The following is a 72,089-nucleotide window of genomic DNA, read 5'->3' on the forward strand; positions in this document are numbered from 1 at the left end:
TGCGTCATACTGTAAATATGACGCATCACTGGAGTCGCAGGGAGGGCGCAGTGAAAAGTGGCGCATCACTGTTTTCACGCAGTGATGCGTCATTTTTCATAAATGAGGCCCTAGTATTTCTAAACTGGCCACGTCTGCTAATCTTTTTAACCTAACTCAAAAAACAGTGTGATGAGGGGTGAGCTAGATGGAAGACAAGCCACTTTTCTCACAAAGTTATTTTCAGCAATGACTAAGGACTACACTTCAACATAAAACCAAATTTCAGTACCATAGAGCGCAGGGCCTTGTGCATGCAAATGCCCCCTAAGTGCACCCCCCACCCCCCAACACCACGGGGGCCCGCAACGGGCCCCCAATACAGAAGACCGCATGCCTTTCCAAGGCGGAAACGCCACCATGGAAAGGCATATCTCAGTCTGCATCGCAGACACTGCCACCATATTATGCCCTTTTTCCTCCCGGTCTACGAGTCGACCGGGGGAAAACCGGAGGATGGTCTTTCCATCCACTGGGGTCCCCCCCGCCATCATAATGTGGTGGGGGGAAATGGTAGGCGGGCAGTGGGAATTGGCGAGCGGATCGCCACCGCCAAGCGGGCGGTGGTGATCCGCCTGCCAACATAATCGACCCCTTAGTTCGGTAAATCTCCAGGATTGGTGAGACTACACGTGAAACTGATTACTCATGCATACAGATAATGGCATCTGATCTGTGCTTGATTACAAGACAGCTCTTGTTTAGTTGGCCCAGCCACTAATAGTGAATAATATCATTAACTATTTTTGCAATAAAGAAATTGACAGAAACCAGGAAAGTGGAGCTCCAACCAAAATCCATTAGTCCAAGCTGCCCTAATGTTCCAGGCACTGATTTTGGCACTTCTTAGTTCAGGGTTTGCAAAATCAGAACCAGAGGTAGCAAGGGGAAAGCAAGGAGTCACTGCTGCAACCTCTGGTGACCCACGGATGACGTCTATGGCTGTGAATCTCAGCACATCTCACATCATTCATGCATATCAAGTCTTCTTCCTTCATAGTTTATTTCTTAACTGCATTATACTATAACTGGCAAATTGTAATATAGGTTACATTTTAACACTCTCATTCTGCTCTCATTTAACAGTGAGACTTTTTCACTTTTATTTTATTGCTAACCTTTCTGTTTTCAACACTTCACTGCTTTATACAGCTGTAGGTCAGGGAGACTGCTTCATTGTTAATTCTAAACTCATCATGATTGGCAGCTCTTTTTTTAATCAATCTTCTTTGATCCTACAAAATATTGGAATGCCTGCATTAAAATGGAAGTAGTAGTACCACAAGGTTTGAGAAATTCCTTATTTTCATTGAAGGCAAAAACGTTACAGCAGAAATAAAGAAAGCTCTATTGTTTAGGTTTTGTAGGTGACACAGGTATGGAAATCTTTGATCATTCACCCTGTATGAAATTGGGGTATTGATTGAGAGGGGTGGGAACCCTACCCAAGCAACAACCACAATCCTTCCCAGGGTGAACCACAAAAGTGATTAAATTAACCTGTGCTTAACTCTTAGGTAGCTTGGAACAAAACTAATCAGGTTTAACTTAGAGGGAAGGTATTTATGCAGCACAAACAGTACTAAAGTGAAAACAGAACACATGAAAAATCCCACACTAATTTAGAAAAATAGAGAAAATGTTACTAAACAAAACTATGCAAAAATAAATGAAATCTAATCAGTGAAAAAGGAGATAATAATGCTTAATTTTTTTGGTGTAAAATAGCATGTAAAAGTAGGGGTGGAGGGAGTTTGCAGTTCCGCTACGGGAATGCTGTGGAATGGAAAAACAAGTCTGTGAACTCTGCCCAACCCCGTATGAATGGGCAGAGTTGTGCTTGGCCACCCATTCACACTGATTGGTGCTTGTAGCTCACTGTGCGTTGCAATGCAAGTGCGAATGACACCTGCGCTGAAGGCCATTTTGTTTTTCCTATTCTATGAATGGTGCTAGGCCTACTTTTCAATCCTAACTATATCTTTGCCATCCTTACTTTAGCCAACTTATCCTCCCCTGATTTACATTTATTTACTTAGTGTGTTCATTTTTGTTGGTGTATTACATATTTTTGCCTCTCTTTTTTTATTTTCTGTGACTTTTTTGTCCCTTTCGTAGTTTTCCCACAACTTCACCTAACGTCCTCCCTCTCTATTCCTTCTCTTCCTTCTGTATTTCTCTTTGCTTTATATTCCATCCAGTGCCATACCAGAGTGTGGGAGAGGTGGCACCAGTACAGGGGTGCAGTGAACGCAAACCCTGCGGGCACCGTTGCTGCCAGGTGGTGCAGCCTTGTGCCATTTTTAGCATGGAGGAATGGCTGCACTTTTTTGTGTGCAGCACAACCTCCCTCCATGCTGGCAGCAGGAGGCAAGCCTGGGAGTGGGTACAGCCTGCGGGAGTATCGGCTTCTGTGGAGGAGGGTGGCTGTTGCGTTCGTTAATGTACTGGTGTTCGGCACACCCAGCAGCACCTGATGCACCGCTAGGCCAATATCTTGGACTGAGAGATGTACCTTGTTGACCTGCTGGAAGTCCAGGGTGCGTGACTTGGTGAGTATTACTAATTAATTATTGCTAATTTTGTTGTGTCCTATCCTATAAAGCAATTTTTTTTCAAATAGCATGCTGCTCACACTCAGTGGTGAGTTAAGTTCACGTAACGTAACGTTTCGAATATTATGTGATCAAATTTGAGCATGTTAGGTGCTTAGTGCTACCTAGTACTGCTTGTTGCTGTAGGCACTCACTTGGGCTGATTATGTAAGAAGTTATGCTGACTCCTTTGTCCGCCTTTCACTAAGATAGCGGTACTGTATTATCAGTAGCAATATAATGTCAGAGAGTTAGCATTCTCTGTGTCTTTCTTTTTCCGTAGCTTGTACAGTCCCAAGCAATGTTCCAGTGATGTAATTTGCAAAATATGCATCTATGGATTGAAAAGGGAAAGTGACTGAGTTGGCCCATCAAAGGGGGTGCAATATTTGAAGCAAAGATCATGCGTGGGTGGCAATGCACTTGTATTTACACATGTGGCTTAGGAAATTCGAAATAGGTCTTAGGTAAGGTTTCAGACATTAGGAATAGGTCATCTCAATAATATAGGCAATCTGCTTTAAAAATGTGTAGTGTCAATATATTACTGGATTTGCCTTTGCCTGTCAAAATATTTTCTATATTTAGATTTTATACCATCCTCTTTATTTTTTACATCAGCACCCAAGGACAAGAAGAGGGCCTCAAGGGTGCCACCACCAGTGCAGCGACAGACGGCTCTCCTGGCCCCAGTAAGTTCTCGTTAATATTATTTATTTCTCTAACTTTTACCTCTCCGCATTAGATTAATTTTTCATCCTTTCTTGGAAACTGTGACTTTGTTTTCAAATGCTCTTTTGTTTTACTTAATGTTTACTCTTGTTAACTCTCCCTGGATCACTGACACAATATTAAAACCAAAAATATCGTGTTTCAGAAATATTGTGTCAAAAATATTGATCAAGAAAATATTGTTTTTCTATACTTATAATGGTAAGTTAAAAAATACCAGACAAAAATATATTGTTTTACACTAATAGCGAAGAAATATATACAATAATATTGTTTATTATATAGAGTTAAAACCAGTAAATATTTTGTTTTTTAACGTACAACATTAAAATAATGTAAATTAAATATGTTTAAGTAAAACTTAAACATATACAAATACAAACTTATTTAAGCAAACACACACACATATATATGAATGTGTGTATATTTATATACACATATATAATATAAAACTATTTAATAAAATAAGAATTATAATCTATATTTTAATTTTCTAATGTTTTTTAAATATACCAATACAACAACTATATGTATATATCATTTCTTTTTCCAGTAGGTGCAACATTAAGAAAGTGTTGGACTCAGGAGGGGTAACCTTTACTATTCTAACTCCAATGTGTGCAACAGCAGGGAAAGCGTTGGACTCAAGAGGGGTCAAATTTACCATTCCCAATCCCCTGTGTGCAACAGGATAGAATGCATTGGAATCAGAAGGGGTCAAATTTATTATTCCTACTCCAGTGTGTGCAACAGTAGGGAAAGAGTTGGACTCCGGAGGGGTTGAATATCTATTCCCAGTCCAGTTGGTGCAACAGTAGAGAAAAGCGATGGACTCATGAGAAGTTAAATTTACTATTACCACACCAGTCAATGCAACAGTGGGAAAAGCGTTGGACTCACAAGGGGTAAAATTCACTATTCCCACTCCAGTCTGTACAACAGTAAGGAAAGCGTTAGACTGAGAAGGGGTCAAATTAACTATTCCCATTGCATTCTCTGGTACAGTACAAAGAGAGTAATTCCCTTCCAACAAATAACATATTTAACAACTTTATTAAGTACCCAAAAATATAAAATTCAAAATATAAAAATTAAGGGGCTCATTACAATGTCAGGTGACAGAGGCGGTCGGACTGCCGAAGGTCTCATTGGAAGCGGTCGCACTGACCGCCTGATTATGATGCATTCCAATACATGGCTTTAGACTGCCGTGGTTCCCCTGGCTCCAACAGGAAATTCCAACCGCGCAGGTCTCAGAAAGGACCAATAGAGCCGAATGGAGCGCGGTCTTTCGTAGGAACGGCCCACCCAATTATGATGTGTATTTCCAACGGGTCATGTGGCAGTCCAACCATCTGATCAGAGCTGGTGGAAGGGGAGACATAAAAGGCCTAAACTCACCTCTACACAGTTTCTCAATCCCTGTGCAGGCATGGAGCCCATCACACACATTGTACAGCAATTTTATCTACTCGATTACCTGCACAATTAAAACCGTCGAAGGCGTCATTGCCAGTAAGTGACACACCTACATGTAGTCATTGAAGTGAATACAAAGCAATGGTCCGCCAATTAAAAACTGCTCCGTCGCATGGTCAGAATGAGGAGAGGAGGGAATCTCAGCATTGAGTGACCAGAGTTTGAAAAGAAAATACAGGGACAGGCCCAACATAGAGATAGGACTTATATTGCGCTTATACATATAAATATAAAGATATATGTATTGTAAGATCGCCACTGCTAGACGTGCCACAGAGAATGGCGACATAACATACATGCACACACAAAAGTATGTGCCACTGATACCAATACACTGGCAGACAACATCCTCCCTGACACAAATACCGTACTCATCACTGCAAGGAAGAAAGGACTGAGGGGCCAGCTGAGCTTCTGCTCTGCAACTTGAAGGAGGTTGTTGCTGCACAGTGTGAGGGTGAATAGGTATAGTTTGAAAAGTACCACATGAGGGGCATGAAGGGGCATTAGTGTAGCCAGCAGTGACAGAAGTGTAACAGGCCATGAAATGGTTTGGGGAATGATAGTGCATAGCATTGGCAGCAGGAAAACTATTTTGCACAGTAGGGTTCCACCTAATCTCCACCATCAAGATCAGGCATAAAGATGCCTTTGCAGCAGCATCACCCACCACAGCCACAGAAGTAATAGCTGAGATATCCCTAACACTACATTCACAATCTCCTAATCTTAGAAACTACTACACATACCTGTGTAATGAAGCCATACTTGTCTCACCAAAACTAATTGCAAATAACACTCATTGCCAATAACAATAGCTTTTGCATCTTAGGTACAATGTAATGTGTCAATCACCAATCTAGATCTTGCGCAATGCCAGAAGTAAAGACATACCATATGTCAGCTACTAAATGCAAATCACATATATGTGGCTTACATGTCTGTAAAAGGTGCCTCATGGACATGTTACATGCCCCTATGAGAGCCACCCCTAAATATCTGTTATCTTAAGCCACTCAAACTCCTGTTGTGATGAACAAGCTAAACTAGTTTCAAAGTCAAGCATCACTACATTGATCCCCTCTACCACCACCCAGAAGTCAGAGAGCGTGTGTATGTGCCAGTGTTTGCAGGTGATACATCCTAGCTGAACATATATACATATATATATATATATATATATATATATATATATATATATAAATATATATATATATATATATAAATATATATGCAACAGGACTTTGTCAGCTCCTCCTGGGAATTTCGCCCGTTGTTGGGTGGTGCGTTAAGCCGGTAGAGCTACCGCCGGCAAAATCAATCCAAAGTATATGCTAATAAGCAACGCACTCTCAGTAGCTGTATCAGTAACGAGTTTTAATTCACACTGTTACGCGTTTCGGGAGTCACGCTCCCTTGGTCACACAGTGAAGCACCATGACACAAACTTCCATAAGTACACGACAAAGTAAAGTAAACATAGTCAAAGGACTGCCGGTTAAGATCGCAAACAGAAAAGTGACTTTGGCGGCCATCTTGTAGTGTACGTTTACATACGATGTATTGAACCCAAGTGGTACAATCATAGAAAGCAAAGCATATCTCATACATTCACAAAATGTTTGAGGTGTATTAATATGTAACATCATATCTCTGAGACCTGTATATACACCTCGTCATAGTGACTTGTTGACACTTGCTGTTTGCTGTATATAAATATAAAATATCAATGAGACCTGTATATATACCTTGTCATAGTGACTTGTTGACAGAAAAGGCTACCTCTTCTACAATAGGTTATTGTGAAATTCTCGGCACTGTAAAGTAAACCACATATAGCATGACAGTAAGTTAGTATATGTATCGTGGATTTATATGGAGCCTCTACGCGTCTTAGTGACTCATACCATAGAGGGTCAAAAACTTGAGACTTAGGACACGGCTAAATAGGCCGTCTAGTGGCGGTTAGGACATAAGATGTAAACCAAATATATAGGCAAAGAACATTAACGTGACACGTCAAAGTGACATATTGTCCGAATCTTGTCCTGGTTGTCCAAATTCAAGTGCATGTGATGCGCTTGAATACTGTATTATAAATTAGATACTCGCACCTTAGTGGTCGTGACATGCAGAGAAAGAGAGGAGCCTATTGTCTCTATTTTACTGCGGACCGGCATATGAGTCCATCTGTGCTTCTTTGTGTACTCAAGAGTAGATATAATGCATTTGATAAAGTTCAGTACATCGTGAATAAAAAAATATATGGGAAGAAATTGTGAGAAAAAGGTAAAAAAGAGGGTGTTTTCTTATCTACTCATCTGCAGATTTCAAGTCAGTGGATACGAAGAAAAGGGTAGGAGCCCGTGAAGTGCTCATGGAGAATACAAAGGGCCCCTTCCTTTCCTCCTGAAAAATAAAGAACAAGGAAAAAATTTATTAAAACCTTAACTTTACACTATTTTCAGTAAACATCTATGCAGACTGTATATGATTACATATATACACATGGATGATAACAACAGAGAGACGGGCTAGTCATTAATGAGACGGACTAATCATCAATAAGGTGTGTTGCCAGTTCCTCGTCTAAGTTATGACCTTTCGGAAACTTAGTTTCAAGGTCCATGATCCACTTAGATTCTCGTTTCCTCAGGCTCAGTTCTCTATTACCACCTCTCCGCCCCACTTTCACTTGTTCCACCACAAAATAACGAAGTAAATTACTGTTAGATAGGTGGAATTCTGCAAAATGTCGTGCAATGGGGTAATGTGGATCTTTGTTGTTCACTGCTCTTAAGTGTTCGAGAACTCTTTTTTTAGCCATGTGAATGGTGCTCCCTACATATCTCTTTGCACATGGACATTCCAGAATACTGTGTGACCAAGGGAGCGTGACTCCCGAAACGCGTAACAGTGTGAATTAAAACTTGATACTGATACAGCTACTGAGAGTGCGTTGCTTATTAGCATATACTTTGGATATAAATATATATATATATATATATATATATATATATATATATATATATATATATATATATATATATATATATATATATATATATCGCAAAAATACCTCTTGCTTCTCCCTCGATTCCTTAAAGGTTCGTCGCAGGTAAGGATCACAGCACCACGGGAGACACTCAGATAGTATTTATTTTAAACAAGAACGAGGCATGATACACACAAGAGACGGTCTAAAGTGGTAGTGCAGATTTTTTCAGTAAACAGTGAAGACATACTGGACATATAATTGCATCGACGATCATTTTAAAGTAAAGAGTTGATTTACCTCAATATGTACTTAAATTAATCCATTGTTTCAGGCCATGATTTTTAAAAAAAGGAAACAATTAGTTACATGTTGCAATCGGTTTACAAAATTAATGTAAAGTAAATTCATCTTAAGTTCATCTTAAGTCCGAAATCAAGGTAAAGTACCTATGATAAATTGGGAGGAAAAGAAGGCATAATCAATAGAAAAGTGTCTCCAAATTGGTACTCGTTAGGGCCCCAGTTAATGTCCTAGTGAAGTACATAATGTATTACATTGTGGGGGGTAAGGATGACACGTTTCATTGTTAGATGTAAAAGGTTTCTTGGCCTGGCGAATTACCTCCCAATATGGACCAATTGCAGGTGTTATAATTAGTATGATCTGTCACAGAGAGAGAGTGTAAGAGTAGAAGCAGTGTACAGTTCAAAGTTCAGTACAGAAAGAATACCAAATACAAAAATGAGGTTCAAAATAAGTTGAATCTAGCAAAGATCGTTATCCTTTCGGATGTCCATGTCCTTCTTTTATTGAGGGGTTTAATAGTTTATAAATGGACGTGTAGTTCAGCGTCCAAGTTGTGACCCCATGGATTTTCCGTACCTATTGATAAGATCATTCTTGACTCCGCTCTTCTTAGCTCCAAGACTCTGTTACCTCCCCTCTCTTTCTGTTTGACAATTTTGATGCCAAAATATTTTAATTGATTGCAATCACAGGAGTGGAATTCAGAGAAGTGTTTTGCCATGGCATATGTGAAGTCTCTATTTTTGATGGCACGTAGACGTTGCAAGATGCGAAGTTTAAGTTTATTAATGGTACTCCCTACGTATAGTTTTTTGCATGGACATTCCAAGATATAGATGGCAAATTTGGATTCACAAGTTATGTGGTCTTTAATTCTTTCTTCGTGACCATTCTGTAGTTGATAGGTGGTTGTATTTCTACCGTGTTCACATGCTTTGCACTTTGAGCATTTCCAGAAACCCCGGGTGTTCAGCCAGGATGTAGTTGTTACTGGTTTGAGTTCAAAGTGTCAATAGATCGCCCAAAGATGCAGTTTTTCTGTAAGTGATCCTTGGTCTCGAGGATAGGACTTTTTTAACAGTTTCATCTAGCAACAATATTTCCCAGTGTTTCCGTACAATTCTTTGGAAGTCATTACTCTGATTATTGAAATCTACGATTAGCCTAGATGTTGTTTCAGTTCCTTTGTTATTAGATCTGTGGCTTTCCAAATTAGTTTGTAAGAGGTCAGATCTTTTCTTAGAGCTGACTCTATTAACAGCAGTGGTAATGACGTCCAAGGGATATCCTCGTTGTAGGAAACGTTCACTCATTTCTTTTAGTTGTAGGTTGAAATCAGAGAGTTCGGAACAATTTCTTCTTGCGCGTAGCATTTCCCCATAGGGGATGCTCCATTTCAAATTTTGTGAATGTCCGCTCTTTGCCTGTAGAATGCTGTTACTGGCAGTTGGCTTTCTATGCATCTTGGTACAGATTTTTCCATTTGTTATAAAGACTTCGACATCCAAAAATATGATGTTTGTGGCACTTATAGTGGAGGTGAAGGTTAATTTGTATTTATTGATATTGAGAGAATCAAGGAAATTGGTGAGGCTGTCGTTGTTGCCTTCCCAAATGATAAAAAGGTAATCGATGTATCTAGACCAAGATCTTATGTTCCTTGCTTTCTCTTCTTTCAAGACCTCCTTTTCCCATATGGCCATGAAGAGGTTAGCGTAAGTGGGGGCAAAAGAAGTCCCCATCGCAGTCCCTTGCTTTTGCAAGAAGAGATCCCCTCTGAAGAGGAAAACATTGTGTGTCAGGCAATATGTGAGCATTTGTAATAGCATGTCTTTATGTTCCAAAAACCAGATTGGTCTGGTATCCAAGAACTGTTTCACTGCTGCTACTCCATCAGAGTGATGAATGGAGGTATACAGAGATTATACGTCAATAGAGGCCATAATGTAGTTTTCTTTCCAATCCAGTTTGTCAATTTTTTGTAGAAAATCCATTGTGTCCCTCAGGTAAGATGGTAGAGCTGTGACGTAATTCATCAGGAAAATGTCAATGAATCGGGATGTAGATTCCAACAGAGAGCCGATGGAACTAACAATGGGTCTGCCTGGTGGGTTGATGGTAGACTTGTGTATCTTCGGAAGAAAATAAATGGTTGCCGTTATGGGGTGATCTGTTTTCAAATATAGATACTCTTCTAAGTCAATAAGATCTCTTTCTTTCCAAGCCAAAAGTTTTTGATGATATTCCTCCGTCCAGCTCGTGATGGGATTTGTTTTGAGTTTCTCATAATGTTCCCCAATATTTAGTTGTCTATAGGCTTCTTTGATGTAGTCATCGCAGGTTTGGATAACAATATTCCCGCCTTTGCCGGAGGCCTTAATTATAATATTCTGGTCTTCTCTTAGTTCTTGTAATGCCTTATGTTCTTCTGGTGTGAGATTCCATGTCTTTCTCTTTTTTGTTTTTTTCTTCTTTTTTGGAATCGACATGAGGTGATTAGTTGACATTTTGTTAATTTCCTCCACCATGATTTCTTGGAATGTGTCTATTTTGTTTCCTGGGGGAAATTGTGGGCAAAAGGTTGATCGAGTTTTGAGGCCACTGCTTCCACCTCTGTTGGTTTCATATCCCATTGTTAGGCAAAATTGTAGATCAGATACTTGGGAGGAGTCACTCATCTCTACATGTGTATCTGACGCAGTTTGTAGTGAGGTTGCTGTTCTGAGAGCTGGAATATCTTTTATGCTTAAAGATGGAGTTGTTTGACTTGTAAGTGTTGGCAATTGTTGGGACTTTTTTTCTTCGAAGTATTTCTTAAGTTTGACTTTTCGGCAGAATTTGTAAAGATCAATACGTATATTGGCCAGATCCATATCTTTGTTAGGACAAAATGATAATCCTTTGTTCAGCAGGGAGATTTGTGCTTTACTTAGGATTTTATTAGAGATAGTGACAATCAAATTCGTTTTTTGTGAGTCTCTTTTCAATTTTGCTTTGTTCTTTCTCTTCCTTTCTTGGGTCTTGCCACCTCTTCTCGTTCTTCGTTTGGGGGTTGTGATCGTCCTCTTCCCCGTGTTGATCCTCGACCTCTTCCTCTTTGTCGCGTGATCATTTGCATGAGGTGCATTTCCCCAGAAAAATCCAGACTTGAAGCATTTTGTTCCTCATCTGCTGAGCTCAATTCAGAGCTCTCGGCTGTTCCAGGTGTCTCATACCCACTGTGTTTGTCCATAACGACACGATTCCTGTATGTGTCGTATTTTCTGGCGAACGTATATATACGGCCATTTGTGTAGTCCAATCTGTCCCTGTTGAATTTGCTGGCTTTGTGTTTTTCAACGTCATCTTCATGTTTATTTCTTTTCTTTTCCATTGATTCGATTAGTTTTCCTGTTTCTTCATCTGAGGAGTATTGATTTAGCTCCTCCTCTAATTCTTTAATGATTTCCGCGATTTTTACCAGTTTTCTTTCCGCATGTGAGATTAGGGTAGTCATTAATCTGAAAGAGCATTCGTTGGTATCAATCTGCCATTGTTTAATTAAATCGGCGTCGAGATCATTGAGGGTGGGCATAATTAGGATCCTTAAACCTCTGGGGATTCTTTTAAATTCGATGTATTTCTCCAGTGTTGTTTTTTCCCACCATTTATTAACCTCTTGAAAACGTGCTTGTTGTAGATCTCTTATGATGCAAGAAACAGTCCTTTTCTTTCTTTCTCCACTTGTCTCACCAGTTCTGGTATTGTGTAAAGAATCATCATTTAGAAGATCGCTTGCTCTCTGTGCTCTGTTTTTATTCCTTTCAGCCATTATGGATTGTGGGTATCGTAGTTTGTATCTGGTGAGTCGATGCTGATATTAAGTTACAGTTTGCGTGTGTGCCTCGATGATTCCAATTTTAGTTTTATCAGGTGAGTGTCGTCGTTACTTGACCAGCGTGTAGTTGTGGTCAATTCTGGGAAAATAATCGTCGTTTGAAAAACGTGTGATAAAGTTATGTGTAGTTGTTGCAAGGGACAATGCCAGTACGGGTCCAGGTATAATCCGTTATAAAAAACTTAAACCCGACCCATTACATCAGAGCAGTGACAAAGAACGGGGTTTTGGAGTGTTGGGTACGCGGCGGCAGTGACCCGGAAACCGCTGCCGCGGAGTCTTGAGACGCTACCAGAGCCGTTTCTCCGCCTCTCTACTCACCCGAGGTTCTTGTGCTGTCCCGCCGCGTTCACTCAGTCCTGATGTGGAGTCCTGAGCAATAGGCAAACAACAATCAGAAGTTTCGGCGATATTCCTTCTCCTTCCGGTTCAATATGGCTGTGTAAACTCGCCAAGAATGCTTCGCTTCCCAGGTGCACGTGAGGTGCAGGACAGCCACCGCACAATAATCGCAAAAATTCCTCTTGCTTCTCCCTCGATTCCTCAAAGGTTCATCGCAGGTAAGGATCAAAGCACCACGGGAGACACTCAGATAGTATTTATTTTAAACAAGAACGAGGCATGATACACACAAGAGACGGTCTACGCGTTTCGGCACTTGGCCTTTGACTGGACCATAGAGTCTCTGAGTCCAGAGTGTCCATTTAAAGTGGTAGTGCAGATTTTTTCAGTAAACAGTGAAGACATACTGGACATATAATTGCATCGACGATCATTTTAAAGTAAAGAGTTGATTTACCTCAATATGTACTTACATTAATCCATTGTTTCAGGCCATGATTTTTAAAAAAAGGAAACAATTAGTTACATGTTGCAATCGTTTTACAAAATTAATGTAAAGTAAATTCATCTTAAGTTCATCTTAAGTCCGAAATCAAGGTAAAGTACCTATGATAAATTGGGAGGAAAAGAAGGCATAATCAATAGAAAAGTGTCTCCAAATTGGTACTCGTTATGGCCCCAGTTAATGTCCTAGTATATATATATATACACACTCCACATCAATTTACATACGAACCCTCCTTGACAACCATGTCCCACACGTTACCAACAATCATGGCCCTGTGATAGCACATACATCCCCCTGGAGGCTGGAGACCATGGAAAAGGATAGGGCATATTATCTCTGGGTGAAATATCTATTGTGGGGCCATGTTTGCAACAACACAGAATGTAAATCCCCATCACATCAGCATGATGTCCTCTATGTGCAGGTTACTGACATTGCACGGGTACAGACTGACATAATCTAACTGTGAGTTAAGCTCAGATGTTGCTGTACATATGTGTGCAATGAAGTGTCATTCAAGACAATCTCACCATGATTGAAATAGCTAGAGCTAGCTCCTCTCCCAACTAACACATACATCTGTATGGAATTGGTTCTTTAGTAAACACAGCGTAACTTGCAAAGCACTGTAATGGACCCACACACACTACCCACATGAAAAAGGTAAGTAAAGTAAAAGGGATTCCAATTATCCAAGTTCCAAAACATCAGAAGGACACTGTGTGTAGACTCCTTACATATAATGGTTTCCAAAAATAGGTGGAGTCCTGGAAGCCTACAGGGCCAGGACACAGTCTTCACCTTCCTCCTAGCCTCCATGTAGACAGGACATGTAACATTAGTCTCATTTGGGACTAATGGGTTTTTTCACAAAGTGGCATCCACATGTGGCAAATGTGTTATTGGAAGTTCATAACTTTAGACACAGAAGAAACAACAATTGCCCCATATCTAGTAAGAGAAATGTTGAAATCTACACATAGCATTGGGCACATGTGAATTCAAAGTACCTATTATGTATGATAACGCAAGACCCTACCCCCAATTGTGCAGAAACAAATTCTTACTTTGAACATATTAAATACATATGCAGCATACATCTCAGGCAGTTCTGTCCATTGACACACTTTGCCACTGGCCAAAGAAAGATATAAAGCCCATGAATGCATAGAACATGCAATGCAACGTCTGGCCATTTAGTCCCACCCCTGCATATACATCCTGTGGAAATTGACCCTCGGCCACTGTAAGTACATATTTTCAAACAAGTTCACAAAAGACTTACCGACAGAAGAACCATATGCTATCATGGTTAAACAAAAACAACTGTAGTCACACATCCCAATATACTTAAGAATAACAGTTAGCATCAGAAGCAATGAATGGACTCAGTTATAGAAAAACAAGTGCTTTATTTAATGTAAAAACGAAGGTCAATAGCCAGTCCACATGTAACTCTTAGAGAAAGGTCTGGAGTTGGGTGTGTTTCCTACAATGGTGGGAAGCACGTCGTGTTCTTTTAATACCCCTCACATACCAAAAGGGCCCTTGGTGTCATGCTTCATCATATGGGTCTTCGCGTCCCTCTACGGAACGTGGCGTGCTACTAACCAGCGGGTACGCGGGAGCACTGATGTGATCACTATGTGTGGTGTGCCAGGGTAGTGAGTGGTAGGGTCAGAAGTGAATGATAAGCGAGTGTTAAAAAACTACCTGGCATGTGAGGGCTATAAAGAATTTTTATATACCGTGCTGGTATTGCTAAAATAGTGTGGTGGAGGTTTTGTGTATTTAATGTACACAGCCTCCTGTAATATAATGGTAATATGCTTCAAAGAATAATACAAATAAAAAATTTGGGAAAAAGAGGGAAAAGGTGGGGTAGGTACACCTGGATAAAAATAATAATAAAACTATCAGGCAGCTCTCTCAGTTGCGATTGAATTAAGTGGTTGCAGGGTGTGAGGTAGATAACACACCCTGGGGGGGCTTAAATGTTGGTTTGTTGCCTACATCAATCTGAGTTGTAGAAAGGGTCTCAGTCATACTTAGGTGAACTGTTCCAAGGTATATTGTCATTCAGTCCAGTGATACTTGTGCCCAGGCGGATCACCCAGCGCTGTTCTCCTCGTATTTAATACTCCTCTTGTACCTTTGTTTTCTTTTACAGATTGACATTTAAGGCATTGACCTTGTTCCTGCCGGATTAACCACAATAGGCACATTTGGCTAAATTCTACACATAATATTACTTATTTTTAGACGGTATTAGACTGTTGCATGTGAGTAGGGTAGGGATCTGTGCACCCGTCCTGAAGAAGAAGCTTTTGTCTTCGAAACATGCCGACACCCACAGGAGGCTGTGTACATTAAATACACCAAACCTCCACCACAGTATTTTAACAATACCAGCACAGAGGTATATTAAAGTTCTTTATAGCCCTCACATGCCAGGTATTTTTTAACACTCACTTATCATTCACTTCTGACCCTACCACTCACTACCCTCGCACACCACACATAGTGATCATACCAGTGCTCCCGCATACCCACTGGTTAGTAGCACGCTGCGTTCCGAAGAGTGATTTGAAGACCCTTATGATGAAGCATGACTCCAAGGGCCCCTTTGGTGTGTGAGGGGTATTTAAAGAACACAACGTGCTTCCCACCATTGTAGGAACCACATCCAACTCCAGACCTTTTTCATATTATTGCCTATCTTATTTGGGAGGATTCTATTTGTTTATGAATTATAGTTGGGGAAATTGAGTACGCTCCTCGTGTCCACGTGGACACGTTCCCTCTCCACTCCCTCTTTTGATTTATATCACATGTAACTATTGTCAGCCAGCAAACTGTTGGCCATCCAACTTCCCTTCAGATACACTGCCAGGGATGCCCCGCCAGAGAGGGGCATTTAGAGGGCAGGCCAGGCACCAAAAGGATGAAACTAGGGTGGGCTGGGTTGGTCCTTAGAAGGGCTGAGCTCAGGATTGGGAGGGTCGGCTGGGTCAGTGGGAGGTCAGGATTCAGTTTGGGTGGGCTGAGTTCAATTATTTCAGGGATTTTGTACCAATGAAGGGTGGTGAAGGGAATGAAGGGGTGGGGGGCTGTTTTCTGTCCACTGTTCGTCCCCTTGGAAGAACTGGGATAAGATGGAAAAGATGATTGTTTGGTTTTAGGAGGGGGTGGGGCATTGGCTAGACAGGTACCCTTCCTTTTTCTGGTAACTTGTATTGTAGGTCGGGTTTAGTGGGGGATGGGTTGGCTTCTTTGGGGTTGATGTGGAAGGGTATGGTAGAGGTGGCAAGGTATTTGTTTTAGGTTTGGCAATCAGGCAGAGTTTTTGGGCAGACAGGGGATGCGTCATGACCCTCCATTGAGTCACAATACAAATTATTTCAGAGTATCTATATACACTCGTCTATTAGCATTAGGGAAAGTGTTTCCCAGCTTTTTCACTATGTCACACAGTACTCACTAAAATAGGTTATGGTCACTTCACTGGGGTTCACAATACCACTCCGAATGTGCAACTAATGCAAATAGTCAAATTACTTATGTTTAAGGAAATACGTCTGTGGTACAGGCTGTAACTGCAGAATAAAATTACTTACTTCGGCTGAAGTAAGGTATATCCTTAATTAAAAGGTTTGTTGGGCTTTTTTAAGGAATGCTAATACACAAGTGTGAATAGATACTCTGAAATAATTTGTATTGTGACTCAATGGAGGGTCATGAATGAATGAACATATCTTTGATTGAGATTGAATCAGAGCAACTACCTTAGTTGCATATCATGTACAGTTCAAGATAAATGAGTTCCTTGAGAACATTGTTTTGTGCTTCTGTACTTACCCACCTCACAAGGATGTATGTGTCGCTCTTGTTTCCTTAAAATATTAGCCAGTTTAACATTAGGCCTCCGACACCCACTGACAATAGTCTAGTCAGAAGAGTGCGGTGGTTGACCGTATCAAACGCAGCAGATAAGTTGAGGAAGACCAGTGCTACTGGTTGTCCACTGTCCGGCGTCCTATGTATTTCATCAGTTGCGAGGGTCAACGAGGTCTCTGTTCCATAATGAAGTCAAAACCATATAACTCTTTTTCTAGCCATGAGTGGTCTTACAGATATTGGGACAGGATTTGGCTAGCTTGTCGCTCTAATATTTTTATTGGAAAGGGTAGAAGGGAAATTGGTCTAGAGTTGGCAAGGACTGACGGATCGGCCAAAGCTTTCTTCAACAGCGGCTTAACTGTAGTCCCTTTCCAACAGTGAGGCACTGTCTTAGTTGCAAGGGACTGATTACAAAGTTGCAGGAGGGGTACTAACAGTTCATCTTCCCATCTTATCCAAATATTTACTGGAAGGAGGTCGAGAGGTGATCCTGACTTCATGGATCTATACAATAACTTAAATGCCTCTATAGAGATAGGATCCAGCCCAGTCAAAGTCGCTGAGGGGAGGTCCGATAATTGCGGCATGACAGATCGAGATGGACTGTTTGTGTTAGAAATAGAGATATTTAGTTTACTGGATCTGTCAAAATCTTCTAGAATCACTGTAATCTTATTTTCAAAGAAATCTGACAGGTCGTCACATAATTTTTGTGATGATGTACTTTCATGCAAAAGACGGCAACGGTTTGTGAGTTCATTAAGTATTTCAAAAATCTCTTTTGCTTTGTTGGAGGCTGCAGTAATCAGCTCACAATAATAATTAGCTTTAGCTTTCCGAATCTTGATTTGTAGTCATTTAGCACAATTTGTAGAAAAATGTTGTCTTCATTTAGGTAATGGTGCCGCCATGTCCTTTCTAATTGCCTACAATTTAGTTTGGCCTCATTCTGAGTAGCGTCGTACCACGGAGCCGATATACTTTTGTGAGGATTTTGAGTAGCCAGAGTTATCGATTCATCTAGTATATTTAGGATCACACTTTCAAACCTTTGACAATCCTCTTCTATATAAACTGATGAAGAAAGTGTGCATTATTAAAAAGGATTTGGACTTCATTGTGGAAAGTTTGTGCCATGCTCTAGTTTCTACCAAATGTTTCATTGGTCTTTTAGGTAGTCCCTTCTTGCCCACGTGTAGATGAAAGGTATTCAATGAATGATAAGTCCAACAAAAAGGGATAGCCTCCCTAACTGATAATAGTCCTTCAGGGGAGAAAATGAGGTTAAGAGTATGGCCTCCTATTTGTGTCTGGCCTTGTAACTGTTGTTGGAGACCAATAGTTTCACAGGTGTTCACCAGTACTTTGTAAGCCAGGGATACATCTCCTTCTGCCCAGAGGTTAAAATCTCCTAGCAGAAAAAGATTATCATGCGTAAGCGTCATATTGGTAATGATATCCAGAAGGGGTGAGGTTCCGTGAGAATCTGACTGACATTTTGGGTATGTTCGAATATGGATGAGTTTGGTATCTACGAACCACAAATGACGAGTTTAGTGGGTGTACGCGTTTTCGCTACGCTACTATGTATGGTTCGTCTCATTCTTGGGTATGTCCATCTGAACCCTTGGGTTCCATTTTAGATACGACGTCCATTTTGTCTCTTGCCCTCAAGTAGCCAGCGAACGGACACTGTCCGCTTCGTGACCCTGGGATTCCCAAGCTTTCGTGGAGGACACATGTTCCTTTGAAGGTGTCTTTTATGGTGAGGGGGCTGACACGGCAAAGGCAGATGGCCCCGCTTAAGGCTCATCTTGCCATGCTAGTTTATTGTTTCAGTCGTGCATCATCGATCTAGTTGTCGAAATAAGTGGCCCGAAGACTTTTCCCGCGAAGATTCCCGCCTCCTGACGGCTGCGACGGACTGATGCCCTGACTGTCGACCTGTTTTGGCGCCTGGCGTAGTCCTTTGTACGGCGAGACGATAGACGGGCCTTCCTGGTGACGCCATTGCTCTTTCAGTTAAGTATTTGTGGGTTGCTCCCAAAGTAGACTTGGTTGTTTGCATGGTTCCATTGCATTTGTGGTTCTTAGTCGTTGGTTCTTAGTTGTTGGGTTTTATTTGACAATTGCAATTGCCAAAAACCGAGGGTCTTGCATTTTTTTGCGAGGACATCGTAATTCAATAGCCCTTGAAGTTTGTAAACTCGGTTAGTGTGCACGATGCCTGGCCGTAGTACTTTGTTTGGTTTCTTTAAATGTTGCAGCACGGATTCCCGACTAGAGGATTCATGTCCGATACCTCCAGTTGGAACTCCAATTTATGAGCTCTATAGTCGCCATGGAGTAGGTCCTATCGTATATAATGAATATTGGATTCGATATACTAAAAATTATGGTGTTCTTAGTTGGCCACCACATGGTAGTTTCGAAACTGCAATATTGGATAATCTTGAAACTAAATTGTTTAAAAAGAAGGCTAGGCCAGCCATGTTTGATTCCTTTCGGTTATGGCGTAAAGAGGCCAAGCAGAAAGAAATTAAACAGTCTAAGAAAAATAAGAGAGAAGGTGTTATTGCGGTGATGCGAAATGCAGAACAGTATCAGCGAGACAAGGATGAGAAGGAGCAGGAAGTTTCTGCTAGATTGCATCATATGGCGGTGGATAAATGTTATCCGGTTTTACCGTCTAGTCCTGATAAGACGGGAGAAGAAACGGTCGAGGATTCCTTATTGTCTTATCTATTGAAATCACCACCTCCCTATGCACCAGATACTGTGGGTCCTGTGATTCCTCCTGCTCCCCAACCTGCTGTCTTGGCGGCTGCTGGACAGCCTGTTGTTCCTCCTGTTCTTCCAAATCCTCTTGTGCCGCAAATTGTTCATCCTCCGCTACCCGCTCTTTTCCCTATTGCTCCTTTGCCTGTACCTCTTCAGCCTATTGTTACTACTACTCCTGCTATCTCGACTACTTCTACTAGTTCTACGGTTACCCCTAATGTAGTTACTCCTGTGCTTCCTTCTTCTTCCCCTTCTGTTCGTAGTCGCATATTTAATGCTGTCGCTAATCTCTATTCTCCGCTTTTTGGGCCGATACTTGGGTCCGATCTTTCTGATGTCTCTCAGAGGCGTAGTCAAATTCCTGATGGTAGAGAACGTGAGTCGTTGGTAAAACTGGCGCGTAAATGGATTAGTCATCCTGCGAAGTACACTTCGCGTATAGTCTTCGAGACATTTTCTCAGTTTAATGAGCCCACACAAAGATTTGTGTACGAGGAAATGTGTAAATCTTTGCGAGAAGAGTGGGATACTGATGCGGTAGACAATGTACCGCCCGAGATTACTGAACTTCAGAATCACTTTTCGAGTGGTATGATTGTGGGTAGTAATGTCCGACATGCTTTAGAGCGTCTGTTATCTTTTCGATCTACGGTATCACCTCGAGCATTGTTTAAGGACGGAGCTGAGGAGCGGATGGCACAATCTGGTCAGTACCCTATGCGGGAAGTTCCCCCGGTGTGGATGCCAGGTGATGCTGCTGCTAACCCTACTATTCCACCACACTTTCAGAGAGTTTGGATACACCTCCCCTGGAAGCGATCGGAAGTTTTGCAGGTGAAGTAAACTTTGCCTGACCCCCGCAAAAATCCGGCAGGTTATTATAAGGAGTTATCCCAACTAGTGGATGCTACTATTATGAACCTTGCCGATATCGACATATTGTTCGGTAATGTAGTACCTCAACCGATTTGGGCGAAAATCCGCCAAGAGAATCACGTAGCCGAGTTAGGCGGTGATTGGGCTGCTCTTGCTGCGGCTGACGCACGGCAAGTTGGTGGGGCTAAACCTGAACAGCTCATTGAGAATCTGCCCCAGAGGATAATTACACTTACGAAGACACTTATGCCGGCAATAAGAGTTAACTGGGATAAACTGTCCGCGTGCAAACAAAAGAAGGACGAGAGTGTCTCCGATTTCTTTACGAGATTTGAGGAGGCATTCATTGATCACAGTGGTCAGGATATGAGCACTGAGGGAGGTCAGCGACGGTTTGTTGATAAATTTGTATCGAATCTGCTGCCTGAACTAAGCAACAAATTGAAGAATTCTGAAAGTTCGTGGGCTGTTTCTACCACTGCTCAGATATTAGCTACGGCCCAATACTACGAAAATAGAGAGAAAGAAGAAAGCGAACGTGCAGATAAGAAAACGAAGGATCTTAAAACTAAGGTCTTATTGCAGCAAGCGTATTCCCTGCGCTCGAATCAAAATAACTCGCAACAGCAAAATCGATTACAGTCGCAGTTTTCTAGGTCGCAGTCGCGTACCGACTCCTCTACACCGCGAACTATGTTGGGGTATAATCAATGCGCATATTGTAGGGGTGAGGGTCATCTGAAGTTTAATTGTCCAGTTTTGCGTGACCGAAACAATGGTATTTCGGCTCGAGGAGGTCGTAGTGGTCCTCAACAAGCATCACGTGGTAGAGGTCGCGGTGTTACTCAGAATCAGAATGAGCGTCTTGCCACTTCAGCAGACTCGCAAAATTGCTTTGATCGGCGCGATTTATCGGCTGGTAGATCTGCACAGTATCATGTGGACGACTATTATGTCGAGCATGATGTTGCTGCTGACGGTCATTATTAGGACAGCCATAGACAAAGAAAGGGAGTGGTATCGGTTCCGGTTGATCAGAGAGGGCCTTACGTTACAGTTGCCACAATGGGCGTAGTTGAGCCTTTTCTGTTGGATACTGGTGCAGCGAAAAGCTCCATCATGCATTCGAAACTCCCTGGCGCGCCTTTGTCTGGCTTAACGAATGTTTCCGTTGGATTCTCTGGCGCCCCCATTAGCAATCCAGTTTCTAGCCCGTTGCCCCTTACAATTGGGTCTCGTGAGTTAGAAGCTCCTTTGCTTTTGACTACTGGTTGTGGTGAGAATCTTTTGGGCCTGGATTTGTTGAAGTGGTTATATGCGACTTTGTACTGTTCTCCTGCGGGAGTGGAGCTTACGTTGGGTCAGAAAGTGATCTCCCCTATGTATTTGTCGACTGGTAAGCTCCCACCGGAATTGAGTTCTTTTCCTAAGTCTTTGTGGGCGACGGGTCCCAACGACGTGGGCCTGTTGGATATACCGCCTTATGTTGTTCAATTGAAATCAAATGTGCGCTTACCACGCATTCCCCAGTATTGTATCTCTCTTGATGGAGAGCGAGCACTATTAGCGATCATTTACGATATGATCGATAAGGATGTCATCGAAGAAACTTGGGGTAACGTGTGTAATAGTCCTGTGTTACCTATTTTGAAACGAACTGATCCATCTAAGCCTCCTGTGTATCGTTTTGTCATTGATTTACGAGAAGTGAATAAAATTGTGATTCCACAGTTCCCCGTAGTGCCCGACATTACGGCTTTGCTGACTCTGATTCCAGCTTCTGCATCATGGTTCTCGGTAATCGATCTGAAGAATGCCTTCTTTAGCATTCCAATTGCTGAGGAAAGCAGAGATCTATTTGGTTTCTCGTTAGGTGGTCGCAGTTTCAGGTTTAAACGCGCACCTCAGGGCTACTGTGAGAGTCCATCGATCTATAGTCAAGCGCTTAAGAGCCAACTTGATGCGTTTGTGTTACCGACTGGTGCGGCCTTGATTCAGTACGTTGACGATCTGTTGGTAGCTGCTGACACTGAACAGATTTGCAAAACTGCTACAGTATCACTGTTACAGCATCTATGTGACTTACATCACAAGGTGTCACCCTCTAAATTGCAATATTGTTGTCAAGAAGTAACCTATCTCGGTCACTTATTGTCAAAGGAGGGAAGAAGGTTGACCCCAGAAAGAATTGCAGCGATTGCTCGAATGACGGTGCCAACAACTCAGAGAGATGTGCGTGCCTTTCTAGGTATCACGTCATACTGCAGACAGTGGATCCCAAACTTTTCACTGTTAGCGAAGCCATTGATAGCTCTCACGTGCAAGGATGTTTCGACTCCTTTGCCATGGACGGAAGAATGTCAGAAATGTTTTTCTGAACTGCGTGATGCGTTCTGTTCGGCTCCTGTGTTAGGTACTCCTGATTACAGTAAGCCATTTACACTATACGTTCACGAGAGAGAAGGTTGTGCGTTGAGTGTTTTAACGCAACAATTTGGTGGTAAGCAGCGTCCATGTGCATATTTTTCCTTAACCTTAGACCCGATAGCTAGAGCGTTGCCGAGTTGCTTGAGAGCGACAGCGGCAGCTGCGGTGTCTATTCGACAATCCGCAGGTCTGGTTATGGATAATATGCTTACAGTGATGGTTCCGCATGCAGTTGACACTCTCCTGAATCGTACAAAAACTCAACATCTGACGAGTGCAAGGTTGTCCGGTTACGAGTTAACACTTTTGGCAAGTCATATACAGATTAAGCGTTGTAATGTGCTGAATCCGGCGACATTGTTGCTGATTAATGTGGAATCAAATGATGTATCACCACATGATTGTTATTTACGAACTGAAGAAGAAACGAAGGGTCGTGTGGACCTGAAAAACACTCCATTGATAGACCCCGATGGCACTTTGTATGTTGATGGTTCATGTTTTAAGTTGCCGAATGGTGATGTGACGACTGCGTATGCTGTAGTGACGTTGAGTACGGTTGTGGAAACTGCGAGATTGAGTCAGAATTCAGCGCAGGCGGCAGAGTTGATTGCGTTAACGAGAGCGTGTGTCTTGTCTAAGGGAAAGCGAGTGAATGTGTTTACTGACAGTCAGTATGCGTTTGGTGTTGCACATAGCTTTGGCCGATTGTGGAGAGAGAGAGGATTTATGACATCGCATGGTACGAAGATCCAACACGGACAGCTTGTGAATGATCTTTTGGATGCACTTACATTGCCTAAACAGGTGGCGATTATTAAATGTAGTGCGCATCGAAAGGTTACGGATGATGTTGGTCGTGGTAATGCATTTGCGGATGAGATTGCTAAGGAAACGGCTAAGAATCTTGCGTCCTAAATGTATGTTACGAGTTCAGTGCGGTGGCCGACGGAGACTGGTATGTGTGAAGACACTGTTGAGAGCGTGAAAGCAATTCAGAACGAGGTCACTAAAACTGAAAAGACCAAGTGGAAAGAAAGTACGGGAAAGTTAGATACCTATGGATGTTGGGTTGACTTGTCAGAATGTCAGAGGTGGATGTTACCGGATGCATATGTGCTAGCCGTTGTGACTATGGCTCACGGCTTGTCACATATTAGCGCGAAAGGTATATGTAAGCTATTGTCTCCTGTATGGAAGAATGATGGTATCGCTAAATGTGCTGAGAGAGTGGTTAAGAATTGTATGGTGTGTTTGATGTACAATCCTGGCAAGGGCACCCCCACTCCACCTGGCCATTTTGCCCCTCCTACATGTCCCTTTGAGGTTATCCAACTGGACTTCATCCATATGGAGAGATGCAATAATCTGAAGTACGTTTTGGTTGTGGTTTGTGCGTTCTCCAGATGGATAGAGGCCTATCCTCTCAAGGATAATACTGCCTTGTCCACAGCGAAAGTCCTACTGAAGGAATACTTTCCTCGGTATGGAATGCCACGGATTGTGTGGTCAGATAATGGAAGTGAGTTTGTGGGAAGTGTGATGCAGAGTGTGTGTAAGGGCCTTGGAATTCGACAGAAATTCCATAGCGCCAATCATCCTCAGGCAGCGGGTTTGGTTGAAGGGTACAATGGTACTCTGAAACTGAAACTTGCAAAGATACAAGCTACGACTGGTTTGTCATGGCCTGATGTTTTGCCTCTGGCTCTCTTGTCAACCAGGGCGACTGTGCACTCTCGAGTAGGGCTTAGCCCATATGAGATTGTGTTCGGCCGCCCTGCAAACATTTGGGGAGTCCCGAGACCTAAGGCCTTTGATAGCCTTGAGTATCCAATGTTAATTGATTATCTTCATGATTTGACTGCTAAACTGAGGTTAATTCATCAACAGGTCTTTGAAGCTTTACCGGCACAGACAGAGGGTCCTGGACATCGGCTCCAACCGGGTGACTGGGTTGTTACCCGCAATTTTGGCAGAAAACGAAAAAGATTTGTGGGCCCTTTTCAAGTGCTGCTGGCTACAAGGACTGCAGTTCGGTTGGAAGGCAGAAAGAACTGGGTGCATGCCACCCATACCAAAAAGGTTTCGATCCCTTCACCAGCAGATAATTGGGTGAGAACTGGTATTGCGACAGCGGAAACTGAGACTCCTCTACGTTACGTGCCGTTTAGCGATGCTCAACCTGTAGTAGACAATTCATTGCAGCCGACACATCTGTTGAGTCGTCAGTTTTGGAGAACTCAAGGTCTGAATTGTCATCTGATCGATTGAACATTGTTTCACCAGCTGAACAATTATTTGAAGAGCAGACTCGACCTGGAAGATGTTGATATTTTCTTCGTTCACATGACAAAGACTAATAATTTTTTCTATATTTTCCTTTACTGTTGCCACGAACATTAAGAACCATTGCATCCTTTGCTGATTTTTGAGTTTCCTTCTACGTGCATTTTTTTACAGCTAAGAGATTTTTATTAAGTTGGATGTTTGTTTAAGAAAACCTATCATCTGGGTTAACCGTAGGGCCGTGCGGGTACTTCCTTCTGTTTAGCAGGTTCCTGATACTAGGTCAGTTACCTTTTGTCGATTCCTGGGAACTCCTGGGGATTGATAATTGCTACTCAGAACGAAGTGCGTCAAGAACGTACGGACGGTTTTCAGAAGATGGCGTTCTCTAAGCTGTTGGAAGTAGAAAGGATGTCGGCGCAAAGATCAAAATTGCATAAGATTGTACGAACGAAATGTTTTTTGTTTCAGGTATTTCTACTGTTTCTGATTGTTTCTATGCTATTGGTGGGCGGAGTGTATTTTGGGATACAGTCATTATTGCTTTCTGTTTCACCTACCTTTTCTCCTAAACTAAGTTCCATTACTACTGTTTCTCCACATTCCTTTCATCCTCTGCCCCAACATGAGCAGGTTAGACGTGCGGAATTCATGAATAACTCCTTTGTTCAACTCCTACATCAGCATCAGTTGGTGATGAATACTACCAACTGTTGGGTGTGTGGGTTAATGCCACATACCATGGATAGAGGTATTCCGTATTTGGTTCTTCCTTATAGTTCCCAGGGGTCAGCTCGAGCATTCCAAACTATGTTCCGTAGTGCACTAGATTCCTACCCCAGTCGAGAGCCACGTTCCGCGAACTTTGGTCCTGGTCCGTACCACAAGCCTTTGGCGATAGCGATTGCTGATCTCGATCGAGATATTTTTGATGTATCGCTTATTCCAGATGCAGAGATACAAGCATATAAAGATCTGAGTGAGGCTGAGTATAGTATGTCAGTGGGTGATAGACAGCTCAAGAGCTTGTCTCCAATATGGATCATACCCCACCTCGGTAATTTCTGCTGGAAAGGTCTTGGTCGAAATCCGAGAGCCCAGCTTGGGGACAGTGCTTGTACTGACACGTACGTTCTACCGATGCTCTCTTCCCCTGTTTTCCTGACTGCCAAGGGTACCTATTTCGTATGTTATGAGCGTGCATATACATGGTTGCCCCGTGACTTCTCGGGAACCTGTTATATTGCGAATCTTTTGCCACCGACTTTTACAGTTGCCTCCGACTATCATAAAACTAGAGTTGTGAGAGGCGTTGTCAGCAAAGAAGACACTGCGGGTCAAGAAGCAGGAGACTTCTTTAAGGGTTTCTTGCCGTTTTGGGGACCTATGGTTAATAGTAGGAACCTGAGACAGTTGACCCGTGTGGTAGAATTGACTGCTAACATAACTGCGAGTGCTCTTGGTAATTTAACAGCGGAACTTCAGGTGGATAGACTTATGACGTTGCAGAACCGTATGGTTCTAGATGTTGTTCTTGCAGATAGAGGTGGTGTGTGCAAAGTTATCCATTCGAGCTGTTGCATTTTCATTCCTGACAACGCTCCAACTGTTTACCAAGCCATCTCGAAGTTGCATAAGATCTCCGAGTCCATACACGTGGACGAGGGTAATTGGACGCTTCTAGGATGGTTTTGGGGCCTGATATCAACTTGGGGTTGGAAGATTCTGATGATCATGGGGGTTGTTGTAACGTTTCTGTTCACGTGTTGTCTTTGCGTACAGTGTGGTCCGGCCTTATGTGGCCTCTGTGCTACAACGTATATAAGACGGCCATCAGTTACCAAAGAGACGTTGATGAATAGAATGATGTTCCAGCAGCAACTGAACGATTTGATGAATATCGAAATCGATTCTGATCTCGACTAGTGCTTGCCTACATGAGGGCAAAAGGAGCGTCTGAGGTTCCGTGAGAATCTGACTGATATTTTGGGTATGTTCGAATATGGATGAGTTTGGTATCTACGAACCGCAAATGACGAGTTTAGTGGGTGTACGCGTTTTCGCTACGCTACTATGTATGGTTCGTCTCATTCTTGGGTATGTCCATCTGAACCCTTGGGTTCCATTTTAGATACGACGTCCATTTTGTCTCTTGCCCTCAAGTAGCCAGCGAACGGACACTGTCCGCTTCGTGACCCTGGGATTCCCAAGCTTTCGTGGAGGACACATGTTCCTTTGAAGGTGTCCTTTATGGTGAGGGGGCTGACACGACAAAGGCAGATGGCCCTGCTTAAGGCTCATCTTGCCATGCTAGTTTATTGTTTCAGTCGTGCATACATTAGGCACGAGTCCTTTGATCCTGCAATCAAGTTTCCGTTATTGCTCTCTACATTGTTTTCTAAACTGTTGTACATCCTTGTCTTTTTCCTTTGCATCTGTTTCTGTCCCTTCCTCTAATTCGTTACGGTCAGAATGGAATGTGCTTAATGTGCTTTTACAGTTGGGAACCGGCAATGCTGCTGTAATTATGTTTCGGGTTTCTGAAAACATGAATGCGGCCTTTTTGAAGTTTATTATGGGAGCTAAGCTGTAACCTTTTGTTCGCCATGCTGAGCAATGACGAAAATGTGTATAAAAGGAGCGATCCACTTGTGCAATTCGAAGCAGTCTCTCAGAACCTACACGTTGTGTACTTCTTGCGATTTCTGTATCCCTGCAGTGAATAAATGCTGAACTTTGACGCCGCAGGAAGTGTCCCGTGTCTCTGTGTTTTGTACGCCGGAACAGGTAACCCACGAAGGTTTCAGGTGTTGTCCCCTGGCACCGCTGGGCCTTAGAATAGCCCAGTCCTTCAGTTGGCGCCCCACGTGGGGCGACATCAGCGGTACCGGTCCAAAGCCCGATGATCGTGAGGAACTTCATGTGAAATCTCCGAGGGAAGGTGCACCCCGCTTCATCGATCTAGTTGTCGAAATAAGTGGCCCGAAGACTTTTCCCGCGAAGATTCCCGCCTCCTGACGGCTGCGACGGACTGATGCCCTGACTGTCGACCTGTTTTGGCGCCTGGCGTAGTCCTTTGTACGGCGAGACGATAGACGGGCCTTCCTGGTGACGCCATTGCTCTTTCAGTTAAGTATTTGTGGGTCGCTCCCAAAGTAGACTTGGTTGTTTGCATGGTTCCATTGCATTTGTGGTTCTTAGTCGTTGGTTCTTAGTTGTTGGGTTTTATTTGACAATTGCAATTGCCAAAAACCGAGGGTCTTGCATTTTTTTGCGAGGACATCGTAATTCGATAGCCCTTGAAGTTTGTAAACTCGGTTAGTGTGCACGATGCCTGGCCGTAGTACTTTGTTTGGTTTCTTTAAATGTTGCAGCACGGATTCCCGACTAGAGGATTCATGTCCGATACCTCCAGTTGGAACTCCAATTTATGAGCTCTATAGTCGCCATGGAGTAGGTCCTATCGTATATAATGAATATTGGATTCGATATACTAAAAATGATGGTGTTCTTAGTTGGCCACCTCAGAACCTACACGTTGTGTACTTCTTGCGATTTCTGTATCCCTGCAGTGAATAAATGCTGATCTTTGATGCCGCAGGAAGTGTCCCGTGTCTCTGTGTTTTGTACGCCGGAGAAGGTAACCCACGAAGGTTTCAGGTGTTGTCCCCTGGCACCGCTGGGCCTTAGAATAGCCCAGTCCTTCAGGGGGGTGAGGGAGGGGCTTAAGGTGTTAGGTGACCTGTAACATAAAATCCCTGTTGCCATATTCTCCTTATGACCCTTTAACTGAAATCCTACTAATTCAATGTCGTCTACCTCATCTAGGGGAACGGCAGCAAAGTTCCAATTGTGTGTAGTGAATACCTAGGTCACCCCCTTTTCTGGCAGTTTGGGGTTTATGGAAGCCTTTGTATACATCTTGACAGGCTCTGTTGAAGTCAAAGGCAGATTCCCCTGTTGTCCATGTCTCAGTAATAAATGCGACATCAGACCAACCGATGTCAAGCATGAAATTAATCTCTTCAGCATGTTTTAGTAGCGATCTGGCATTCAGCAGACCACATTTCAACATATTTGTGGACATTGTATTAACACCATAGTTTTTACAATCAATGGTATCATCCATGAGGTTAGAGGTGAGTTCCTTGCCAATGCCTGGGAGTTCTTTGCGGTTGTAACAGATCTTTTCTTGCTGAGCTAAGGTTGCAAAGGCAGCATGGCTGGCGCTGAGCATGGCCGGAGTGCGGAAGGGCGCAGACGGCTTGCCTTGGCGTGCCTGCGGTGCGCCTACTGCGCGGACGATCCAGCCTGCTGTTTTTGTTGCGCTGTCTTAGCAAGATGGCGGACCGGCATTCTTACGGTTACCGCGGATATGCACAATAAAGAATGCAAAGTCAAAATTAAAAGCACAGGAAGTTTAAAAGCTTTTCAGAATAAAATGCCCCACAGTTTATTCTGATTCAAATAACAATAACAATGCCTAGGACGATGATTATTTCCAATAATTACAAGACGGCATTAAAAATAAGTCTTAGCGTGGCATGGACGCTCCAGCCCACTGTTTTTTTTTCTGTTTAATAAGCTTTATTAAATAAATAACAATTACATAAGAATAGGCTATGAAAAAACAACATATCTGTAGTATAATAGAAATGGGGAAACAGACAATAAAACAGAGTAGAAAGCTGTTTTCATTTTAGCAATAATAAAGGAAGAGAGGGAAGGGAAGAAAGGAGAAGAGGGGGGATATAATACAATTCTATAATTGAAGATCATGAGAGTAAATTATAAACCTATTAAACTTATTAAAGAGGTAGGCAAACACTCAAAACATAAGAAATGCAATATAAGAAGAGGGAAAAGTAGTGTAGGGGAGAAAGTAGGGACTATAATAATCTATGGAGGCTGGAAATTCTCAGAACGATTACGTGATACATGGATTGAAATCTTAGTTAAATAATTGGTTAATGATTACCAAAATAAATCCCTATTAAGATTTGGTTTGACAGAGGAGGCAAATGCAATATCTAATCTATGGTAATGACAATCGTTGTTCCATCAGGATTACACTGAAAGTTTAGTTGAGCATTTCCAATTAAGTGAGATTTGCTGAAAAGCTAAGGCCAACATCAAATCAAATAAACCTTTTTCATGTAAAGATAATCCCAATAAATCTGATTGACTACCTATAAAGAGACTAATGTTTGAAGAAGGAGTATGCAGGTTAAAAATAACTGAGAGGTGCTTCCAAACATCCTTCCAAAAGGAAGAGACAGTGAGGCAAGAAAATAGAAGGTGCATCAAATCAGCCATAGGAGACTGACAGGTCCAACAAGCCTTATCATTAGAATGTGTAAACTTAGGTATGGAGGTGGGTGTAAAGTATAATCTGTGATGAGAAAGAACATGGACTGAGTAGTGGAGGCAGATGTAGAAATCTTCAAAGACCTACCCCATAGTTTGTTCAAAAAAATCTATGCTCCCTCACAGCCCAGATCCATCTCACAGGCAGCCTCTAGCCTAGATTTAGTTGAACAAGATCAGGGGAAAGAAGAAATGTATAGATCAAGGAAGCTTTGGGAAATGCAGTTAATATTCTGAGTAGCAGATCTTCCTTAGGATTATTGCTATAAGAGTAGAAGATTTGTGCCAGAACGAGTGCGGGCATTTAATGGTGTTTTGGAATTGAGGGAAGGAGCATGGAGATAAACCATCAAATATATCTTGAACCCATATAACCCCCTTAAGCCTCCTTGATTTCCAAAAGATGGGTCTATTATTGATGATAATGAGATGATTGTACCAAAGGGGAGAGTGAAGGAAAACATTTCTAGAGAGAATTTCCAATCGATAGTGAGGTTTTAATAATGAACAAGTATGTTTAAATAACAGAAGAGAGATAACATTGACCTTTGTTGAGCAGGCAAGGACTTCCTTAATAGAAAAGGTTGCAAGTAAGGATCGTTCAATTGTGACCCATAAAGGTGTAAAGGGGGAGACTTCAGTAAGAAGCCATTTAGAAGCTAGTCAAAGACAAAAGGCCTTATGATACAGTTGAAAATCGGGAAAATTCACTCCCCCAATAGATTTAGGTTTACGAAGATGTGATAAGGAAAGTCTAGATTTTTTATTGTTCCATACAAATTTGGAGAGGAGGAAACCATTTTTTTTTAAATAAATATTCGGGATGTGAATGGGAATCATAGAGAAAATATATAATAAAATAGGAGTAATCATCATTTTAATAGAATCAAGACTTCCCCACCAAGAGAGAAAGAGAGGGTTTCAGGAGGAGAGAAGTTTAGAGATACGATCTAGCACATTCTTCATGTTAATTTTACCTGAATCTAATATGGAGTTGTTAAACCAAATGCCTCAGTATTTAATTTTAGAACTGTTCCAATGAAATCCAGTGGCATCAAAATGCTGTTTAAAACAAAATTTGGTGATAGGGAGAATTTATGTCTTGTCAGAATTAATTTTATAATCTAAAACAAGGGAGACATCTGATATTTCTTGCAAAAGAGGAGGAAAAAAGTTTTGGGATGAAATATAAAGAGTAAGATATCATCCGCATAGGCAGATAATTTCAAATGTTAATCACCATAAATAAAACCAAATTCTGGTGGATATGAGATAAAAAGGGTTCAAGTGATAAAATAAAAAGGAGGGGCGAAAGGGGGCAACGTTGACGTACAACTTGTTATAAGTTAAAAGATTGAGAAATAAGACCATTGACTACTACGGAAGCTTTAGGAGCTGATTATAACAAATATATCAAAGAAATGAATTTAGGAGCAAAACCATGCCAATGAAGGGCTTTAAATAAAAAGGACCAGTTCACTCTGTTAAAAGCCTTTACTGCATCAATAGAGACTGCAGCAAGAGGATATGAAAGAGATGAGGCCTTATTTAAAACATTAAATAATATACTAGAGTTGTCAGATGTTAATCTACCTTTAAGAAAACCACATTGCTATAAACCAATTAGTTTTTGTAAAAGAGGCTCAAAATGCAACGCAAGCAATTTGGCAAAGATTTTATAATTTACACTTACAGGGGAAATAGGACAATCATTTTTACACTGTTTGGGATCACGACCATCTTTATGGATTAAACAGATTGTAGCATCCAAAAAGCGCCCTGTGACTTACCATTAGTGTGGACATATTGAAAGAGTTGTAGAAGTTTTGGAAAAAGAATATTTGAGAAATGTAGAAAAAATTCTACCGTAAAGCCATTTGAACCTGGTGTTTTATTTTTCTTAAGAAGACTTAAGGATTGAGATATTTCTTGGATAGATAGATCATATTATAGAGAAATAAAGTCAAGGTCCACATGATATGAAGGTGGAACATGATTGAGATATAAATCAATAGAAGAGGGTAGTGAAGAGGATTCTGGGGTATATAAGGTTTTAAAAAAAAATCCAAGAATTCATTTAAGATGTCTTGGTCTTTAAAAGGGGGTTTTCCATCTGATGAATAAATAGAACTATCAAAACATGTTCTTTACGAGATTTAAGATGATTAGCCAGGAGTTTGCCAATTTTATTACGTCCACCATAATACCGAGCGCTAATTCGGAGAAGAACAGATGAGGCGTTGTTTTATTAAAATTGATTTTAGCCCGAACAAGCTCCTGTAAGGTAGAGTCAGATGAGGATGTATAGAAAGGATGCTCCAGACGTTTAATATTGGCTAGAAAATGTTTTTGCTGATCAAGATAGTGTTCCTTTTTTTTGGATACATAATCTATAATAAAGCCACGTGCTGTAGCTTTAAAAGTATCCCAAAGTAGTAAAGGAGAAGTATCAGGAGATGAATATAAAGAAAAAAATTATTCTGTAAAGGAAAGGAAAGAGGAAGAAAAAAGTGGATCCTGCAAAAGAGAATAATTAAACCTCCATCTAGAAGATTTGGGGTGTTAACAGAGCAAGTCAAAATCAGCAACAACCGGGGCATGGTCAGAAATGACAATTGGTTCAATTGAGGAGGAAATAACGTTCTGTGTGAAGGCAGAAGTAAGAAAAATATAGTCCAATCTTGTCAGAGTACCATGTGGGGGAGATAAAAATGAGAATTCTTAATTGTCAGGGTTACAGACTCTCCATGCATCTACAAGATGAGTCTGAGATATTGTGTTTTGAAATTGTTTGTGGTTCTTGTGGGGTATGAAACGAACTTGGGATTGTCGATCAATGAAAGGGTCTATAACTTGGTTACAGTCACCTCCCAAAATATAAAATTTGTCTTTATGTTGAATGCATTTTTTAGTGATATTAGGCCAAAAGTGAGAATCCGGTTGAGTTGGAACATAAATATTAAAAACTGTAAGAGAATTATTGTTGATGAGTAACTTAACTAATAACCATCTACCTTCTGAATCAATTTCCTTACATATAACAGGACATTTCAAACATTTATGAACTAGAATAATTACCCAATTTCTCTTAGTGGTCGTAGGAGATACTAAGACTAAACCCACCCACTGCCTTTTAAGTTTCAGAGCTTCTGACTCTGTCAAATGAGTGTCTTGCAATAAAACTAAGTCAGGATTATATGTGGCTAAATGGGATAGTTTTCTCTGCCTCTCTTTGGGATTAATAAAACCTTTTACATTCCATGAAACAACTTTGAATGTAAAGAGAACAAATTAAATATAAATTCACACGGTCAACATTGATGCAAAGAAAGAGGAAGGATATTGAAAAAAGAAGGTTATAGAATAAAGGTTCCAGTGAGATCAATAGGAAAAGGTGAAGAAAAGAAGAGCGGGGAAGAAAAAGCAGGCGTAAGAGTGATAATAAGAGAAGACAGTACAGGTCATAAAAAATGACGACTGTAATACATACCTGAAGGAGAAACAACAAAAAACTAGGACTGGCAGCAGACGACAAAGACGGGACAACCAACATGGGAGACGAACCACGTTGGGAGATCGAAAAAGGAGACAAGGTTATGGAAATGGGTATGAGGGAGTTCAAACGATCTGTGATAATGAAAAAAACTGCAAAGTTACAAACTAGACACTTATAAACAGATAAACTACCAGAACATAACCTGCAAAGGAAATGATTAATGAGGGTTAGAATGAACCTTACAAGAGACTTTAAAAAAATCAGAGAGACTCTCATATACGAGTCATGTTATTGAAGGAGAACCAGGAATATCCATGGTGTATGCAGAATGTAGGTGAAGAAACTTCCAAAGATCTGCAGGGTCATCAAAAGTAGAGGTGTTGTTTTGAAAAGTTACTTTGAACATGCATGGATGTAACAAACCATAACGGGTACCAATGGAACGTAAGGCTGGTCTGAGACCCCAAATTTCCTTCCGTCGTTTAGAGACGTCCTGGGATAAGAACACCTTAGAACCTGACCATGTTAATTGTTTCTTAAGTTTGTCCGAATTTGGGACTTACAAAAGGTCAGTGAATTGCAAAAAAAGAAGAATCACACCAAGGGGTCTTAAGGGAGCAGATGCGAAGAGAGGCGAGGGCCCAACCTGTGGGAACGCTGGATATTCAGGGGGGTCGAAGCAGGAAGATCCAAGAGTGTTGTGTAGTTTCTATATTACCTATACAGGATCTGCGCGTTTCGGATAACATAAACTGTGGGTTTGGTGCCACACTGGTTCCGAGCACCCCCATCGGATATGTTAGCCTGTTTGCATTAGCTAGCTTACAGTGCCACTAGAATCTCCTCTTATCGGGAAGAGAATAATTTCTGGCAACCTCAGAACATGACAACCATGATCCCCCAGGATTGTGGAACAATGTACTACTTTTTGCTCAGTCACTCGTGCTCACTTAGTTTGTCTCAGAGATACACAGAATAAACAGTCTGGGCATTTCAATAAGTATTTATTGAACAGTTGTTATTATAATGCAGAATATATGAGCTGTAACAACCATTAGACATTAGCAGAGATATATGGTTAGCAATACTCCGAAAGTAAAAGGATGGTACAGTTCTACCATTTTGCAGTAATCATGAATATATACAAGTACATAGAATACATGATAATAATTGCGTACTCCTAAGTTGTTTCCCTAACTAGATGTACCTAGCATCTGTGTAGGTGTTATGCCAAGAATCCCTCTAGGATCTAGTCGACCTCATTACCTGAGAATTAGAGAATGTGGGACCCCATCCTGGTCTCGAGTTGGACTACCCACGAGGGATATTAGACCACTGCTAGCTGGAGCGTCTGCATGTAGGAACCTCAGTGCCTCTGGTTAGTGTGTCAGCTGGGAAGTCATGGTCTCCTCTGCCTGTCTAAGCACGACATGATGTATATATACCCATGGGTCTCCCCAGGGGTCCTACCTTCCTGTGTTACTGTGTTGGCCTAAAGAATGTCATTGGGCCTGAACTTTAACATAGATATTATACTGGAGATGTTCATCCTGCTGTGCTTCCAAGAAGCCTCATGCATAATGTATGAGTATCGAACCAGGGAAAAACCCGCGTTCTGATTGCAGTGTTATATCTAGGTAAAAGGTCAGTGCCTAAGAACCGTTATGTATGTAATGTACACTATGTACACAAACACTCCATGGAAATCTGGAACTTTCTTGACTCTCTTTCGCCCGACATCGCCTTCTTCACAGAGACCTGGACCAAAGCATCCTTCGCCCCCAACATCAGCCCTGCCATCCCAGACAGATACAAGATCCAGAGCAAAGACCACCCCAACCACCCAGGAGGGGCCCTCTCCATCGCCCACAAGAGCACCCTCCGCCTCACCGCCTCCAGCGAAACCTTTCCCTCCACCGAACACCTGCACTTCCAGATCCAGACCACCCCCAAAGCCACACTCCGAGGAACCCTCATCTACAGACCCCCCGACTTCATCACACCCCACGCCATCGCCTCAACAAACTACATACTCATTGGAGACCTGAACTTCCACCTTGACAACCCCAGTGACCCCAGCTCCACTCTCCTTCATGACAACCTCACCAGCATCGGACTTAAACAACTCGTCAACACACCGACCCACAGAGCAGGACACACCCTTGAACCCATCTTCACGGCAGGAAACAGCTTCCAATTCAGCAACACAACACAGCCACCATGGACCGACCACCACTGCGTACACTTCGCCATCAACAAACCCAAGGCACCCAAACCACCCCCACACCCACCACGAAGGAACTGGAGCAAGGTTACCGATGATAGGCCTGGGGTAGTTCGCTGAGTTTTGCTACGCGGAACTTCGCGAAGTTACAAAAAAACTCTGTGATGTTCCGCGAGTGGCAGAGTGCAGTGCGAACTGCAGTTTGTTCAGGTATTCCTGCAGCTCAGGTAGAAATTCTACCCGAGCAGCAGCTCACGCTCGCAAGCTTACTCTTTGCGATCGTGAACTTACCGTTCATGATTGCGAGTGGGGAAAAAACTCCCTTCGCACATCACAAAGCTGAGTTTTTTGCACTCCGAGAGCTCCGCAGAGTGCGGAGTACAGAAAACTCCATGCACGGAGCGAAGTTCACTGCCCAGGCCTAACCAACAAGCAACTTAACTCCAACCTCACCCGAGAAAACCACACCTGGGCACCCAACTGAAATGACGCAGCCAGAGAACTCCACACCTGGATCTCCGACTGCACAGATGAGCTCGTCCTGCTACGCAACCCTGACAGACAACGCCCCAGGAAAGCCGCCTGTTTCACCACCGCTATCCAAGAAGCCAGACGCACCTGAAGATGCCTGGAGAAGGACTGGAGAAACACCAAGACAACTGAAAACCACACCACCTGCAAGGACGCCATGACGAACTACCACAACCAGATCAGAGACACCAAGAGAGACTTCATCCACAACAAAATAGTGGCCAACTCCAAGGAACTTTTCAGTGTCATTCAAGAATTCACTAACCCACGCAGCGAAGCCACAGACATCACCCCATCTCAAGACCTCTGTGACAAGCTTGGAACCTTTTTCCACCTCAAGATCAAAAACCTCTACGACAACTTAATTGACCATCCACCAGGTGCCACAGACGGCCCTGCCCCCCAGAAACACCAACCAGGCCACCATCTCCAACAAGACACCTCCTCGACCATGAAAAGCATCCACTCGGGGGCCCCCACTGACCCCTGCCCCCTCACATTTACCACAGAGCAGCGGCTGCCATCACACCTGAACTACAATGCACCATCAACACCACCTTCAAAACAGGCAGCTTCCCAGATGACTGGAAGCGTACAGAAGTCAGACCTCTGCTCAAGAAGCCCACAGCTGGGGCTCGCGTCCGACGCCTCGCACAGATGGCCGCCTAGAGGACTCGGTCCGCCGCACCAGGACGCTCCTTTAATCTCTGGTGCATTTTTTGTGCCGGCTCTTCTTGCACTTTGGCCGCATCTGTAACTGGAGCATGGAAGGTATCCGATGGCTGGTGTAACTTCTAATCGCAGTTACTCATCACAATCTACTTCAAACAAATCTTCTCCGTCTACCTCCACATCTAAACATTTGAAGTACGACCCTCCATCACCTGACAAACCTTCATCTTCCATTTCTATGGAGTTACTTTTGGAGCAAATACGCGCCTTGCACCCATTGTGAAAGAAACCAACAATTAAAATGCAATTTCTCGAAGAAAAATGGTCTACAATGGAAAGCAGAGTAACTTCAATGGAACACCAAGTCTCAGAGATACAAGGAAACTCTCAACAAATCTCATCTTTAGAAAAAACTGTCCGCAGCCTTCAACAACACATTGAAGATTTAGAAAATAGAAACAGGAGGAACAGCCTTCTCATTTATGGTCTGCCTGAGTCTCTGGAAGGGGATGACCCTGTATCTTTCTTCTCCTCCTTTCTGCCGAAACTCCTGGACATGCCATCTACCTCTTCACTCAGCATTCAAAGAGTTCATAGGCTCGTCCCTCGTCCGCCTCTTTCAACAGCTCCAGTTAAACCACGTGGTGTCATCATTCTCTTTTTGAAGTTCACTGATATGCTCTCAGTTCTCTCTGCAGCTAAAACTAAAAGACACATTTCCTGGCTTGGTCAGAAGGTGTTTTTGTCTCAAGATGTCTCCAATGCTACAGCCTCCAAAAGGAAAGAGTTCCTGAATCATCGTCCTCCTCTCCGAGCTATTGGCGCTAGATATGGTTTGTTTCACCCATGCATCTTTAAAGTGACATACCAAAACCAAACTTGGACTTTTCAAGACCCTGCAGAACTTAAACATTTTATTCATATTCATACTACCAATGTTATGGATACTACTAACTCTTCAAATGGTTGAATGTTTAATCTCTTTTCTTTTTTGCAGAGTTCCTGTCAATGTCTCTTCACTGGCTCTGAGGGTTAAGCTGTAGTGTTATTCTCTTGGGTTCTTAGATTTCTCTTCAGTATAATGTTTTCTTTTTGTTTCATATGTTTCTTTTTACTCGTTAGTTATTTATATATTTCTCTATATATTACTTTAATCTTAATTGTCTCTTTTCACTTCAAATGGTTGAATATTTAATCTCTTTACTTTGTAGCAGCTCCTGTCGATATCTCTTCATTGGTTCTCTTTGTTATGTAGCAGTCTTTGTTCTTTGATATTTTTTTAGATGTTTTCTTAAGTAAGATGTCTTCTTCAGGTTTACCATATTTTTTTGTTAAACGTTAGTTAGTTATATATTTCTTTAATGTCAAATTGTCTCTTCTGTTTATTTATACAGATGTGTTTCTGTCTCTTCAATTCGTATGGTCCCTTTAATATTTCACTTCCGTCCTGATGCGGTTGGACTCCTCAGATTCTGGTGGTTCATCTTGTCCTGCATTGTCCCTGCCCCATTGTCTGTTCTTTGTTCCCCTCAGGTATGTTATGTTCAGTCATCCTTTTTGGATATGTACTGTCTCTTGTATTTCCTTTTCTCTTTCCTTTTCCCTTTTTCCCTCTTTCTACCTTTCTTCTAATGGTTCAGCTCTTCTTTTTAACTCCCATGTTCGACTCCTCTCACTTTTCGTATGAGTCTTTCATCTGTTTCTTCTCATGTTCCTTCTCTTCCATCCCTTTTTTCCTCCTCATTCATTACCCTTTTTCCCTTTATTTATTGTCATTCTCATTGATGTTCCTATTTTTGTAGATGCTGTTTTTTCTATTCAGAGTTATCTCCTGGAATGTAAACGGTTTTATCCATCCGATTAAAAGGCAGAGAATGCTTTCCCACCTCGCTTCTTATAATCCTGATATAGTCCTTTTACAGGAGATTCACCTTACAGAAACTGAATCACTTAAGTTAAAACGAGGCTGGGTGGTACGGTTCTTTTCTCTCCATCTACTAATTAAAACAATGGTGTTATCATTCTATGTCATAAGAAATTGAAATGTAAGACTTTATTGCAAGAAAATGACACGGAAGGTAGATGGATCTTAGCTAAACTGTCAATTTATTCTGTTCCTTTAACTGATTTTAATATTTATGGTCCTACACAGCCTGATTGTTCTTTTTGGCCCTTGATTACGCAAAAATGTATTCAATTTCGTGATGATTTGTTTATTCTGGGTGGTGATTGCAACCAAATTGTAGATCCTTTTTTGGATCGCAATCTGCAGTCCGTTTTATCCCCAATAGGACTCATAAACATTTCCTTGATACTATTTCTCAAACGCATCTCATTGACTCTTGGCGACTTTCTCACCCTGATACTCTTGACTATTTTTTTTTCTCTCCTCCTCATGCCTCCTTTTCTCGTCTAGACTTCATCTTTCTTTCTCAAACTTTGTCTCAAAACCTATTGTCTTCCTCTATTGAACCTATTGTTATCTCTGACCACGCTCCAATTGTAACAGATCTTGACTTACTCCCTCCACATCCAAAATCTTCCCGATGGCGTTTCAACAATTCCCTTCTATCTGATCCTATTTTCTCATCCTCTTTTCGTTCCTTCGCCGATGAATTCTTTCTTCTTAATTGTGATTCTAACACTTCCCCCATATTATCTGGGATTATTTTAAAGCTACTGTATGAGGTTTCATTATAGACTTTGTCTCTAAGAAAAAGAAATGCTTTCTTCAGAAACGAAAAACTGTATTAGCTCAAATCAAACTTTTGGAGCATGAATTTTATACATCTTCACATAATTCCATCTCAGCAGAACTGATCTGAGCTAAGATTGAGTTTAACAAAACTTCTACTGACAATGCATCTTCAATACTCCTTCGTAGCAGTGCCTGCTTATTATGGTGGTCGTAATAAGGCAGGGAAACTTTTAGCAAATTACCTCAAATCTCGTAAAGAACTCACTCTTATCGATTCGATTTACTCTTCCGATAATTTCCTTCTACATAAAGATCAGGAAATACTTGATGAATTTAAACTTTTTTATCAAAACCTTGACACACCAGAATCTTCCCCCTCTCCTTCCCTCATCCAGTCTTATCTTGATAAACTTCCTATTCCCTCTACTTTACATCTTAACCTTCTTGACCTTGAAAAGGATCTTTCCCTTTACGAACTTTCCAAAGCTTTAAATACCCTCACTAAAGGGAAATCGCCTGGCCCAGACAGTTTTTCTGTTGAATTTTACTTGCATTTTTCTGACCTGTTGCTCCCTAAACTTTTACTGCTTTTCAACTCATTCTACTCAGCTGGTAAGACAGAAGGCACCTTTCAGGAAGCAACTATCTGCCTCATTCCTAAAGATGGCCGTGACCAATTTCTTTAGTTAATGTTGACTATAAATTATTTGCTAAGTTACTTGCTTTACGTTTAGATCCTATTATGCCCCATCTTATTGGTAAGGAGCAATGTGGTTTTGTTAAGGATAGACTCACTTCTGATAATTCTCGTCTTTTTGTCAATGTTTTAAATGAAGTCCCCTCCCTTTCTATTCCTCTGGCTGCTATCTCTGTTGACGCAGAGAAAGCCTTTGATAGAGTAGATTGGTCCTTTCTGTTTGCCTCATTACGCTGGCACGGTTTCGGTCCTACTTGTCTCCTTATTGTATTCTGCTCCTAAAGCTTCAGTCCTAGTTAATGGCTGTGTTTCATCTTCTTTTTCTCTCCAACGTGGCGTTCGTTAAGGCTGTCCCTTATCCCCTCTTCTCTTCGTAGAGTAGATTGGTCCTTTCTGTTTGCCTCATTATGATGGCACGGTTTTGGTCCCACTTGTCTCCCTATTATATTCTGCTCCTAAAGCTTCAGTCCTAGTTAATGGCTGTGTTTCATCTCATTTTCCTCTCCAACGTGGCGATCGTCAAGGCTGTCACTTATCCCTTGTTCTCTTCGTTCCAGCCCTTGAACCCTTTTTGACTTCTATCCGTAATAATGATTCTATTTCCGGTTTTCCTTATGGTGATCACCAATTGAAATTATCTGCGTATGCAGATGATATTCTTTTATTCATTTCTGCTCCTGAAACGTCTATTCCTTCCTTACTACTTGAATTTAATTCTTTTTAGCAAGTTTCCAGTTACAAGATTAACTCAGACAAGACTGAAATTCTCCCCCTCACAAAATTCCATCTTCCCCATTTCTTCTCTTCCACTGGATTTGCCTGGAATAGCTCAAAAATTAAATACCTAGGCATATGGTTCTCCAACACCATCACCTATTCCATTAAACTGAATATGTCTTCTGCCCTCTCTCAAATTGAGAAGTCATTCTCCTCTTGGAACCCTCTTTTCTCTCTTGGTGGGGACGGTTGGATTCGATTAAAATGATGATTGCCCCAATTTTAATTGATATCCTCTCCATGCTCCCCATCCACATCCCCTCTGTCTACTTTAAACGTATTGATTTATCCCTTTCTCGTTTCCTCTGGAAGAATAAAAAACCCAATCTTCTCTTCGGAAACCAAAATCTAATGGCAGTCTGAACTTCCCGGATTTTCGTCTCATAAATCCTTCTCCTTGCTTCACGCTTCAAGATGGCTTATGTCAGACCCTTCCCCCTTTACTCCTCTTTGGCTCCACATTGAACAAATCTTATTATTACCCTTTTCCTTCAAAGAAGTTATACATTTTTCTGCAAAAACTTCTCAATCTTCCCTCCCCTTATTTAGACATACTTGTTCCCTCTTGAAACCTTTGGTCCACTCTACTACCATTACCCGTGAATCTTTCTTAGACTCTCCTATTTGGCATAATTCACTTTTCCTCCTCAATAACAGACCCATTTTTTGGAACACGTGGAGGTTAAGAGGTATTTTATGGGTTCATCAGCTTTTTGATGGAGTTTCACCTTGCTCCTTTCCCCAATTTCAATCCTTGTTTCATTGTCCTCGCTCCTTTCTGCAGAAGTTTACCACTCTTATGGCGATTATTTTTGATACGTTCTATTCCCTTCCCCACTCATCTCCATCTGATATCCGAAATCCTCTTCTCAAAATACTTTTTGCTCTCCCCAAAGGTTCTCTTATATACAAAAACATTTCGGCTCCCAATCCAGATCGTGCTAAATCTAAATTGGAACTTTCTTGGGAATCTGATCTAGGATGCGACTGGTCTATCATCTTTTGGGATAAACTTTGGTCCAGATCTTTAAAAATCTCTTGCTCTGCTTCTCTTACACAATCTATGTTCTTCCTTTATCACAGACTTTATCTCTCTCCTGTTTCTCTAGCACACTTCTCTTCCTCTGCTGACTCTAATTGTTGGACTTGTGGCTCCTCTAATGCTGACCTCCTTCATCTCTTTTTCTCTGTCCTTCAGTTTCCAAATTTTGGGAGAAGGTCTGGTCTCACACCTCTCATCTGTTTTCAATTTTCCATTCCTTATTCTGTACCTCTTCTCTTTGCTGGAAGTCTTTCTGATTCTTTAGATCTCCCTCCACATGCCCATGGTCTTTTTGACCTAATGCTTGCTTTGGCATTTCAACACATTTCCTTTAACTGGAAAAATCTCACCAAACTTTCCATACAACATTGGTGGAATACTCTATGTCATTTCCATAGACTTGATGTTGCTTTTGCCTCTTCTTGTAAACCATCCATGAATAGAGAGCTCTTTTGGTTGCCCCTTACCACCTATTTAGACCGAATTGTTTTAAAAAAGACTTCGCATATAACCTCTGAAAGTTTCAAACCTCCTTGAAAGTTGCTATCTCTGTTCTTCATTACCTCACCCTTTTAAGCTAATATATATATTTACTCATTTGTTAATTTATATTTCTTCATATACAGTATTTAACCTAGTATGTTTTTCTCTGTTTTACTTCTTTATATCATAGTTCTAATATTCCCTCTCTTCCCCCCTTCTTCCCCCTCTTCTGCCCTCCCTTCCCTCTTACCCGCACTTTCACCCTATATAAATACCACGAATTGCTTCTACTTTTTTTTCTTCCAGATATCAGCCAATTCCTTTGTTTCATTGTTGTATTTGACATTTTTGTATATATTGCTGATGTCTTTGCATATTAACATATTGCCAATAAAGCTATTCAAACATAAAATAAAAGAAGACCACAGCTGACCCCACCGACCTCAAGAACTATCGGCCCATCTCCCTCCTCCCCTTCGCAGCCAAAGTTGCAGAGAAAACAGTCAACAGGAAACTGACACGATTCATTGAAGAGAACTCTGTCCTCGACCCGTCCCAATCCGGATTCTGCAGCAACCACAGCACAGAGACCGCCCTACTCGCCGCCACAGATGACATCCACACCCTCCTGGACCAAGGCCACTCCATAGCCCTCATCATACTCGACTTATCAGCGGCCTTCGACACCGTCTCCCACCGCACACTAGTCGCCAGACTACACGACGCAGGCATACAAGGAACAGCCCTGGACTGGATCCGATCATTCTTCACCGGAAGAAGCAAAAGAATCAGACTCCCACCCTTCCTCTCTGACCACACAAAAAATCACCTGTGGAGTCCCACAGGGCTCATCCCTGAGACCCACCCTCTTCAACATCTACATGACCCCCTCGCAGCCAATGTTCGACAACACGGCCTCAACATCGTATTCTACGCTGGTGACACCCAGCTCATCCTCTCCCTCACCAAAGACCCCACCACTGCCAAACTCAACTTCCGGAAAGGAATGCAAGACGTCGCAGTCTGGATGACCAACAGCTGCCTGAAGCTCAATGCAGAGAAGACAGAAGTCCTCGTCCTCGGTACCATCCCTTCTGCATGGGACAGCACCTGGTGGCCAACCGCCCTCGAAAGCCCACCTACCCCCTAAGACCACGCCAAGAACCTCGGCTTCGTACTCGACTCATCACTCACCATGAACCGACAGGTCAACGCCATCACCTCCAGCTGCTTCAACACCCTCTGCATCCTCCGCAAGATCTTCAAGTGGATCCCCCTGAGTCAAGGAAGACAGTCACCCATGCACTCATCACCAGCAGACTGGACTATGGAAATGCACTCTACACAGGCATCAACAAGTCCCTACTCCTTAAACTCCAGACAATACAGAACACCGTCGCCAGACTCGTCCTCGGCATACCGCGACACGAGCACGTCAGTCAACACCTACGAAGTCTCCACTGGCTCCCCATGGGGAAAAGAGTCACTTTCAAAATCCTCACTCACGCCTACAAATGCCTACACAACAACGGACCCAAATACCTCAACGACAGAATCAACTTCCACGTACCCAAAAGAAACCTCCGATCTTCCAACCTCGCACTGGCCGAAACCCCGTGCATTCAGAGAGCCAGAGAAGGCGGAAGATCCTTCTCTCACATTGCAGCCAAGACCTGGAACGAGCTACCGGCAGACATCAGATGCGCCCCCTCCCTGAACACCTTCAGGAGACCCTCAAGACCTGGCTCTTCGGCTTTACAGATCTGCAGAGCTTCCCCTTAGCGCCTTGAGACCCTAACGGGTGAGTAGCATGCTTACAATTCCCTGATTGATTGATTGATCGAATATGGGGAAGAATATAGGTGAACGGTTGTGATGTTTATCTACGCCTTTATAAGGTACCTATATGAAATATAACACCCACTCCTCTTCCGACTTGACAACATATGTAACCTATATAGTACTACTAGCCTAACTAGATATAGGTATGCTCAAAGTTCATAAAACATTCAGGGGCTCATTTATGAGCCTCTGCGTCACTTTTGCGCCACCGGTGCGTCACTTTTTGTGACGCACCAGTGGCGTAAAACATGCGCCATGAAGCGCCATATTTATAAAGTGACGCATCTACCTAGATGCGTCACTTTGTAAACCCCTGCGCTACATTATACCTGCGTCAGGTATAATGTATGCAGGGTGGGCGTTCCCACGTAAGTAAGCATCGTAGAAGTGACGCAGTGAAATCTACGAGATTTCACTGCGCCACTTCTAGGGTGCAAATGCGTCAATATCTTGCGCCTGCCTCACAGCAGGCGTAAGACTGACGCAGGCCCTTTCACATGGGGCTTGCCCCATGTGAAAGGACACTCACATTGCTGGAGTTGCGTCACTTTTGTGACACACTCCAGCAATGCGTCACTTTTGCGCCTACAGATACGTCAGAAATACTGACGTATGTGTGACTCCTTGCGACATGATGCGTCATACTGTAAATATGACGCATCATTGGAGTTGCAGGGAGGGCGCAGTGAAAAGTGACGCATCACTGTTTTCACGCAGTGATGCGTCACTTTTCATAAATGAGGCCCTCAGTTTGTTAAAATGTTTAAAACTTGTAAAAAGCTATAAAAATATTAAAAGAAAAATACTTGCAAACTATTTCTCTAAAAGTGTCCGTAGCATTAGAAAGCCATTTATGCCCAATAAATGAAAACGGATGTCAATTTTGTATCTGAGTTTCAAATTGAGCTTATTATTCAAACAGGGCACATTTCTTCCAGCACACGACGAGCCAAAACGGAGTCAATTGTTTATGTGTCCTGGCTGGTAGACGCAACATATTTGTTGCTTGCTCCCGCAGTAGACGGCCCTTGTAACACCTCACAGAGTACGTCAATTGAGCACAGATGATCTTCCGTGCTGTCCATTTCAGGTTCACATGGATCCAAAGAAAATGTATCAAAGTTTATGAAGTAGCCAGAAGCAGTTCGATCAATTGTTGGAATTGCATCAGGATTTGTTGAAATCTTATTTTGCTCTTGTTGATGCATGTTGACGTAGACGTCTGTATTTGATCTTATTGCAACTTGAGTGTTATTTTGAGTTTCATTTTGAAGTTGAATTTCAGGTTGAAGAGGAACGAGTTCCATAGCATTGTTGCATAGTCCATCATTCCGTATAGGTGACTCTTCGAATGCGATGAGTCATTCAGTTTGAACTTCTTGAATTGTAGCGAGAGGAGGGTGTCTGCTACTCTGGAGTCCACGCAGCCTACTGCTTACTATCGGCCACATAGTGTGGTTTGATTAGGTCAATTGAGACAAATCTTTTCTCCTTTTTTCTGGCAAGAGGCAGTAGAAGTACAATTCTTGTTCCTTCAATTGCTGGGACCGGTACAGGCTTTCTGTAGGATGGCCCAAATTCTTTCTTGCCGCTATTTTCTCTCTGACCAGATCCCTAACTTTTGGGATCCAGACAGGTGTTACCATGACTGATTTGACTTCCCCTGTGGCGGTCTGCTTCAGGTGGACATTACTTAGTTGTGTCCGGGATTCATTTAGATCCTGTAAAACAGCCAAAAGATAATGGATGTCAAAAAAGGCTTTTCATCCGCCACTGCGCCTTCACAATCAAGATCAGGTACCCACATTCTTGTCCCAAATAGGACCTCATATGGAGTGATCCCCCAGAGAACTTCTTAGCATGTTATTAATGGCCCGATGGCTCCATAAAGATGTTTTACACAACTTTCGCCTGTGCCTAATTCTCTAGCTGTTAAATATTGCTTTAAGTCTAGTTTTTTTCTCTCCACTACCGAATTGCCCTCAGGATGGTACAGAGATGAGTACCGCAATGCTACACCCAAACTTCCTATTGCCTCCTTGTAAGCATGAGAGCTAAACACAAATCCCTGGTCAGAATGTAATGTGACAATTCCGTATGCCCCTATGAAGACTTGCAAATCTTTTATAACAGTTTGAGCGTCAGCTGAGCGCTGGGGCCATACCCATAGCAATCTCGAGCAGGAGTCCACTGCTATCCTTACTCAATAAGGGGCCGCAGTAGTTCAGATAAACGCATGCGAATGAACACTCTGATGCTGTCTAAAAATTGGATTTGTGCTGGACGTTCTATGGCGGACCGTCTGTTTTGTTGACAGATATCGCACTTTAAGACAAAGTCTTTGGTCTGCTTAGTTAACCTTGGCCACCAGTAGAGTTGTTTCAGAAAGGAAACAGTCTCTGAAACACCAGCATGTGTAGAACCTATCCGTTCGTGTGCTGCTAGGATTAAACCTAACCTACGATCCATGTTTGGAATCACTCTATCCCCACTCCAGGAATCTGAGCAAATGGAATGTTGTTTGAATCTAACTTGTAGGAGTACTTGAGTGGAAATCTTTTTGGTGCTACACCGCTGTTTTTGCGTGAAGCAATAGCAGCCACCATAATCTCAACGTCTTTTTTTGTTTTAGAACAAGTGATTGCAGCAACGGAAGCTGTACGTACAGCCCCCTTCATGGCTTCATCAGTCAATTAATTCCCTTCAACGTGAATGCCATCACGCTGATGACTCAGTGTATGTATCACGTGAGTCCTTGGTAGTTCGTATTTCAACTCCACTACCTGTTCCCATAGCATTTTATACTTAATTGTGCCACCCGCGAGGGATGTTAGACCATTGCTAGCTGGAGCGTCTGCATGCAGGAACCTCACCGTCTCTTATCAGTGTGTCAGCCGGGAAGTCACATTCTCCTCTGCCTGTCTAAGCAAGACATGATGTATATATACCCACAGGTCTCCCCAGAGTTCCTACCATGCTTTGTTACTGTGTCGGCCTAAAGGATGACGTCTGGCTTGAACTTTAACAAAGATATTATGCAGCAGATGTTCATCCTGCTGTGAGTCCTGCAGTGTTTCCAAGAAGCCTCATGCATAATGCATGAGTATCAAATCAGGGAAAAACCCGCGTTCTGAATGCAGTGTTGTTTCTAGGTAAAAGGTCAGGGCTCGATTCACAGAACTAACTTAAGACAAAATCCTAAACTTACTACCATTTTGGTATTCACAGAAGGCACTTACTCATTTTGGTATTCACAGAAGGCACTTACTCATTTCGGTATTCCTAAAAGTTAGGAGTCCTTACTTTAGGACTCCTAAATGCCTTCTGTGAATACCAAAAGTCTTAAAGTTAGGATTTCTCTCAGTTTAGTAGTAACTTGTCCCATGTCACACCACCAGCATTAGGAAAAAGGGTCCAAAAAAAAGGGTCCAAGAAAAAAAAGTGTCCAAGAAAAAGGGTCCAAAACACAGCCTCACGATCAGGCATGTTCCGCTGCAGAGAACTCCCCATATAATCCAAAAAGCAGCGCCGGAAGCACAAAATTTCCCTGGAGATCTCTTGACCCATCGCGGAGCTCTGAGCTCAGGCGGCCATCTTGAATGCTGCTGCCCACGCGTCCCCCCAGCCCACTGTTTTGATAACATCTTAACTTAAGCTGTTTTAGCAAGATGGCAGACCCGCTTCCTTATGGGTACCGCCGAAGTGCAAAATAAAGGATGTGAAGTCAAAATTAAAAGCACGTGAAGATTAAAAGATATTCTGAATAAAATGCCCCACAGTTTATCAGATATAAATAACAATAAATTATGCCTATGACAATGATTATTTCCAATAATTACATGATGCCTGTAAAAGTAAGTCTTAGTTCCAACCGATAACACAGGCTCCCATTGAAGAAAGGGATGGTTGCAGAAAACCTTGCACCCTGTGGAGGGTTCCCTATGGTGCCTGCCACAGTGTGCATGGTTGTAGAGAGGGGTCCCATGGGTACTCCCATGGGCCCCAACCAGAGGCCTCAGAGTGAAGGAGGGCCTGCTACAGGCCCCCAAAGTCAGTTTCCGACAGCTGTCCAGTGTCGGACAGACCGATTTGGAAAGAATCTGACATCGTAATATGTCGGTCGGTAACGCGGTCAATAGAGCTGTACGATTCAGCTCCAACCGACTCCGTTTCTCTAAATGCCGGTCAGAACTGAGTTGGAATGACCGAATGGTTCATCTCTCACAATCACTCACTCATAGCTGCAATAGTCAGTTCTTCCAATCCAAGCATGGGTAGGTTAAGTAATAGGTACATAATTGTATCTTGACACAGGCAACACATTGTAATTTGATATTGGCACTCTTGTAAATCAATGAACTTCTGGGGCAGCCTTGCTAAGTAATGCAAAAAAAGAATCAGTATGCGAGGGAGGCAGGCATCATTTCCACTGTCATGAAGGAATTTTGGAGGTTTCTTTAATGCACACTAGTCCAAGTCCAACCCGGCCATAGATGTGATTAAAAAATGGTGGGGCAGCATAAACCTGACACAAACAGAGTGTTCCAATATCTACCAGTTTTTTTTGCAAAGAAAGAAGTTCAACAATCAATAATTGAAAAATCCAAGGTGGCACTGGCATACACAGTCCAAGACGTAGAGTTCAACCTCAGACTCAGGTGGTTCACCCAGATATTGGTCAGCGAACACACTTGATTCTGACCAATCATCCTCCTCTTCCTCCTTTGCTGGTTCAGGAATGGTGTAATTGTGTGGTATGAAATGTTGGATGAATTAGATCATGCTCAATCTCTCCACGTTTTGAGGTGAGAGACTGGTCCTTTTCACTGTAACAACTGCACCAGCTGCACTGAACACACTCACAGACACCCTGGCTACAGGACAAGCCAGATACTTTACTGCCAGCCTGCTGAGCTCTGGCCAATGGTGGATCTTCCCATGCCAATACATCAATGGGTTTTGATCCACATAGACCTCTTTTAGGTTATCTAGATATTCCTGGAACATCCTGTGATTGGTCATTTGTACTGCTGCATGCTCAGCCTCTTTTTATTTCACCCCTGCACTGGACTTAAGCCCTGACATTTGATACCAAGTCAACGAAGATGTTGTGAATGATTCTTGTGATCCTGTTGTGTCCACCAGTGTTCTTGCTGCTGATGTTCACTGCTGTGAGACAACAGGACTGCCCTCTTTGAGTTGAAGGTGATACCCCTGAATTGTGGAGTTGGATTCTAAGTTTCAGCCGTTCTTCTTTCAGGTCTCCAGCTTGCTCAACTAGGCACCTCTTATATTTTATAAAATTCCCTTCAGAAAAAGAAATGAAAGTCAGCAGCTTTTTTTTTTTGTACCATGGATCAAGTAGTGTGGCACAGATGTACTCTTTTTATGAGTTGATGTAATTTTGCAACCTTGCATTACAAGCTAAGAGGAAGATTAAACTCTCAACCAAGGTTTGACCTTTCCAGAGAGTGCGTACCTCTCAGACACCTTCCCCAGCTGAACCAGTAGAAGATACAACAACAGGATAGCTTGGGCCATTGTCCTGTCCTCCTCGCCAACATCCAATATGAAAACCTCAAAAGGGAGTAGCATCTGTGAAAGCCATTTTACTAGGCCCCATTTGTCCTCACCCAGTGTCATAGCTTTCCCAATTGCATCCCCTCCTCTTTGAATGACATAGTCAGTGACCGGTCTGTGCTGCTCAAACAGACATTGCAACATGTAATAGGTTGAGGTCCAATGTGTTGGCACCTCCTGTATCAGGGCACTACCTGGTGCTCTATTAGCACACTCAATAATCCACAACTGCTCCTGGGCTTTAAAAGAATGGCTGAAATTAGTGCAGATTCTTTAGCAGGTGGTCAGTATATTGCTGACTACGTCTTCTTTTTTGAGAAAATCTTGCACAACCGGGTTGATGCAATGCACCAAACACAGGACCCTAAAATAGCCACTGTCTGCCATGGCCTTGACTATATTACTGCTATTGTCTGTGGAAACAAATCCAATTCTGGGACCTCTGGTTCGCAGCCATTCAGACACCTTGTATTAAATTTGTCCAAGATTTTTGCAGTTGTATGTTATTTCTTTGATGCCACCGAGCGCTCATAAAACTTTCTTCAGGGCCAACAGTGGATAGGTTTTGCTTTACCCCCGCAAAGAGATCCAGTGTGCAGTGATGCACATATAGTCAGTCTCTTGACAACTGGTCCACATGTCTGTCATCAGGTGGATACTGTGAACAACACTTTGCTGCAAAGCTTGTCCTACTAGCTGCAGCACATGGTGATGCAGCGCTGGAACAGAAACACTGGCAAAATATGCTCAATTCGGAACCTTCCATTTCAGGCAGGTGGGTGGCAAAAATTCTAAGAATCTCACTCCTTCCATAAAAGAAAAATGGAGGAGGTCTAGCACTAACATTTTTGCCAGCTTCTTATTGTACAAACGTGCCATTGGGTGCTTGCAGTTGTAGGATGACTCCAGCCTAAACATGCCCATAATAGTAGCCTGTATGCGTTGGTGTCACCATCTGACTCTGAGTCTTCTTGTGCCATTATGAAGTCTTTGAGGAAGTGATTATGTTGGAGCATTGCTGGGGACAGTACTGATTTGCGTGATGATGTCACTTTCTTCTTCATCGCCTCCCACCATGATTTGACTTTTAGCTGATATTTCCCAGCTTTCCTCACCTTCACCACCACGACTACATTCAGCAATTGTTTAAAGGTGCTACTCTCACCGGATTGCGTGAATTTTTTTCATATGGGTCGTTTGGCCTCCATTACCATCATGTAAACCAGGTTTACCTCAACCAACACTTGGCAAATAGTGCATACTGCAATGTTCCCCTCCAGTTTGCTAATTGTTAAAAAATTCCAAAACTGGGAAGAAGTACTTTCTTACTATGCCACTAACAATGCCTGAAGAAGAACTGGAGGTAGGTGGGTGTGTCACCGATTGCCTCTCTGCAGTGCATACTTCTACCGAAGTAGAGGGTTGGTCTTAACTGGTGCTTTCCAAATATGGGAGCTGGCAGTGCAACCTGTGCAATATCCCTGGAGTAGGTTAAATGCTGATGTCAGACTCTTCATGCCGACTTCCACAATGACTAGCTCATCCTCATCTTCCATAATTCTAAGGCGTTCAGGAACTTTTCTTTTCCCTTGCTTTTCCTGGCATCTCCCAGACTCTGCCAGGGTACATTCCATGTCCCTTTCATCATCATCAGAAGTGGTGCTTGGAGAAGATGTTGGAGTAGTACCCTTCTTTTTCCTTGCTGGAAATCTGAGAGCCAATGATTCCAAAAGAGGAGATTTATGCTTGGCAGGAAGCTCAAACTCCTGTTCTGCTCCAACTTCAAGAAGATCTACTATTGCTGGCTGCTTTCCACTTTGCTCTGTTTCCTGAAACGATTGGGTACTACTCTGCAAAAGGGACAAATCAAATTTAGCGTCACTGATTGTCGGTGTTGCCATGATTGCAGTGGCTGCCTCACTGACAGACATGATCTTTGGCTTAGGTTGGGATGGTACTGTTAATGCAGGAGTGCTGCTCCAATGTTCCTCCCCATAGGCCTGTTTGGCCGGTATACAATTACGAAAAAGGTTGTAATTGGCATGCCACTGGTGGGAAGTTGCTTCTTCTTTTTACTGACCACTTTCTTGGGAGCAAATTTCTTTGTGCCATTTTAAAGCTGTCAGTTGCCAGTGGCACTAAGCTGCACAAGTCGAAGAGATTGAAGGACTGATGTTGCTGTACAGACCTTCTATTTCAGAGTACTGTGAGTGATGTTTGTTCTTCTCTTGTGCTCCTAAAAGCAAACAAGCAAGAAAAATATGCATTGAAACGTGGCATTGTTGCAGTTTGAATTAGTACTGACAAAGGCAATATTATGGTGGTTGGTTACTTAGGTAATAATAAGTCCACCACTTTAAAGCCAAACAACCACACCACCATACCATAAGATGTAATTTCCAAGCAGGATAACACAACATACAGATATAACTATTTGCTTTATGGCCATTAAATCTAAAAGAGACATCTGTGGGAATCAGGGAAGTGCAGGGGTAAATGGAATCATAATCTTTAAAAAAAAAGTGAAGGTTAGTGTGCGTCTATGGCAGGCAATGTGATCCAGGGGAAAATATGATCATCATTGAAAAAATGAATGATGCTTATGTGTTTGCAGTGCATGGCAAACACGGTGTCCAGGAGGAAATGGAATTATACCAAAATAATTAATGCTATTGTGAGGCAGTGTGCCTATGGTCAATAGATGGATGAATAGATAGATGGATGGATGGAGGCAAAATACAAAAAAGAAAAATTGAAAAAATAAAAAGGTTACATTAAAAAACAAAATAAAAATATTTAAAAATCTAAAAGGAAAATTAAAAAAAGAATAAAAAAATACATAAAAAATATAAGTTAAAAAATCAATATCAAAAATTTAAATAAAATTGAAAAATTTAAATAAAATTTTGAACAAAAATAACTAAGATAGAAAATGATCAATAATTGCTGATGTTTGTATGGGAGGATGAGAAGGACCCTATTGTGAGGCAAGGATATGCAAAAAAAATTATGTACTATATAAGCACTATTCATCACCATCATATTCTTACTATACATATGCTACAATGATCCTCAAGCATATTATTTAAGTGATATCACATCCATCCATGCAAGCCTATGGCAAAGACACACTGGCTGGATGCACAAAATGGCTGCCAGCTACATGGTCAAACAACAGCAGTGAGCAAGGAGGCATGGGCAACAAAGAACATATGCAAGCCTATGGCAAAAACAAACTGGCTGGATGCACACAATGGCTGCCAGTTACATGCTCAAACAACAACAGTGAGCAAGGGGGCATGGGGAACAAAGAACACATGCATGTCTATGGCAAAAACACACTAGCTTAATGCGCAAAATGGCCACCGGCCAGATGGTCAAACAACAAGAGTGAGCACGAAGGCATGGGGAACAGAGAACACATGCAAGCCTTTGGCAAAGACACACTGGCTGGATGCACAAAATGGCTGGCAGCCACATGGTCAAACAACAACAACGAGCAAGGAGGTATGGGAAGCAAAGAAAACACATTTAGGCCTAAGGACACAGACTCCACAAAATAGCCCCTGGCCACATGGCATGTAGAACAAAGACAAATGGTGCCTGTGGCAAGCACGCTCACTGGCCGGACAAAGGAGACATGGTGGTAACACTGAATAAAACACTACCATTAATTTAGCAATGCCAAAAACAAAAATTAACTGAGCTATAAAAATATGACACCAACACACATCCTCCCAAGGCATGAAATATAGCCCCACATAGACACTTTTTATACACAAATAAAGTGAAAAACATCACATTTTTTATTTAATCCACTGCCATTCCACCCCTAATTGTTGTTCTAAAACAACAAATACCAGATAAACAGCTGTTTCATGCATCCATGACTAGTACTGGCATTGGCCTACTGACTGGAAGGCAATTAGCAGACTAGGCCACACAGTAAAATAAATAAATGTTGTAAATTTAGCAAACATGGAGAAAATGTACTGAACTGTGCAACATTGTTTCTTTATAAAATAAGAAAGATTTAATGCAATAATATATCTAGGCCCCTACTGAAACTGCAGGCCACCCACCACAAAAACATCAAATAAAAGTACAAATAAATACTTGAGCTTGTCCTCTATCAAACAAACAACACCCTTATACAGGAGTTTTTGAATTATGTTTTCAGCTCAACAATCCAAATGAAAAGAACCCAGGAGATGGACAAAGCACTGGGAGGAACCTGCTGGACAGGAACAGGAAGTTGGAGTGTCTGGGGCACTTCCCTCTTTCTGGAAAAAAAGTTTAAACAAAGGCTTCTTGCACTAAATAACAACTTGAACGGTCCGTTGGAGAAGAAAAGCCACTTGAAAATCTCTTTTTGAGTAGATAGCCAGAAGCCAGGCAAGTGGGCGAAAAATCTTGTGCACGCTCAATAGCAGCCTGAGATTATCAGGGTGCAAGCAAGCTAGAGGCCTAAAACAAATCTCGAGTGCGCAAACGGTAACAGAAACTACACTTCCCGCCGGAAGGTTGACTCCAGGAATTCCTCACTACTAAGCGTAGCATGGAGTTCCTGAATTCTGAAAACTCCACGAGTGGAGTGATGTTTTTCACCCTGGCCTACATAAAAGATCAAAGCACCAACTACAGGTATCTGGTTGCGGAAGACTAGGGCATAGTCAAAAGTTAAGGCCGACTAAAATGGAGAGTGGGTTGGATACAAGGGGTGGAGATGGCCTAGTCTTGCTTACCTTTGGACTTCTTGAAGAAAAGTCCAGGAGAAGGCAGAGATCAGTGGCAGCAGGCTATGTCCAAAGATGATTGGTCATTTCCAGGGAGCCGCTAGATAGTTTTTATTTAAAGCAGTTGATGATGGCAGAAAAAAGCTCTGATCAGGTATTTTCAGGCTGAGGAGGTTGTCATTGATGAGGAGCAACTTTTTAGAAGTCAAAAACCTCTAGTGGGAAGAAGCATCAGGCTGTTTTCGAAAAGTTCTCCGTTACGTGGAATACCATCACCAAGAGGTCACAGTAAACAGGATTTCCTGCTGTGGAGAAGAACGTAGCAGAAGCTACTGCAAGGTAATGCCGACTGGTGATGCTCCTTATGCAAATCGACAGGTAGGTAGGTCCTGGTCTTCTATCAGTTCTTCGGGAAGTCTTTGGTGAGGCAAGACAAGCCCCTCTAACACCACTTCCAAGGCTCCAGGCCATCCCAAGTAGGGGCACAACTTGGGGGATATGACTCACTCCAGCAGAGGCCAGGAGCACTGTTTAAAGCCTCAGGACATTGTTATGTCACTGTAGTACACACGGGAGGTCAGCCAAATTGCCCTTGGGTAACGTCTGGTAGCCCTGGGTTTATGGAGGTGGTCCAATTCTCCTTCAATCAGGAACCAGTCCTTCAATCAGCAGGATAGTCCTCTGATAGAAGTAGGGTGGCCCTCTGGGGGTCAAGGAAGTCCTTCTGAAGTTTTCCATAGGTCCAGGAGTATACAAGTGGCTCAGGAGGCCCAATATGTATGCCCTTTACCAGCATTTGAAGTGAAGGTATTCCCAATACTACCCCCATATCTGGTTCCAAAAAAGTTATTCCATTCCCTGTCAAGGCTCCAAGAAGTCTGGAGTGACAGCAGACTAGTGCTAGGTTCCTTTGTGTGTGCTGGAGGCAAGCCCTTTGAAGTGAAAGTGGGACAGGGAATAGCTCCGCCCCCAGCCGTACTGTTGGAATGGTCCATCTTGCACACACTGAGTCCCTTTTGTGTCAATATCTAAGAGAAATACACAAACCCCAAAAGCAGACGCAATCACAGTCGTGTGATACAGGACACTGACAGAAGGCACAAATAGGACAGAAAATGTCAGCTTTCTAAAAAGAGCCATTTTCAGGATTGTGACTTAAAATTTAGGAGTTTTTCACTACCAGGACATGTAAAACCACGTCCTACTTTTTAAGTGGAAGCACTCTGCCCTATGGGCTTTCAGGCCTATCTTAGGGGTGAATAATATGTATTAAAAAGGAAGGTTTAGTACTGGCAAAATACTTATTATGCCTGCTTGAAATTACAGTTTGAACTGCCCTAGAGGCTGCAACGGCAGGTCTGAGACATTTTGCAAAGTAGCATTTACTTTACAGACCTTGGGTATGTGTACTACCATATACTAGGGACTTATACGTAAATTAAATGTGCCAATCAGGGGTAGGTCAATTCTACTAGGTTTTAGGAAGAGAGCACAAGCACTCTAGCAATGGTTAGCAGTGGTAAAGTGCAGAGAGTCCTACTCCTGGCAAAAATATTCAGAAAAGCCAGAGGGTTGAAGGAAAAGGTTTTGGGGTGATTCTGCAGAGAGGGCCAGGTTGAACACCTCTGAAGGGCAGTTTACTTTTTGGTATAAATACAATGAGGCTGTTTCAAGACTTCAAAAACATTTTACTGAGAAACTGAGTATCATGCATGAAAGCCACAGAGTTTTTTAAATGCAAGAGTTAATGCCTGAATCTGTTGAGGAATATATTTCTACTCTGAGAATGTAGCTGCTAACTGAGGGATTGGGGAGAGAAATAACACATATCTTAAAGATAATTTTGTTTTCAATTGTGTTGCAAAAAAGAATCAAGAATGGCTTTTAGAGTGCAGAAATCTTTCATTGGAAGAAGTTCTGGATATTGCTAGGAGCATTGAGTGCTCTTTCATCACAACAACAGCCTTGGAAGCTGATGACTCAGTAGGATCCACTAATGTTTATGCAATCGGGGACAAAGCAAAATTACACAATGTAAATGACACAAATGTAATAGGATACAGTTGTGGGTCTAAAACCAATATATTATGGAAATTAACCCGTGTGCCCTGCAATTGGTAAACACTGCATCAGATGTAGATAAGAGGGGCTTTTCTTGTTTGTAAAATCAGCAACACATATAGCACAGTAAGAATTAACAGTTTTGATGATTTAGAACAATATGTAAAGAGCAATTTAGTCCTTATTATTGAGGACGAGATTCACAAACTACGGGCCTGATTTAGAGTTTGGCGGATGGATTACTTCCTCACAAATGTAACAGATATCCTGGTCGCCGTATCACAGGGTCCAATGAAAATAATGCACTTACAATACAGCAGATATCGGTCACGTTTGTGACAGAGTGATTTATCTGCAAAACTCTAAATCCAGCCTTAGGTTAACTTAAATCAAAGAACCTCTGGGTATTATATGTAGTGCTAATTCTGGCTCTCCTATCACAATGGTTGCTGACATCACCTTTGTTGTGTCAGATAAATGCAAGGACCTAATTATGTTTATGACCCCTATGGTATCTTCACCCCTTCCATTTGTCGGACGCCTGGGAGCTGTCCGACACAACGTGCTCATGTGCACGGTCTCGCGGAAGCTGTCCGACTGGAAATCCCTGTGGTGCAGACAGCAGAGGGATTTCCTTTCTTCCAAATCAGCCTCAGGAGCAGGCGAATAGCTTCCCCAGGTCCCAAAGCTGTCTGACTTTTCAGTGATATGGCGATCAGCGCTCACGGCGAACTGACATAATTTCACTGAAAGCAAAAGTGAAACGAACCGATCAGCTAATTTCACTTTCAATGCCTAGATGCTAGTGGGGCTCTCTCAGCCCCACAAGCACATAGGCAGATGGGAGAGGTATCAATGGAAAGAGGAGAAAACTCCCCTTTTAAAAGATAGCTCCACCTAGTACTTCCTGCTTGGGGATTACCAAAGGAGGGCAATCCCCAAGCAGGAATCCACCCCTTGACACCAGGGAGGGGGGAGTGGCCCATTAGGTAAGGGCCTCTGGGGCAGATAGCACACTAGGCACCAGGGATTTTTTTAATGTAAATTTAGGGGTGGGGCTGGCCAAACAAACTGGACAGTCTATCTGCCCCCCCTGAGGTGGCAGATGGAGAATATTACCCCTGATCTCCCACCATGGGGGGGCAGACAAGCCACTAGACACCAGGTATTTTTTTATAAAAGAGGGGTGGGGGCTGCCTACAATGGGCAAGACCATTGTCCTACCCAAATGTAATTGCCAACAGTCTTTCGGCCCTCCGGGGGGCAGATGGGGAAACTAGCTCCTGATCTGGCTCCCAGGCGGGGGAGAGGGCACACTAGACACCAATGATTTTTTTAAATGTAAATTTAGGGGTTGGTGCTGCCCAAAATGGGCATGCCAATGCATCCACCTCTCCTAAACAAACTGGACATTATTTCTCCCCCCCCAGTATTACCCCAACCTGCCACCCAGGTGGGGCAGAAAGCCTAGTAGATATCGGGGATTTTTTTGATAAAAGAGGGGTTGGGGCAGCCCAAAATGGACAAGATCATGCCCCCAACTAAATTAAATTCCAAACAGTCTTCCTGCCTCCCGTGGAGGTAGTTGAGGGTACTAGCCCCTGATATACTCCCCCTGGGGGTAAGTAAGCTCACTAGGCACAAGGGATTGTTTTTCTTGAGTATTTAGAGATGGAGAATGTCCAAATGGGCATGCCAATGCCCCCACACCCATAAAAACAAATGTGACAATTTGTCTTCTCTGCCAGGAGGCAGATGGGGGTTATTACCCCCGAACAGTCTCTGGGGGGAAAAACCCACAGGACAATTGGGATTTAAAAAAAATAAAAGATGGGTAGGCACTGCCCACAATGAGCATGGCCATTCCCCCACCCCACATGAATGGGGACCGGAGTCTTTCTGCCTCTCCTAGGGGGTAGGTGAGGCAATAGTCTTAGATATGCCCCCCAGGGGGCAGAAAGCCCACTAGGCACCGGGGACTATTTTTGTTACTTAGTATAGGGGCGGAGGCTGCCCAGAATGGTCAAGCCAATGCCCCCACCCCTAAACAAATGACAACAGTATTTCTGCCCCCCCTTGGGGTTTTATCGGGGCAGTAGCCCCTGATCTGCCCTAAGCCCACTAGGCACCAACCTTTTTTTGCAATGTGCATAGCTGTGGATTTTGGGCCCTAGCTCAGCTGGCACCAAGGGAAACCTAGCAAACCTGTATATCTTTTTAAAGCTAGACACCCAGGGGAATCCAGGATGAGGTGACTTGTGTAGCTCTCACTAGATATAGGCCTGGGCGAAGCACTACACTACGCTCGCGTAGTTTGCGAAGTTCGCGCTACTTCGCACTACGCGAACTGCACGTAGCACAGTGCGAACACGCGTAGCGTAGTTTTGCGCAGTGCTGCGGTCATTTTTTGCTTGCTCGCGGTCCTCAACGTCAAGTTGGCGACCGCGAGCAAGCAAATGACATCCCGGCGAGACTTTTTCCTTGTTCGCGATCAGCAATATCAAGTTGGCAATCGCGAGCATGGAAAATAAACCTCCCGGCGAGATTCCCAACGCGAGGTTTCTCATTGCGAGGGGTCGCACATGCTCGCGACCGCTCGCGATGAGAAACTACAAGTTCGCGTTTAGAAAGCTGCCGCTCGAGTAAAAATCTACTCGAGCAGCAGAAAACTACAGCTCGCACTGTGCAAGATGCCATTTTCAATGATTGCACAGTGCCGGTTGCTTGTCCGCACTGTGCAATCATTGAAAACAACATCTTGCACAGTGCGAACATGTTACGACGCAGTTCGCGAAGTGCTACGCGTAGCTCGCCTAGTGCGAACTTCACTTTGCGTAGCTTCGCGAAGTGCTACTTCGCGAACTACGCCCACCCTTAACTAGATAATATTACCAAGAATCCTTTGCAATCCTCAAACTTGGTAAAAAAACAAATAACACACTTTCCTTACATTTCTGTGGTGGAAAGTTCTGGAATCTGTGGGGAGCCACAAACTTCCACCCACTCAGCATTACCCCAAGTCTCCTGTTAAAAATGGCACGTCACTTGTGTGGGTAGGCCTAGTGCCCATGACAGGAAACTGCCCAATTCAACACATGGACACATTACATTTTTACAGTGAAATCTAATCCTTTTTTTGCAATGTATCTAGCTGTGGATTTTGGGCCCTAGCTCACCCGGAACCTTGGGAAACCTAGCAAACATGTACATTTATAAAAACTAGACACCAAGGGGAATCCACGATGGGGTGACATGTGTGGCTCTCACCAGGTTCTGTAACCCTGAATACCCTACAAACCTCAAACTTTGTCAAAAAAACATTTTCCTCACATTTCTGTGAAGGAAATTTCTGGAAACTGCAAAGAGCCACAAACTTCCACTCACCCAGCATTCCTCCAAATTTCCAGATAAAAATGGTACGTCACTTATGTGGTTAGGCCTACTGTCCACGGCAGGAAATGGCCCAAACCATACTGTGAGGCATTCAAAATGATCGATCACAAAAAGACTTGGTTTTGTGAGGGATTCCCCAGCGTTTTTGTTCCTGGGCTCGGCGGACATCTAGGCAGAACTACCAAACCTTCCCAACATTTTCTTCTCCACAATCCCCTGCAAACCTCAAATTTAGCTAAAAAATCAAATATTCCTCACATTTCAGTCTGGGATTACTGTGCCGGCACAATTTACAACCCAGCGTTCCCCTCAGTCTCCAGACTTAAATGATACCTCACTTGTGCGGGTGGGACAAAAGCCTGCTTCAACTGAGTAGGGCCAAAAACATAGGGATTGAGGGGATAGCACAGCAAGCTTTTTTTAGGCTGACTCTGCATTGGACACCCACATAAGTGAGGTATAATTTTTATCGGGAGACCAAGAGGCACGCTGGGTAGCAGGAAACTTGTGCCTCGTGGTGATCCCAGAGAGAAATGTAAGGGAAATGTGATTTTATTTTAGCTAAATTTGATGTGTGCAGGTGATTCTCTGTAGGAAAACTTTAGGGGCACCACGCAGGCCAAACATCCCTGGGCTTCCCTAGGTGTCTACTTTTCAAAACTGTCTGGGTTTGGTAGGTTTCCCTAGATGTCCACCGAGCCAGGGAGCAAAAATGCAGGTAACACCCTTGCAAAACCATGTTGTTTACGCAGAGATAATGTTGATGTCGCCACAATATATTTTCAGCCTCTCTCTGTCTTGGGTTCTTGGCTCACCCACACAAGTGAGGTACCTTTTTTATCAAGGGACCTGGAGGAATGCTGGGTGGTAGGAAATTTGTGTCAGCCCGATGATTCCACAACTGTCCTACACAGAAATGTGAGAACATTTTTATTTTCTAGCTAAATTTGAGGTTTGAAGGGGATTCTGGATAGAAAAACATTGGGAGATCAGCGCAAGCCACACATCCCTGGGCTCCCTGGCTGTCTAGTTATTATAAATGTCTGGGTTTGGTAGGTTTCCCTAGATGTCTGCTTAGCCCGGTAACAAAAATGCAGATTTGATTTCTGATTAGATTTTTTAAGTTTATATAGCACTCATATATAAAGCACTCAAATGCCCTGAAGAGTTTTGGCGTTAGTGCTATCATGAGCGAAAGAAGGAGGAATAAGACCAGAGAAGATAAAGTGCTAATCTACTGCTTGATGAGCCAAGTCTTCAGGGATTTTCAAAAGGACATCAGATCTGGGCACTTGCTTAAATTCATGGAGAAGGAGTTCCATAATATTGCCTACTTCCAAAACAAAACTCCTGTCTCCCCATGCAGTTTGTTTATCCTTGGGCATTACTAAGTATTTTGCTTCTGAGGATCTCAGTGTTGTACCAGAGAATTTTCTCATGAAGATGTTGTGGACCATTATTATGTTGTGCCTTAAAGCCAATACAGAGCGCCTTAAATTCAATACTTTTTGCCACAGAAAGCCAATGTAGCTTAATCATGGCCTGTGAGACTGGTTGGTATTTTGGTATTCCAGTGGGAAGCTGAGCTGAGGCATTTTGCAGCATCTAGAATTTAAGAAGGGATTTTTTCAGAATGCCAATGAAAAGGACATTCCCATAACCGAATTTGAATAGGACTAAGGTGGTAACCGGCAATTTTTGAAGGTTGGAAGGTATGAAAGGACAAATCTTTCTGATAATTCTGAAAGTAAAGAATACTGAAGAGGCAAAAGCGTTGACCTGGTCTTTGAAATTGAGTTTATCATCAAACAGTATTCACTTTCTGCACTGCTGAGGGTAGAGCCCCCATGTACTGAGGGCACCAACTTGGTGACCAAAAGGAATTGTCTTTGCCAAAAAGAAGAACCTCTGTCTTCCCAGAGTTGAGCTTCAGGCAATATGATCCTATGCAGCAGTCTACCTGGAACATACAAGACCTTTACTTTTGGGCAGTGTCCTCAGGGTTGCTTGAGATGGATACCACTATTTGGGTATCGTCGAAGTAAAACACCACCGAAAAGCCAAGCGTTTTTATCAGTCTTGCCAGTGGGGTAACATACAGATCAAAAAGAGTAGGGCTCAATGATGAGCCCTGGGTACCCTACATGGCAGACGAAACTGCTTGGAGATGAAACTGCCTTTTTCAACATAGTTTGTTCTATCTGTTGGAAAGGAGGTTAGCAACTTGAGTGCAAGGGGGCTTATTAGTTGCTCAGCGAGTCGGTCAATTGGGATATTGTGGTTGACTGTATCAATGACCGCTGATAGATCTAATAATATCAATGCAGCCTGACCTCCTCTATCTAGTATACTGTGTGCTTTCCTAAAACCATATTGGCTAGAATCCAGAAGGCTGTTACTGTCAATGAATGACATGAGCTCAATGTTCAATGCCTTCTCTGATAGTTTAGCTGAGAAAGGCAGTCTGCTGATGAGCCTGCAGCTACTAGGCTCTTGAGGATCCAAGTAATATTTCTTCAGCACCGGTAGAATGAAGACTATTCTGTACTGATGAATTTATTAAAAATCCTAGTCAGTTGAGTGCTAAAGATCTCAGGGGCAAGATGAAAATTTTTGGAGGGCATGGATCTAAAGGTGATCCCAATTTGATACATCCAATTAAGTTTAAAACTTGCTCTGTGCTAAGTGAGGAGAACTTATCATACATATTACATGAGAATTGTGTTGTATTCATCGAATGTATAGACACTGTTGGTTTAGTACTTTTTTCACAGTGTAGAATAGCTCCTTCACTGAAATTCCAGATTTAAGAATCATGTTAGTAAAATATTTGTTTTTTTCCTTCAGTATTAACTTTTTGTTTTCTTCAATTGATTGTTTGTATACCACTGTATCTCGTGATTCATATTTAAATCTGTAGATTTGCTCCATTTTCATACACAACTTTTTCTGAGTTCTTAGATGCTTGGAGAACCATGGTTTTGTGGGGGACTTGTGGCGATTAGAGAAACTTTTTCGGGGCAAGAATGTCAATTGCTTTCTTTATCCAAGCAGAATAATTCTGGATAGTTGTATCTAAGGTAGAATACTGGTAAGGATTTTAGTAGAACTGAGATAAGTTCTGAGGAACTAAATTTTCTGCCGGTGACTCCCTCACAAAACCAAGGGTCTGATAGGATGGCGGGCGGAGGCACATCCGTGGTGCCGGTGGTGGCTGAAAATGCCCTTTTCCACACTCCTTCAGCAGTCCTTGCATCTGTCTTATTATGATGGACACAGATTCCCATCTGGTGCAGTGTTTTCGGGATCCGCCAGAAATCTCTGTCCGCACCGGTAGTGGATGGAGCCAACAGAGAGGGACCGCTGTGCCGATTACGGTTATGACCACCAGTCAAATCATGATGCCTCAAACAGCCCATCACACCGCAGTGGAGAATCCGGCCAATCGGGGATGGCGGTGGCAATACTGCGGATAGCTCCATGTGTTCTTGACCGCTGGGAAAACAGCAGATTTTCAGCTTTTCCGGAGATGAATCCTGGAATCCGACTGCCGTGGTAGGATGTTTCAGGCAGTGCATCCTAATCTGACTGCCAGTTTTGCCGCGGTACCTGCGGATGGTACTTTTCCACTACCATGGTGGTCGGGATGCTTTTCCTCCCGCCATCGTAATCAGCCCCTAAGTCTTTTTGTGATCAATAATTTTGAAGTCTCCACAGTATGTTTTAGGCTATTTGCTGTTGTGGGTTTTAGGTCTACCTATACAAGTGAGGTACCCTTTTTATCAAGAAACTTGGGGGAATGCTGTGTGGGTGAAAGTTTGTGGTTCCCTACAGATTCCAAAGTTAGGGGTTAACAAGGGATTCTGGGTAGCAAAACCTGGTGAGAACCACACATGTGACTCCATCCTGTATTACCCTGGATGTCTAGTTTGAAAAAATGCACAGGTTTGCTAGGTTTTTCTAGCTGCCGGCTGAGCTAGGGTCTAAAGTCCACAGCTAGGCACATTGCAAAAAAAGGGTCAGATTTCACTGGAAAAATGTGATGTGTCCAAGATGCGCTTTGAGCCATTTCCTGTTGCGCGTACTAGGCCAACCAACACAAATGAGGTACCATTATTATCATATGCATCATTAAAATTACTAATTTGCATGAATAAATTGGCACCCAAAATTTCAGATCGGAAAGAACTTTAACAAATTCCACCCTCTGATTGTTTTAAAATAATCACTAAAACCCTATTAATAAGCTTTATTAATAAGCCATTAGCCAATAGATGTCTTTATCTCCTTAAGAAATTGAACAGTTAACACCATCATCTTTAGTTGTTGAAATAGTTGCTCCTTGTAATCTTCCATTTCCAAATCCATCAATATTTTCCTCTTTTTTTAATTTATTATTACTTTTAGTTCGATATTTGTATCTACCAATTATATACTCTAACAATTCAAATAAGAGAAATAAAGTGATTGCCAAAAACATTATGAATATCACAGAAATTAAAATTAACTGTAAAAAACTCCTATATTGCCTAACCACTCACCAACCTTTCCAAAACTCTTTCCTAAGCCATTCAACCAAGATCCTACAGCTTTCCATAGGACAGGATCCTCCAGAGAGCTAATCTCACGAGTTACGCAAGTTATCAATTGTAATGCAAGAGTCAATAGCTCCACTATGATCGGGATTATGGGTATCTCACCTTTTGCCCTTCGATACCTTGCAGACTCCAGCGTCTTTTGCCATAAGAATATATAAAGCAAGAACATGTTGCATAGCCATATAGCTCTATTTGCTACCATTTCAACACCTGTTAACTTAAAAGATCTTGCTGTATCCACAGCAAGTCAGTCTACCACTGTAGACAGTTGTCTGATTTTCACATTGTTCATTGCCACTTCCAAAGAAGGAATAATGGTCCCTAATATATCAAAGACCACTTTCCCAAAGCTTGGCCTTGTTCTCCTAAAACTATTTTTCTCACTCTATTTAGCCACATTATAGATTCCAGGGAAAACTAAAGAGAAATAACATTACCTCACCCAATTTGTTAGCAAATTAAAATAAGCAGTCTTCCCACGAACATAATAGATTCCCTTCACAATAGTCTCTCCTTCAATAAAAAGAGCTCCAATAACTTCATATGATTTGTCACATGCATTCTCATCTACAAACTGTTATTTGTTCTTTTCCACAGAACTGCTCCTTACGAGAACATTTCATCCTTTCTCTTTACTCTAATCTCAGTCTGGAATGTAAACCTGATCATCTAAATCGGGGGTGCCTTTTCTGCAATAAGAGCTACTACGGCTAATAAAATTATTTCCAAGCTGCTAATATTATTAATGCTTTAATACTGACCACATCAGACAGGATTATATTAGTGGCCACCATATGCAAGATTACCAGCAAACAACACCTCAGCGCACCAGGCAGGGTTAACAGCAGTAATGTGGAAAATGATTTGTTAATTTAGAATGCCTTTGTATGAGTAATACATTGCTGGTAGAGCTCAAAATGCTCCTGACACCGAGGTAATAATACTAGAAATAAGTACTCCAATGCTGCATTATTTTTTGCTAAAATAAGAACTTTAAATACATTTTGGAAATTCAAAGCTTTTTCTCCAAACTTTAACTTATGAGTTCTGAAAATAGATAGATTTTTGTCCCAAATACACACTTTAAAATGTTAGTGTACATATATTAATTCAGCCATGCAAAGCTTCAAAATTAGTGGGATGAGCTGTACACAAGAGAGCTCCTTACAGGTAGCTGAAGAGCTTCTAGTATCTCACGAGCTACTCGTTGGAAAAAACCTAATCTTAATCCTCCTTTCACTCCTTCCATAGCAATGTTATGCTACTCTAAATCCACACCACATTCACTCATCTTTCATTGTATTCTCTAACATAATAATGGTTCTATCTTCTCAAAAGACCCAAATAATGTTTTGCCATGTTAGTATCATCGCGTTTTTGTGTAATCACTTTCACATACTGGTCACAGCACCTAATTTCTTTATTATTTTCCTTAATGAATACATTCTCTAAAAACTTATTAAAATGATTTAAGGAAGGGGAAAGAAAGAATACAAATTGCAATGAAAACATTACATGACAATGACTAGGAAATTGGCATTTGGATATATACAGATTCCCCAGCTGATGGAGGAAGATGAGCACACATGCAACATTTACTAACCTTCATCATATTCACTAATCATTGTGTTATAGACATTATCTTCAAAACCACTAACTAAACCCTCTCCATGTATTGGTAAAGTTTGCTTAAACTTATCATGATTAGTTGAAAGTTTATTATTGCTATTAATATGATCTGGAACATATCCTACAGGAGTCAGTAAGCATTCCAACAGTCCAGCTGATACTACTAGTGTTATAATCAACAACATCAACCCTACAATTATACAGCCTCTGCTGCTGCCGATCTTCTATTGAGCCAAAAATACTTATCATGGTGAAAATTAAAAATCAACAAAACGTTTCTTCGATACAATAATCAAAGCGAAAAAATAAAATGGAAGTGTTTTTCTTAGTCCTTTTCAAAGTTTAATGCTGATTTCGAAAAACAATTTGCCCCAAAAAAGTGTCTCTTCTGCCAGTTCTGGTTTCTTCTTTTATTCAAGAAATTATATATTTCCTTTCAGGGTGGTTCTTCCTTGGTCTCAGTATCAGTCTAAATCTCTGAGTCACTCTCATACTTGTATTGGCACTTGTGCACCAAAGAATCATTCTCTTCAAATAACTTTTGCCTTTCCTTGCACACTTCATCTTCACCAGTTCCACAGTTTGGAAAATAGTCACCAACCCCCTCTGGATTTACACTGCAAACTCCGACTTAAATCTCAGCTTGCTCTTGAGCAGACTCTCCATCCTGATCATTTGCCTCATCCACAGCATCAGGTATTCTCACTCTGTTTGTGTGAGCAGCCTGAATCCACTAAGGTGCATGCACACATTTACAGCTGTGTTGCTCATCAGGATCACTTGGTAGGGCCCCTTCTACCTTTCATCAAGGCAGCCTTTGCACACAATTTTATGATTTACAACCAAGTCTTCTGCATGCAGTCCATGAAAGGGTATTTCTTTATAATCCTCCATTTCCACATTCACCTGATGAGAAACAGATTTTACCATATCAATCAGACCTTTGCACTAATCTATACTTCTATACTGAATCTAATACAGCTGAAGGTACCAGTCTCGGTGCTCTGCCCATTACAACCCCATGGGGGAATAAACCAGTCTTTCTGACAGGAGTACTTCTCAAATTCATCAAAACCAGAGGAGGAGCATCTGGCCACTTCAGTTGATGCATACACTTTCACCAGTTTTTTTTTTTATAATGCCGTTTGTATGTTCCACTACACCAGAGGATTGCAGTCTTTAGCTACAATGACATTGCTGGTTGGTCTTAAAAGCTGTGCAAATTATCTGAGGTATTTCGCTCTTGAAGCATCTGCTTCAATCAGTCTCAACAGAAGATGGTAAGCCAAAATGAGCAATTAATCCCCTTCACAGCAGCATGCCAACTGTAATCCTCCCTCTTCTCCTTGTGGGAAATGCTTCAACCAATTATTACCAAGACATATTTCAAACCATTACAGGGTGGCACCTCAATAAAATCTGCCTATAATCATGTAAACAGGCCTTATGATTTGCCAGTGAGATTCAGGATTGTTACAGTTTTTTTACCCTGGTTATGGAAATAGCATATCAAACAAAGGCTTCACAAACCTTCAGCAACATGTCGACATTCTGTGTTCTCCTACTTCTTTCTGCAAAAATTCTAACCAGACTATCTCTTCCTGCATGAGTCTGATTATGGACCTACACACAGGCTATAGCATAGAATCTGGCAAAACATATTTCTGCCCTGCATTCACATAAAAATCCTAATCTGTTTCTAACCCAATTTCTTCTTCATTTTTGGGAGCATTATCCTGAAAGTCTCCTAATTTACTCAAAGACATCTGTATGTAATCCACAAATTATATTTTTTATTTTCTGTATTGTATGAGTTCCAAACTCATCAATTTAATTCTCCTATAGAACAGACTCTTCTTGCAAAGCACAGTATTTCGTCGTTTGGTCTGCATATCTATTTCCAGGAACAACCATATCCTTGCCAGCCTTATGGGTTGTAGCTTTAACAACAGCTATCTCTCTTGGATTTTGAATTGCTCCTAACAAATATAAAACCTAAAATCTACATTCCTGGAGAACTCATAAAACCTCTCTGCAACCATACCTGACCATAATCATGAACAACATCAAAACCATACTGGCTATCCGTGTAGATTGTCTCATCAAATTCTCAGACAGGCAGTACGCTCTCGTTAAGGCAATCAATTCTGCCACTTGTGCTGTAACATTTGGCAAAGAGGATGATTCCAGAGCTTGTGAATGGAGCATATTGCATAGGCAACTTTCAATGCTCTGCATTGGTTCCTCAAACAAGAAGCAAATGTCAAACAAACAAACAATGTCAGATCAGCCATTTCTAAAGGGATGCACAACTCAGTTACTTCCAAACAATCATAATTCAATTCCTCATCAATTCTGTCCTATCAGACTTCAAAACTCTTATTTGAAATTGGAGCAATGACCATAGTTTCAAAACATTTGATCTCTAAATGGAAATATTTTCTGCTACCTGGATTATCTGCTCATAAAAATCAGCCAACTGTTATATGCTCAGTCATTGTCATTGTTAAAAAGGATCTCAATTGAAAGAGGGACATAAACAATTGAAGTATGACTGTGAGAAATTGGGTTGTAGGTTGACTGTGGTGTGAGACCTAGTGAAGAAACAGCCATAATTCCCTCCAGGGTGAACCACAAAAGTCATCAAATTAACTAGTGCTTAACCCTGGGTAGCTTGGTAGAAAAAGCAGTCAGGCTTAACTTAAAGGCAATGAGTAAAGTATTTATGCAACACACAAAAAGCAACAAAGTGAAAACACAACACAAGAAAAATCCCAGACCAATTTAGAAAAATAGAGTACATTTTAATACATTGTCAGACACCAAAACAACAAAAACCCAAATTATTAGAACCAGTGTTATACATTGTTAACTTTTTAGTGAAAATTAGTGCCTGAAGATCAAAGGACCAACCATGGACATCTAGTCACACAAGACTGAGTATAAATAAATATGGCAGACAGCAATGGAGTGCAGTTTGGATACAAGAAGTGGATTGGACCCTGTTACACCTAACATCCTTGGCATGGTTTCCCCTGACTTTTCTGCATTCTGACCTCCTGTTTTGCTGACTTCATTTTTTGCTGGCTTTAGGATTCATGGCACTTTACCACTGCTGATCAGTGCTAACGTGTAGGTGCTCTGTCTCTAAAACATGGTAACATTGGCTTATCTACAAGTTATATATTTAATGTACCCATAAGTCCCTAGTTAAGTGCCCTACATGTGCCCAGGGCCTGTAAATGAAATGTTACTACTAGGCATGCAACACTGATTGCGCCATCCCCTTCAGCCCGGTAGGCATGGCTCTGGCCTGCCACTTTAGAACCGGTGTGTGCAGTTTTAAACTGTCATGTTGACCTGGCAAAGTAACCCAGTTTCTAGACTCAAAACTTCCTTTTTAATATAAAATCCTGGTCCCTTGATAAACCTCCATAAAAAAAAGGTTGTCCAGAGATTTCAATTTTCAATTTGTGACTTTAGATCATCAGAGAAGTAATTTAGCTTGAATGAGCATTGCTAATCCGGGCCAGATATTTAAAAAATGGCAGATGTGTTGCGGTGATGATGTAACATTTCAAGAACCATGAGACTTATATACTTCATTTGGTGTCAAAAAATAGGTTTTGGGGGTCAAGTCATATAGAGAAAGAAAAAATTTCCTCAGAGCAACCCTTCAATCATTTTCCCAAATGCCAGCTCTATAATGATGTATTTTAGTCATCATATTGGTAAGATATTTTAATATTGTTTTTGTTTCAGGTTTTCCATTGATTCAAATTTGTAAACAAGAATGAAGCAGGTGGAAGCAGAGGATCTTTTCCTCCTGACAGAGTGTTGCTGACTACAAAATCTGAGCACTCCTTTAACAAAGAAAAATGTGTCATATGCTAAACTAATCTGAAAGAAAAGCTAATGTTAACAGGAGCTGGACAAAAGAGAGCTGGAGATGCTGTAGAAATATGGCAAGACAAAGTTCACAAAAGATGGAAACTGATGGGTGAAGAGGAGTGAATATTTTATCATTGTAACAACAAGACATACAAGTTGTTTACAATGGAAAAAAAGCCTTGAAAATATGTGGCAAAAAATTTCAGAAACCAGTGAATCACAACAAGAATCTGAGTCTTCTGAAAAAGTGACAACAACTAAACCCAATGCTCATCCACTTAGAAGAACGATGGCGATCCCTAGCCCAAATCCAACAACTCATCAGAAATCAGAGAATCTTCAATGTGTTATCTGTGGTTTAGCCAGAACAAGGGCCAAAGGGGTTTACAACAGAACAAAGTACAGAGTATGTGTGTTTCAAAAGGCAAACATGTTTTTATCTGTAGCTAGTTTTTTCCAAGATGAGGTTTTCAGCCGAGTAGCTGATCTAAAGAGTGAGGTGAATGTATTTTCAGCAGGTATGTATGCAACCCGAAATGCATGTGTGCATACATTTGAAAATATGAATATATTATGAGCTCCCAGCAGCACTCTTGAGTTTTGGGTATGGGTTCACACTCATTGAGATTAGAGAAATAATGGTCAATATTGATAAAACTATATTGATCCATAATAATGAAATTAAGATTTTTTGGGTGAGAATGTACAATGACAGAATTTGTTTTTGTCAGTCTAACAAGAAGAATGAGCCACTTGTGGTGTCCTCAGCTGATTTTACTCATGGAGTTCTTGCTGCCAAAATAAGATCACAGGATGCAGTAAAATCAGCTGTAGCTATTTTAAGAAACTTCTTGAAAGATTTAGATTTGGTCTTAATGACACATTTTGTGATAACCTAGAGCTCTGCTATTCATGGTAGTCAACAAGAATGCCCGGTGGTTTCTTAACATGTATTACATCATTGTTTAAAATCAGCAAAGCAAAACTGTTGCAAACTAAAATTCTTGAGTTCAAAACAGAAGCCAACAACATTAATGGTGGCTTTGAAGATATAAGCGCCCAGATGGGCATTCTTGGAGCATTAAAGGGTTTTAAATCACATCGCCTCCGTCTGTACTCTAAAAGTAAGGAATAAAAACGGATGATAATAATGATTACAAAGGATTACGGGATTGTTTATTGTGATGATTGATTGTCAATGCGGCTTTTAAACTGGCGCGTGAAGAC

Source organism: Triturus cristatus, chromosome 5_1 (genome assembly GCF_964204655.1).
Source record: "Triturus cristatus chromosome 5_1, aTriCri1.1, whole genome shotgun sequence".
NCBI lineage: Eukaryota > Metazoa > Chordata > Amphibia > Caudata > Salamandridae > Triturus > Triturus cristatus.